Source organism: Anopheles marshallii, chromosome 2 (assembly GCF_943734725.1).
Source record: "Anopheles marshallii chromosome 2, idAnoMarsDA_429_01, whole genome shotgun sequence".
NCBI lineage: Eukaryota > Metazoa > Arthropoda > Insecta > Diptera > Culicidae > Anopheles > Anopheles marshallii.
Window position 1 is genome coordinate 16439450 of NC_071326.1, and position 72089 is coordinate 16511538.

Here is a 72089-nt window from a genome sequence, read left to right on the forward strand (position 1 = left end):
TAGCAACTGCTAAAATTCATTGAAAATCTGTAGAAAGATTCCACAGTAAATCACTCTCTACTATTTGCGCCATAGGTATTAGCGATGTACTGATAAGCGTCAAACAGTAAACATGTGAGCAGTAAAAATTACTTAATCGTGCAACTCATCGGTCAATAAACTATGCGATGTAGATGAACAGATTCGGTGATAGCAGGATCGCATAATCAGCCAAATCGACCTATAAAAGATGATACTCGGCCCACCAGAAGGCACATTCGAGCTTTGGAGTGCAATCAAAGCATCCGGGCATCTGAGAACAACCGAACCATGATTGCGAAGTTACTTCTCCTCACGTTTGGTAAGTGCTCTTAGACGTCGTCATTTGCTCCAGCATTCGAAGGCATCCTTCCAGGTTGCTCGAAAAATATCCCTGCGGCTCAACTAATCTCTGATTGTTTTACAGTGGGGCTGTGTACGGCGTACCAATACTCGTACGAGTATGAGTTCCCCTACTCCCGCCCGTTCAACAAGACGGGCTTCGAGTTCGGTGCTTGGGAACCGAACCGGGAGTACGTTTACAACGTGACGACGAAAACCATGACCGCTCTGCCGGACCTTGAGGACTACTGGACTGGCATTGTGACGCACGGCTACCTGGTGATCCGTCCCAAGGATCACAACTACGTCGTTGCCTACATTGACCGTCCGCAGTACGCGGCATTCAACGAGTATCTGCCCCGCGGATACCGCACTGAACTGTCGCGCTTCAACCTGAAATGGCAGCCGATGCCGTTCAGCTCGAAGCCCTTCGGAATCTACTACAACAAGGGAGCGGTCAAGGGCTTCTACGTTGAGAAGACCGTCCCGAACCACGAAGTGAACATGCTCAAGGGCTGGGTCAGCCAGTTCCAGCTGGACACTCAGGGTGCGTACGTGGTCAAGTCGGAGTTCAACCAGTTCCCGGAGAACAACACCCTCACCGGTGTGTACAAGACCATGGAGCCATCGGTGACCGGCGAATGTGAAACCCTGTACGATGTCAACCCCGTCCCGGAATTCCACTTCCAGTCCCACAAGGAATGGGTTCCTCAGCCCCAGTGGCTCGAGGAGGACCAGCATGTGTTCCATGTCGTCAAGTCCCGCAACTTCGATCACTGCGAGCAGCGCATGGGCTTCCACTTTGGCTTCAGCGGATTCAGCGACTTCAAGCCGAACACCAACCAGATGGGTAACATTATGACCAAGTCGGAAGTGACCCAGATGTATCTGACCGGTGACTGGTACAACTACACCATTCAGTCGGTGTCCACCGTCAACAAGGTTGTCGTCAGCCCGTCTCTGGTCAACAGCCAGAAGGCCATGGTCTACGCTCAGGTCAACATGACGCTCAACGAAATCACGCCCTACGACAAGTACCCCGAAGGCCCGGCTGACGATCGTCAGGTGTTTGTCGATCTGGTGTACAGCTACAACATGGCTCACGATAAGAAAAACTTCGTTCGTCCCGCCAACGAGACCGATGACTCCTCGTCGTCGTCGGATTCCTCCAGCGATTCGTCCAGCTCCTCGGACTCTAGCTCAAGCTCGGAGGAGGAGCCGCAAAACTACAAGATCAGCCCTTCAGAGCAGTACAAGAAGCAAGTGAAGGAAACCGAACGTCGCGGAAACCGCAACCGTCGTGATCTGAATGCCTTCAAGGAACAGCAATACTACGAAGCGTACAAGCGCGATCAGTTCCGTCTGCGCAAGCAAAACGACACTTCGTCCGACTCGTCCAGCTCCGATGACTCGAACAGCTCTTCGTCCAGCTCTTCGTCCGATGAGTCCGATGAGCACGATTTCTACAGCTCTTCCGAGTCCGACTCTGACTCGCTGAGCAGCGAGGAAGACTTCTACCAACCGATCCCGGAAAGCATGAAGGAAGCCCCTCAGACTCCTTTCCTGCCCTACTTCACCGGATACAAGGGATACAGCGTCCAGTACGCCCACAACGTCGATGCCTCCCGTTATGCCTACAAGCTGACGTACGAGATCGCTGAGGAGCTGCAGGAAATGTCCGAGGTCCCCAAGTCGAACACCCTGAACAAGTTCACCATTTTGGCCCGTGTTCTGCGCACCATGCACTACCAGGACATCTACGATGTTTGCCAGAAGCTGTTCGTCTCGCAAAAGGAACGCGAGGAAGGCAGCAACCACAGCGAGTCGTTCGCTAAGAAGGTTGACGCCTGGAACACTTTCCGTGATGCTTTGGCCCAGGCCGGTACACCGCCCGCATTCAAGGTGATCAAGGAGCTGATCGAAGAGAAGAAACTGCGTGGTGATGAAGCTGCCAGCGTTATCGCTACTCTGCCCAAGACCATCCGCTACCCGACCGAGACTGTTATGCACGAGTACTTCCTGCTGGTGACGTCGAACGCTGTCCAGCACCAGGAGTATCTGAACACGACGGCTCTGATTTCCTACTGTGATTTCCTGAACCGCGCTCAGGTCAACAACCGCTCTGCCTACAACTACTACCCCGTGCACAGCTTCGGCCGTTTGGCTGACGCCGACTACAAGATCGTTGCCCACAAGGTTGTGCCGTGGTTCGCGCACCAGCTGCGTGAAGCCGTCAAGGCTGGTGACAGCGTGAAGGTGCAAGTGTACATCCGCTGTCTGGGACATTTGGGCCATCCTGAAATCCTGAACGTGTTCGAGCCGTACCTGGAGGGTAAGATCCCAGTGACCCACTTCCAGCGTTTGGCTTTCATTGTTGCCCTGGACCGTCTGGTCGAGAACTACCCGCGTCTGGCTCGCTCTGTGCTGTTCAAGGTGTACCAGAACACCGGAGACGCCCATGAGGTGCGTTGTGCCGCAGTGTACCTGCTGATCCGTACGAAGCCCCCGGTGTACATGCTCCAGCGCATGGCTGAGCAGACCCACTACGACCCGAGCACTTACGTGCGCGCCGCCGTCAAGACCGCGCTCGAGAGCGCTTCCGAGGCCGATGAGTTCGATGACGATTACGAGTTCGCTCAGAACGCCCAGGCCGCCATCAAGCATCTGAACCCGCGTGACTTCAGCCTGCAGTACTCGGGCACTTACCTGCGTGACTTCGCTTTCAAGGAACTTGAGCTTTCGTACCGCATGTACTTCTCCCAGATCGCTGCCGATGACCACTACGTCCCGAGTGGATTCTTCTTCCACCTGCGCAAGAACATGGGTGGCCTGAAGCGTTTCTCGACCTTCTACTACCTGGTCTCGAGCATGGAGACGTTCTTCGACTTGCTCGACAAGCAATACGATAGCTACAACAAGCACCAGGAGTACAAGTCTAGCGACTACTACTACAAGTACTACAAACAGTACCCGTCCCTGTTCAAGGACTATTTCAGCCAGTACAGCAAGAACCACAAATACCAGAACGATTACTACGAGCAGTTCGGAAACAAGAACCAGGAGGAGTTCCAGAAGTGGTCCACCACCCGCATTGCCAAGCTGCTGAACATCGACCCCGAGGAGGCTGAAGAGCTTGAGGGTCAGTTCATGTTCCAGATCTTCAACGGAGAGCGCTTCTTCGCCTTCAACAACCAGACCATCGAGCAGTTCCCCAGCCTTGTGAAGAAGTACTTCGAAGACTTCGAAGACGGATTTGCATACAACGTCACCAAGTTCTACCAGCAGAATGTTGTCACCATGGCCTTCCCGTTGGCAACCGGTCTGCCGTTCACCTACAGCCTGAAGACCCCTACCCTGATGAAATTCGAGTTCGAGGCCTCCGCCACCACTCACCCGAGCATCTACAAGACTCCGACCGGATACCCCGAGAAGGAGTACGACGATTTCATCCATGTGCCGCGTTGGTTCAACGGATCTGCTGACGTGAACGTGGCCTATTCTCGCCTGGTTGATGCCAAGGTTGGCTTCATCACGCCCTTCGATCATCAGCGTTACGTCGCCGGTTACCAGAAGAAGTTCCAGGGATACTTCCCCTTCAGCTTCGACTTTGGCTTTGACTTCGAGAACAACGACTTTGAAGTGAACGTTCAGCCGCTGGAACCCAAGAAGGACACGCTCCTCTTCCACATGAGCTCGTGGCCGTACACTGGATACAAGGACATCACCGATCTGCGTCCGATGGCCGAGCAGCCGAGCGTGCATATCTTGCACGACCGTGCTCAGACCACCAAGTCGTTTGACACCTCGTTCGGCCATGAGCTGTTCGGAGTTTCGCTGCGATTCCAGGCCAAATACGACAAGGATTTCATCGACTATGCTTATCTGATGAAGCATCTCGAGCAGCACGACTACTGGTCCGCACTGGTCTATCCGTTCGCCTCGGAGACTTACCACTACCATCAGCTGAACCTGTACTACGATGCTCAGCGTACCAGCGTGAAGAATGTGAAGTTTGTGCTGCAGCACAAGCAGGCCGACTACGACCAGGACTTCCAGACCGCCGATGTGAAACACCCGAAGGGTCGCCACGGATACTCTGGATACTACAACGAGTTCAACTACGCCCAGCCCTTCGTGTACTACGCCGGAAGCCAACGCCGTCAGGAGCAGTTCATGCGTAACGCCGGTGCCGGTATTCGTAACAGCGATGTGAATGTCTTCGATTTCGGAATCGTTTTCGAGGGCAAGCAGCAGAAGGCTGAGTTTGTGTTCACCACCGCCTATGCCGACAGCCCGGTCGATGAGAAGGAGCGTCTGTTGATGTTCCTGTCTTTCAGTCCGTACGTCTCGTCGAGCGCCTTCTACCAGTTCATTCCGTTCTCTGGCAAGCAGTTCCAGATGTGCTTCTCGGCCACCAACCAGTACCCGAACATGCCCAAGCTCAACTTCTTGAACGTCCTGAACTTCGACAAGATCGGAAGCATGAACTGGGACTTCGCATACGGCGAAAAGTGCCAGGGAGGATCGCATGTCTCGATGCAGGGTAAGCTGATTCAGTCCGAGCAATACCGCCACTTCCTCCGCATCTCTGAGGCTGGTCAGCGCTGCAAGCAGCAGATGGACAAGGGATACTTCCAACTGCCCGCATGCCAAAACGCGACTCGTCAGGCCGGCTACTTCGATCAGTACTCGTTCAACTTTGAGTTCAAGGATATGTCCAACTATGCCAAGAACCTGACCTACCAGTTCTTCGACTACGCTCGCTACTTCACCTTCCCGTACTGGAGCGAGGACTACTTCTTCCAGGGCAAACACAACCAGTTCCAGATTGACTTCCAGCTTGCTCCGTACTTCGATTACTACAACGCTTCCTTCTACGCACCTGATCGCAGCTTCGCTATCCAGAACTACCCGATCGAAAGCGAGTACGCCCGCTACTTCTTCTCTATCCACCCCGATTTTGATTACTACGAGCGCATGTTGAACTACGCCTACCGCGGAAACTACCACCGTAAGTATACACGAACGTCCTGCATGTGCGTTGTTTAGCGATACATGTTGGTTAATACCGTTTCATTTCAGCGTCTTGCGTTGTGTCGAACAAATTCGTCAACACCTTCGATGGAAAGACCTACGATTACGAGCTTGGCAACTGCTGGCACGTTGTGCTGCACACCGTCAAGCCTGACTACTACTTCTATGCTCAGGACTCGCACTTCTTCAACTCGGACTACGAATACAACTGGAAGAACGGCTTCGGCGAGGACGAACAGATCACCATCCTGGCGCGTCACGGCGAGGACAACCAGCTCTTCTTGAAGGCTATCCTCGGACAGTACAAGCAGAACGATTACAACATCGATATCATCCCGCACGGACAGGACCTCCCCATGGTCTACATCAATGGCAAGCCCCAGCAGATCCACGAGAAGTACGCCGTCGAAATGTACACCAACGATGATGGTGGCGATCAGCCGCTGATCCGCGTGTATGCCCTCCCTGGCAACGAACTGGAGATCAGCTTCCGCGATGACGACATCAAGATCGTGTTCGACGGATACCGTGCCCGCTTCTTCGCCGATCAGTCGTACTTCAACAACTTCGTCGGTCTTTGCGGTACCAACAATGGAGAGGGAGAGGACGATTTCATCACCCCCGATCAGTGCGTCATGCGCAAGCCCGAATACTTTGCCGCCTCGTACGCGCTCAGTGGAATGAACTGCAGTGGACCAGCCCAGGCATACTTCGCCGAGTACCACCAGAAGGCGCAGGAGCACTGTGTGAAGCCCCAGTACTACTTCGGTAACGTCATCAGTGAGCAGGAAGCCGGACGTCAGCGTTACAACTACTACTACAAGGACTTTGACCTATCGGACTCGTCCTCGTCGTCGTCTTCGTCATCGGAGTCGGACGAATCGGATGATTCCAGCTCGTCGTCCTCGGAGGAAGAGAAACCGAACCGTGAGCACTTCTTCGAGAAGCAGCAGTACACCGAGAAGGAATGTGCCGTGAAACACCAGGCCCAGTACGTCGAACAGGGTGACAAGATCTGTTTCACCAGCCGTCCGCTCCCGACCTGCGCCTCTCAGTGCAAGGCTGCCGAGAAGGTTCCCAAGTACGTCGACGTCCACTGCCGTGATGCCACCGATTCCGTTGCGCAGCTGTACAAGCAGCAGATCCGCAAGGGAGTCAATCCGGACATGAGCAACAAGTCGGTCACCAAGACCGTCAAGTTCTTCTTGCCCAAGAAGTGTGTGCACGTCTACTAGAAAACCCAACCCGAATCGAAAAACGATACAAAATGAACACTTTGTGAAATAATGCATTCAGAAAATGTACAAAAAAACGAGGAGTATTTATAATAAAACGAAGAATTTCAGCTTAAATCATGCAAAGTGCGTTACATTACTATCGAACTTTCTCATCGAGATCGCGAATCATGTCAATCTTCTGAAAAATAACTACTGCTGATCTTATGTGTGATTAGAATTCCTAATGGGAGGCAATGCATAGGTATTTAAAATCAGTAACATTATGTTTTTACATACATTCCCATCTTTTCCAAGGAATCCTTTTAGTATGATTATAATACCAATGCTTAGTGGCACTTAAGATCATGGCTAGCGTGTAGAGTTGTGCGCTTCGTGGAAAATCCTCTAAATAGAAGGCGTTTGTAATGTTAGTACCGAACTGTAGTGTTTGTTGCGTAGTGCTTTCGTTAGGTTTGATAATCAAAGAAACGATTCGATTTTCACCAACACTTTATGTAAACGTGCACTATTTTGAAAATTCAACGAAATTAATATTTGTGTAAACAAGCCATTGCACCAATAAATGTATTCATACACACTACACATTTTTCCTTTTAGTTTTGGGTCCGTTAATGAAACAGGGTTGAGCTGATGTAGAAAACATTTCTGCAACATTGTTAGCTGTGCAACAGACTAAATGCTTTTAGATTTCGACATCATTTTGAGGGTTTATAAATAGATTTCCATTACATTTTTCGTCAAAATCTGCGTGTTTTGCTTACATGGTGAATATAGTAACTGTCTGGATTGATATTGATCTCTTTTTAAATGTTTGCCTAAAATTACTAACTTAATCCTAAATATACTAAGTTTTGATATAGAATAAAATTATTGAACGATCAAAGATCAATGAAAATAAAGGCAAAGATAAAATAATGTTTCCATAAAAACTTAAATCTTTTACAGTTCGCACGGGTTTGCATATACGTATATAAAAAGAAACGAATTTATTTTCAATTTAAACAATCTATAGATTGTTAACTAACAAATTCGGTTATATCAGCGAAGAATGTAACATTTGTTGCTTCTTATATTCAGATATCACGAACTAAGTTTCATCGTAATAATGTTCATCGTAATTCAAACGGAATATCGGATGCCGGCAAAATTTAAGAAGAAAAAAAATAGGGAAATCGTAAACAAATATACTCCGCATCTGTTTGAGCATTAAAAACAGGTGTAGGAGCGTGAGAAGCTTAAACATTGTACATCTAGAGTATGCCGTAACAGTTTTTTTTGCTAACAGGAAACACTGCATCTGTTCCCTCACCTGGAATACTGGTCTATAAATACAACACTAATGGAAGAAAACATGCCATGCTATCCAGAGTGCAAAAATAGAGAGCATTGGTGGACGATAGAAAATTACAGAGCTGGATTTAGAATTGAAATATTAACTACGGTTTGTTTGGATGGGCTGCACTGGACAAGTTGATTGAGCTGATGTTAGTTGAACTCGATTTGAATTTTAATTTGACTTACCATTCCTTCACATAACGATACGCGTACGGTGGATTGTGCATCTCCCACGACACTGCCCTTGTAATAACAGCCCTGAAGCCACCTACTTTCGTCGTGATCCTCAGGTTTACGCACAGTTACATTTGGCCAAAAATGAGTCACCTGTGAAAAGAAAATGGATGTCCACAGTGTGAGTAATGCAGTTTTGCTAGCAACGGATGCTTAAATCCATTAGTATACTCGAAACAATCAACTAATTGATTTGACCAACAGTGCAAAAAGTTATGAATGCTAGGAAAAATGTTGATCACAATACATGTCACACAATGTTTTGCATGATTTGTCATAAAATTAAGCACCCAATTACCTTCATATCTTTCGGAATAAATTCTGCGTCATGCGAAAGCTTTAAATGCATTCTAACACCGAATGCATTGAGCTCGTACTCTGGATGAGGATCCCAGATTTTTGATGATCTACTTCGAAACGCACCAGTAGCATGAATTTGTGAGCTACGTCGTCCATCAGAAACATCTGGAAAACAAGAGACACAGTGAGTTATTAGTAATGAAGTGAAAGAAAATGGTATTATTTTGCCTGCCTGCAAATCCATTGCAAAATAATGAGAAAACATTCTGTTATAAAATGGTTTTTTCAAGTACAATAAAGCACGATAAGCATTTTTGTATTTGATGGGATTAATATTGATACATGGTTTTGAATCTTACCTGTTTTGGACTCATACAGCAAGTCGTCTTGATGTAAGGGTCGCACCAACTTGGTTATGTACGCATATTCGAACGTACCGTTCTTCAATTTGTGCGTTCGCGACACATCGTCATTATCTATATTATTGCTAATAATACTATTGGTACTAATGTGGCCATCAGATACTGATGATACTACTATATTGCTCCCACTACCATCGTTGACTTCAGGTAGCCGCAAAGTTGATTCTCGCCTTGCAGTTTCTGTAAAATAAACGAATAGATGCAAATTGAAATTAATTAATGGGGAATATGAAACAATTTTAATAGTAAGGAATTTCAATTCTAATAAACTAAGGAAATGCAATAACGCATCGTGTTGTTACGTTTCACAAAATAACGCTCATTGGCCCATCCCAGAAAAGAAAATAATATAAAGAGGAGATTGAGTTTCTAAAACTGGAGATTTGATGAAGGTTTTCAGATTCTGGAATACGGAGAAGTTTGATTTTTTGAACTGGCCAACACCAGGCATTTACAATCGACCACCTGAACGTCTAGGTGGTCCGATAAGCAGAATACGGTATTGGTGTAAACGAAGAATGCGCTATGCCGATTTTTTCCCTCCCTATATCTGTCATAAATTGGACGCTAAGAACGTTCGAACCGAAACCGTACAAGGAAAAGAAAATATGTACGAGAAGATTAACATCTTTTCACAGCTCATCTGATGTCAGTGCTGGTTAGAGGAAGGAATGGCACGATAAAACCGCACGGGTCGATGAGTTGGCGCACTTTGCAATTCGCCAAACCGCGAATCACTGCCCAAATGCCGAAAAGAAGAACTGTTAAAACACACACACAATCGCGTTCACATCACCCAGAGACGGTCAGATTAGGTATTCTAATCTTCCAAGAATCATTGCAAAGGTATCTTTCGTTGGATGCTTAAAAATCTTAACCCTGACATAGACACCGGTCAGGCCCGCTACATATTCCCAGCAGCACGAGACGAGCAGTAAATGCGTGCCCCATTTGTGGTGTGGTGATGGATGCGAAGTTTTCATTAGCCCGGTTTCCAAAACCGCACGCGGAGGAAGCGAAACAACCCGTAATAACATTACTCAATTAAAACACCATCACGGTCTATCATTCACCGCGAGTGAAGTTTGAAATTAAGCAAAACCCTACGAACCCACCCTTATATCCTTGCGCGTCTGCGCGTTCTGCTTAGCCACTGAAACCGTTGGTGTTTGAAAGGTATTAAAAAAAAAGCATACACTGTTGAAATGAAAAATCGTCCTTCTGATCAAAGTGCACACAAAACGACCGATTTGGCTGTACGCTGGACGGTTAAATTAATCGTTTCTTTCATCTTTATGCGACGACGCAGCAGTTGCCCAGACTGCCACAAGAGAGATTAAAAGTGCATTCCTCAAAGGATTCGAATGCCGCAAACACCCTGAGCGCATACTTTGTGTACTTAAGTTTATAGACAACTTCTTCGTGGAACATATAGCAATGAACGTGTGCGATGGTTTTTATCTAAATGAGCGCTAATGGATCGCCGTTAGTGTCAATTAAGCGATGCAGTGAAGTGAAGTGGTTTAAATTTGGGATATAATAAATTGCAACATTTACGTTTTTATCTTTCACATTGTCCTGGATTCTGAACATTTTTGAAGTACAAAAATAAATGCAGTATCTAAAACAGGAATTCATTCCTACATATTGTATTTGCAAATTTCCGGCATTGCATATAAAACCAGCAAACAGCAATCACAAAGCATGCCTACAGTTTGTCACAATATTACCATGTGCGATGATATTGCCATCTTCGTATTGAACCATGTTCGGACTCTCAAATCATCGCTGCAAGCGTTTGGATGTGAAGAAACAATACACAATTAGGGAAACATGATCATTAGCATAATTTGTACATTATTGTCATGTTGTCGATCTGACGCCAGAGCCCGTTCTTCGATTAGATCCCGTTTGTTGCTCGATCGATCGTTCGATCGCGAGTCATGCCAAGCGAAGCAACTCGAAAGAAGAATGTTCGCGATGAATGGGTTCCGTACCAATGGAATTTCCAATCGCTTCACAAAATTACCTCAGTGTGGCGTTGTGTATTTTTGTCTACCAGCTAATACTTACGAATGTAGAAGCGTAGACAAAACATTAAAATAATAATAGCAAGACAACATTGTCGGTTCGATGGCGTCTGGGCAAAAAGCAACGAGGAGAATAGAAAATATGCTTAATGATGCATTCAAATTAAATTGTTTAATATGACAGGACGGGGAATGTCTAGTAGGTGGGTGGTCTCGCAATGACAACAGCAACAAGCATCCAGAATCGATTCAGAAACATTATTGGCGATGTTAGTGCAATGCAAATAGTGCAAGTGCACATTTAAAATATCGCCATGTCAGTTAGCTATCGCAGACCAGACTCTGGGGTTCGTAAATGATGCGCACGAACTTAAAAGCAGGTTTTTTTTAAGTGCAACAAACACATAAATTCCGAATCATAAACATCCCCCTCGCACACGACACACCCTACCCAAGTAGCTTCTTATTGACGACAGCTTGACCGGGACCCAGACACGACACGACTCATTCGAACGCCCCGGGTGGGCTCGTATGATTAAGGGCAAGCAATTGAACCGAAAGATAAACGAAACAAATCGCATCGTTTCTTTTGCCGGCCGACGTGTTTTGCTGTTTGCTTTTCAACGTTGAACGACACTTTGTCATTTGCAATGGCAATGGCGCTAATGTGTGATGCAAATTGTTTTATAGTCAATTTCGTAAATAAACACCCAGTGCGTAGGGAAGGACGAACGATAACGTCTAATTGAGATCAGTTAAGATATCTTAGGGATAAGATCACACTGCATGATTCTATTGAGCGTAAAACTAATGAGTTTGTATATTATTAGCTTAAGCTTGTGGGGCTATGATGATCATTGGCTTATTGCCATCTTTTACAAAGTTTTAAATACATTTCCAACATTTTTCTCGTTCGTACTGTATCGCAACAGATGAATAATTTCGTTACCAATAGTTGTGGGAAGATGATGAAAGAAAGGTTAATTTGGTGAAAATAATTGGAAATCTGAGCTAACGCTGTGTTGAGGTTAAGAAGCATGGACCGTGTATAGAATAACGATCGATCGTTTCAAATTTAAACGCAAATTGATACATTGTTCTTCTCCTACACAATTTTACTGGTTTGCCCTGTGTATGGTTTCGTGTCTAATACCCAATCTTACCATCAGAGGCCTAGAAACACACTCGACCAATTGTCCGCGCCGTGTGACTAATGGTCCCCGTGTAAAGCCAACCATAGCTCAACGATCGTTCAGATGCACTTGCCCACACAACTTCGGGGGAAAAGAAATGTAGAACAAGCGTGCGCAACCGAAACTGAAGGCCTGTTGCGATGGGTAAATATGCAGCAGCATGCAGTTTAAGTTATTACCATAACAACAGCTAAAAGCGCGTCGTAAACAATACGCTCCGCATCCAGCGTATGCACAATCGAAAGAATGCACTCGACTTTCCTCGACTAGATTTTCTTCGTGTTTGTTTCGAAGTTTACGCGTTTAACCACGGAGCCACATTGCACCAAGCTTCCCCATCATTTCCTGCTGCAGACCAACGTGCTGCGGCCACTGAGGGCAGCCAGGTGAAAGGCAAACGTCTTCAGTTTCATAACAATGCTGACCGACTCACCGAGGCGAACTGTGCGCATTTCTAATGGGATTTTGTAATCGTTTGTAAGCGATGCATGGTGATGCCTTCCTTCGCAACTATACTACCCACCCACTCGTTCCTAACATCGCAAGACAGCGAAATAACGATCCTTGTGGGTTGGATTTTCTTTCACCCTTTATTGCGAACGAACGGATAAGGACTCATATTTTCTGGACGGTGAATCATTGCGCTTAACGCTAAACAGGGCTGCGTTTAATATTTTCAATTTATCACGGTTGCGTTTGGCTAGGCGGTGCGCGTCTTCGTCGATTGCTGGGTCGTGACTACGGGATCGCTCAGCTACGTGCAGCCCGCCATGGCACAAGATTGCATTCCGGTTGGAAACGTGGAACGAAAGGAGAAATAATTTGCCACGAAGTTCTAACCGGCAAGTAGTAACAATATGCCGCGAGAAGAAAAAAGAAACACACACACACACACAAAACCCAACTAAGGTCAAAGTCACGGTTGGCGAAGGTAGAAGATTAATTACAAACTTACCGATATCTGGCGGAATTACTATTACGATTCTCATTTATTAAAGTAGCAAACAGAACAAAAAATGGCGTATTTAACTCCTTAGCGGAAGGCTACACGACAGCTTCATAAAACACCGGTGAGATTATTCATACTGCTAGGCTTAATCGACTCTAATCAAACGAACTGACAGGGCGTTGAATATTAATGTGAAATGCTGAAAATTAATTAACCTCAAGGATCGTGTGCTAGCTCCGATCGCCTGCGAGCTAGCTAACCGTACACCTGTGACAGTGAGAATCTTGAAACCGGCCACATTGGAAAGGGTACAGAGATAAAATAAAATAGTATATTGAGGTGAACTGTACTAACGGTAGCCTGGTGCGTATATTAATTAAGAAATTCGAATGAGATATTTCAATGTTCAACAATGCCATCGGAGTCAGTCTGCATACAGTCGGACAAGTAATATTTAAATAATTAAATGAACTAGACAGAACCGATACCATATCTTCTACGGACCGTTTCTTTGTACTTCTTCTTCTTCTTATTTGTCGGCACAAATATCTCAAGAGAAACTCTTTTGAAGCCAGCCATTTCTCGCTCTGTTTGACGATTTTTACGCGTACGGAAGATTGGTTCGGATGGGATTTTGGAGCGGTCCTGTCATGTGAAGACCGGTGCCGCTACCAATACACCATCAAGCCGCCCTTATTTATCGTTTTTTCGTACACATGAGTTAATTATTCAGCTTATGAGTAAATAAAGTCAAAGACATCCAGAGTGTAGTACCCGAAGTAGAATGCATAATTCTTTAAATAAGGATTTATCCTATTACCAATATGCAAGATGCATCAGGATCGTTAGGTTGCTACAGATCCGTTAAGTGCAGTTAAAACAATGACACCGTTTAACTCAGAGTATCCATTGATCCAACGTTCCAGTTAGTGATTTTTTTCTACGAAGAAGCATACGACGAGACACCATTCATGCTGTGCCGTGACATGATCATAAGGTTGTTCAATTGAAAATCAATATTGTTTATGCTAATTGCGCTAATGGCTTATCGGCCTGCGGCAGTATTTAATTGATACTGATTTGTTTTCTCTTCCGCCCAGACCGATGGGTTTTCTGCTTTATCGTACCATTCGACTCGTCCCGTTCGCAACCACGTTTCCCTTCGCGTTTTTTTCGAGATATTGTGCTTGTTTGTGTTTGTTTCTTTTTTGTTTCATCGGATACGATCAGCTTGTGCTTGTTTAACTTGTCCTACCGTTTGCTGGAGTGCTCTCACCCGATTCCAGCACTGTTTGCACGGAAGCAAAGTGCAGCGGGTGCAGCATAAGGTCCAAGATGCACCTTCACATGGTTGAATGCGTTCCGTGTGTACTTCCCGGATCAACAGCCCAAGAGGGCTTAACCACCTATTACTGAAACGCGAAATCACGCGGAGGGGGTTGCAGAGATATATGAAGTGTCTCTCTTCCTGTTGGTTTGCTTACCCTTTAACACCTTTACACACCGTGAAAGCATCATCCGTTGCCTGCTTTTTGTAGTGGCATTTTATTTCCCCCTTTTTTTACTGTCTCTCGTTCCTGCACAGTGAGCAACGAATGGCGCCACGACAGATTCTTGACAATTTAAATGTCTCCCGTTTTTATATCGGCGTTTTCTTTGCCACTGCTCTTTTATTAATACCATTATTGATTTAGCGCGATAGCCATTGACTCTCGGCACACAGCATCCGTAACGGTGCGACCGTAGGTTTGAAGCCTGCCGAGGGCACACGCCAGAAAAGAGAAACTCGCCCATTAACCTTTTTCGCAAGCAATTGGTAGTTGGTAGCGGTTTGTTTTCAATGGTTAAGCGTGGATGGGGTTGAAGAATGTGCTCTCTCCATTTCGCTCTGTATTTTCTGCAGAACATTGACAGTATCCTTACTGTTATGTGCGACCGAACAGATCAATAAACAAAGAAAATGGTCGGTTTATATGCATATCGTTCTTAGTATCGCGGAAGTAAAAGTTCAAGGCCGACACTCGTTAGCTTGGGGTTACTTGATGTCCGCGTAACGCTCAATTCCGTTTTGTTTTTTAAATATTCATTCAGCTTCTTTCAGGACCACCGTTCCTTGACATGGTTGCCGGAGTTTATTGCAAAAGATAAATGCAAATGATTGACAGACAGTAGTTACTGGTTCCCTTTTTTATGGGCACAATTAGGACATTTCTCCTGAACGATTCAAGAGATTATGAATTCATTCATTTATGATGCGGTATAAAACAATTCAAATTTATTGTATAAGTATTCAGAGATATTGAAGTCTGGGTAGAAATTATAGTAGTTCGTACTCTTTACATGTATAACTACCGTTTGGAGAATGTCAGATAAAATTTTCATGCAAAACCCCAAAAAAAAAAATACAACCGTAGGCAGTTCCCTATCAACCATCTGGTAAACAAACACTCAACCCCCAACTTCGATCGTGGTTTTTGAAAACCACCCCGAAATCGAATCGATCAGATAACGGCGGTTGGAATTCGCCAAATGAACCAACTTCACCGTCATCATCGACACTAATCGATTCCGATTATCGGTCGTTAGGTGGCGTTTTCGTTTAGCTCCGCAGGCTGCATTCGCATTTAAATATTCCAATCTGATAACGTCGCTCAAGTGCGTTCTCATCTCCGAGTGGTACGCTACCTAAGTGGACCCTTCAGAGCGATCTGTGATCAAAGATCGACCAATTGGAATGGCCTCACCAAGTATCAATTACGGGACGCTCGACGTGGGTCAAGCAGAGTAGTCGTGCAGATAAGTGGATCCCGTCTCGAATGCCTGCAGAAGTAGCATCCTCTACGGTACCACTGTAGGTGGTGTTAGTGCAAACATTATTACACGAATTTCAGGAACTCTCCTAATGAAGCAGAACTGACGCTCAAGAAAATAATGATAATTATACCATGCTGCGCAGATCTTGGTGTTAATACGGGTAATGGTGGAATGATCTTGGCACTTTGTTTTGTTTCACAATCTGGTAGTTGGCCACCGCTACCAGGTGTGCCAGGTGCTGCTGCTTTCGATCAACTCCGATCCCGAAGTGGGGCTGTGTGTCACCGGGTGCTGCACGATAAACGGATGCAATTATCCAGCAAATCATTGTCATTTACGCCTAGCCAGAATACGATTCGTTCGACTGATCGCTTGCCTCTAAGGTACTGCACGCTGAATGAACGGCAGAACCGCACCAGGAATTGCAGCGCTCGACCCGCGAATCGTTCGAGGAAATGAAAAATGAGCATACGGCATCAAATTTTCGAGGTCAGTCGGTGCAATTCTGACGACAGCTCATTGATTGCCTGTCGCCAAACGATGGCATAGCGTGATCTACACTGCACCCGGAAAGTCGGTCACTAAAACACGCAACACTGCGGTGCAGTGCAGAAATGGTAGAGTGAGTTTCAGGAAATAAGGCACGCTCCGACTGACCTCGGAATGTGCGCAATAGAAAAAGTTACAAAAACTCTACAAATCTTTCGTCTAACTTCTAACCGGAGTCAATGCGAGTCTTACCTAAAGCGAATGTGACACACGAGGCGCCGCAGTTCGTGACTCTCTGACTGCAAGATCGTCTGCAAACAAATGGTGCACATAACTGTGCGGCAACGGAACCGTTTGCCGGTTGATTTATGATTGGTTTGTGAATGTCGGATTAGCTTCACGTTCGCGTTCTAAATGCAACGGATCACGTGCAGTGAGGGGGGGGAGGAGGAGCAACAGAAATAAACATTAGATTTGCATACACATCAATGAGCAGATGACGCGACCGTTCGTGCCCTACCGACGCTGTTGATTTCACTTTCTGTGCAGCTGTCAATGCATGAAGGATTGGTCGGTTTAATTCGTGGAATATCTAAGTAAATAAATCGTTTGAACGGAGAGCGCCCAACGCGGAAAGAGTGTATGTAATGCACGTAAGGATTTAATATCGACATAGGGCTTTATTAATGGTCAATTACAAGTAGTAGCAATAAAAGCAAACAGTAAAAAATGCATTATGTAGTTTATCATTATGCATGCGGCTTAATATATAACTGCTTGTAATAACTAACCAATTACTGCTGCAGGGAGAGCAGCATAGCAATAATTTGACGGTAGTTTAATACCAAACTGCTACCCAAAAATTTCGCATGATCGCGCAATACCACAGACATAATAACAGACGCTACACGTATAACCATTTATCGTCTAACGGCTGGTGGTTTATTAGAAGTTAAAAATCGTGATGTATTCTGCATTTTTACGTAGTGGTTTCTTTTAATATTTCCACTCCACCCATCCACTCCTCAAGTGTGCGGCTCGTGTCGGGTATGGTTTGATCGGTTAATGCGCATGCGGAACGTCGTTACGGTCGACGCTTGCGCATCACCGATTATGCCACACACTATCAAGAACGGTAAGATCAAGTTCATTGAAATCGAGATTGCAATTGTTGTACCGCTGGTTCGATGGTTCTCACGTGGGTCGACCAATATGTGTGGTTTAAGCTACCCGATTTACGTTTCGATTTATGTACTTGTTTTGCTGGCAACCTATCGTACCGGTTAGTTGTAAGGATTGAGCGATGTGATTTATGAATCGAGTATTTGTTTCATCGAAACAAATTGAAATACAGTACACCACTAATTATTTGAATGAAAAATCAGATTTCGCTGAAGCGTAAGCTACGTTTATTAGTCCTATAGTTCAACGTTACATTCCTCACTGCTGTTCAGTGCTAGGCGCTTTGACGAACAGATTTTTAAAGCTTATAGAAGCTTTACGCAGCCGCGTTTCAAGCGGTTCCTGCGATGTCGTAGGCTTGGAATCGTTGGAAATGACCGACTCCTTGCGTGCCGGTTGCATATATTCCCTTGGCAGTTCCATCTGTTGCCGAAGATAGTTAAGCTTCTGTGTCGCGTTAGGTGGTTTGATGGTGAGCCGAATTGAAAGTGAATCCTTCTGTATGTAACCGTTGTTAATTAACTCTTCACGGCCTAAAAACGTTTTCCACCCGAACGGTAGCGATGGCTGAATGCTATACTCAAGTGTTTTTTTAATAACCTTCTTCACGTTCTGATGCAGCAGTGCGACTGTAAACTCGTACCTAGAATCGTGGAAGAAATTCTCGATTTACTGAAATTTGATCATATTCACACATGCATCGGGAACATACTTATTGGGAATGCCAGCGCAAAACTCAAGAAAAATGCTGATAAATTGACCTTTGCATTCAGCGTTGCCTCCGGGAAAGATTTGTAACCTCCATCGGCCCCCGATATCATCACACAGAATGTCAGAGTATAGACAGGCGGCGGATCTGGTAGCGTCAACCACGTTTCGGATGGTAATCACTTCATCCAAACAGTCCGGATAGGCTATTCTGAAAACGTGAAAGCCACATCATGGTTGTCATTTCTTCAAAACGCTCTCGTCAGCAACTCACTTCTTCAGCTGGTCGACTTCGGTTGTCAGCAGATCTGCTCGCCTTTTCATTTTCCCATACTTGTCGACAAGGTTAAGCGCACGAATGGAAAATTTGATCTCAAATCCATCGTCCACAAGAAATGATTCCTGCAAGGACTTTAAATCGATGAAATGGTTTTGACCCCAGCCTTTACGTAGCTCGAAATAGTCCTCAGCTTCATAGAAGTGATTCCTTCCTTGTCCCAGCAGCTCGAAAGAGTAGTGGTAATTCCCTTCGATTCCATTGTAGAGCTGCAGAAAAATACTAAGAGACGTGTTTTTGGCATCGTCAAACCCACACGGATGCACTTCCAGTCGCCACACTGAACCAATGTCATCGGTGGCAAAATCCGAATACTGAATTTCGTTCGTTCTTCTAATGGCTGAGTATTTGTGCACTGTGAATTTCCAGCTGAACGGTTCAGGAATTAGATTACTACGTTGCAAACAAATGGTACAAAAAATAGGAAATTGTTGGCAATTAATTTGTGACTATCCAGTATTGATAACGGTTGTGCGGTTTGTTCAAAGTACCTTTTAAAACTATGAGGCTTCACGTTGAGCGAAACCGATTTCAGACCCTCGGTAAGTTTTGCGCAAGCCTTTTCGATTTCCGATTGCTTCAATATAAGCTCAGTGGGTGCACTCTGATCTAGAGTTGCCTTGGTAGAGGAGATATCAAACTGATGTTTGTCCAATTTGTTTGTCAATATTTCACTCCACGCATTGATCTCGGCAATTTTGGCATGGAACTGCTGGTGTATATCTTTCAGCTCTTGTTGTACCATTAAATTAACTGTTTTAATGAGATTATCCTTCGTTTGCTTCAGGAGCGTATGCTGCTTATCCAACTCTTGTGTAACACGTTTATCAGTTTCATTGAGAAAACCCTGCGTTTCGAGCAGCAGCTTTTCTAAGCGGGACCGAATTTGCTCAGGATTGTTCCTAGTAGCTGCGTCCGCAGTCAAATGATCAGTTGCGCTGATTCCTCCAGCGATAGGTTTGCATGGATAGAGTGGACTACCTTCCAGAATTTTCACGAAATTGTCTATGCTGCACATACACCTACAGTTTGGACATGCCGGATTGCCATGTTCGTCATCCGCTTTTTGCAACCACTGGCGAATGCAACTGTAGCAAAAGAGCTTGGAACATTGGACACATAGCCGAGGATCTTCAATATGCTTCATGCAGATTGGACATTGAAGTGACTCGTTTTGGCATTGCACGAGCTGTTCCTTTGAACCGGACTCCATTGGTGTTGAAGGTGGGCAACGATCGTACAACGATAAGCGACGGTTGATCTCGATCGTTCCAATCAGCTAAGCCATCGACCTAAATGTATGCTTATCGCGAGCGCTTCTCACTGAACAGCTGTTGCGACGGTATACTTATCAGTTGATCAGGTTTTTGCACTTTGTCGCTTGCACGTAACTAATGTATGAAGAAAAAAGTGAGCTGTTCCTAAAAGTTGTTTGAACAAACTTCTAGCTTTTCAGCAATTACTAAACCGACACACGAAAACTGAACCAATATAACATGAAGATCACATCGGACTGAATTTTTGCAGCAGGAAAAATGCGAGAGCAATTAATTTACATGGGAGAGACATTCATCGGCACGTACTCATTTGCTTAACCAAAGAAAATACCACTCTCAGGAAAACCTGACGAGAATGGCAGCCCCACACGAATGTGATCTATTTTAAGCAGAGCATACGAATAATCACATTATACGATCATGGTAGAAAACATACCTCCTGCTATGTATTGCGAGAAAACCAACCAACACTGAGTGTGTGCAGGAAAAAGTACGGAAAATAGCAGAGAGACAAGAAAGATGTTTGAGAATGTATATATCATGCTCAGACTTTAGGAGAGATGATCTCAAAAAACGGCAATGACTTTCAAAACCCGTTACACGGTTTACATTTGCTGAATATCATGAAATTTGTTCTATAAATAAATGTAGCGTCTATTCCGCAGTCTCGAAACTAGACAGATCCTTTGAAAGTATTAAAAATTCCAAAATGAGTAATCGAATACCATTATATATAATTTGTCTAAACAACTAAAAAACTAAAAAGAAATCTGATACTGTACCAACCTAGCGCACTGATTACACGGTTCCTGCAATTAAGATGTAAACAGATTTCATGAATGAGGTTACTGATAAGAGAATATTGAAATCTATCAGCAAAATTGAGGTATAAAAGATGATCCGCGGCCCACCAGAAGGCACATTCGAGCTTTGGAGTGCAATCAAAGCATCCGGGCATCTGAGAACAACCGAACCATGATTGCGAAGTTACTTCTCCTCACGTTTGGTAAGTGCTCTTAGACCTCGTCATTTGCTCCAGCATTCGAAGGCATCCTTCCAGGTTGCTCGAAAAATATCCCTGCGGCTCAACTAATCTCTGATTGTTTTACAGTGGGGCTGTGTACGGCGTACCAATACTCGTACGAGTATGAGTTCCCCTACTCCCGCCCGTTCAACAAGACGGGCTTCGAGTTCGGTGCTTGGGAACCGAACCGGGAGTACGTGTACAACGTGACGACGAAAACCATGACCGCTCTGCCGGACCTTGAGGACTACTGGACTGGCATTGTGACGCACGGCTACCTGGTGATCCGTCCCAAGGATCACAACTACGTCGTTGCCTACATTGACCGTCCGCAGTACGCGGCATTCAACGAGTATCTGCCACGCGGATACCGCACTGAACTGTCGCGCTTCAACCTGAAATGGCAGCCGATGCCGTTCAGCTCGAAGCCCTTCGGAATCTACTACAACAAGGGAGCCGTCAAGGGCTTCTACGTTGAGAAGACCGTCCCGAACCACGAAGTGAACATGCTCAAGGGCTGGGTCAGCCAGTTCCAGCTGGACACTCAGGGTGCGTACGTGGTCAAGTCGGAGTTCAACCAGTTCCCGGAGAACAACACCCTCACCGGTGTGTACAAGACCATGGAGCCATCGGTGACCGGCGAATGTGAAACCCTGTATGATGTCAACCCCGTCCCGGAATTCCACTTCCAGTCCCACAAGGAATGGGTTCCTCAGCCCCAGTGGCTCGAGGAGGACCAGCATGTGTTCCATGTCGTCAAGTCCCGCAACTTCGATCACTGCGAGCAGCGCATGGGCTTCCACTTTGGCTTCAGCGGATTCAGCGACTTCAAGCCGAACACCAACCAGATGGGTAACATTATGACCAAGTCGGAAGTGACCCAGATGTATCTGACCGGTGACTGGTACAACTACACCATTCAGTCGGTGTCCACCGTCAACAAGGTTGTCGTCAGCCCGTCTCTGGTCAACAGCCAGAAGGCCATGGTCTACGCTCAGGTCAACATGACGCTCAACGAAATCACGCCCTACGACAAGTACCCCGAAGGCCCGGCTGACGATCGTCAGGTGTTTGTCGATCTGGTGTACAGCTACAACATGGCTCACGATAAGAAAAACTTCGTTCGTCCCGCCAACGAGACCGATGACTCCTCGTCGTCGTCGGATTCCTCCAGCGATTCGTCCAGCTCCTCGGACTCTAGCTCAAGCTCGGAGGAGGAGCCGCAAAACTACAAGATCAGCCCTTCAGAGCAGTACAAGAAGCAAGTGAAGGAAACCGAACGTCGCGGAAACCGCAACCGTCGTGATCTGAATGCCTTCAAGGAACAGCAATACTACGAAGCGTACAAGCGCGATCAGTTCCGTCTGCGCAAGCAAAACGACACTTCGTCCGACTCGTCCAGCTCCGATGACTCGAACAGCTCTTCGTCCAGCTCTTCGTCCGATGAGTCCGATGAGCACGATTTCTACAGCTCTTCCGAGTCCGACTCTGACTCGCTGAGCAGCGAGGAAGACTTCTACCAACCGATCCCGGAAAGCATGAAGGAAGCCCCTCAGACTCCTTTCCTGCCCTACTTCACCGGATACAAGGGATACAGCGTCCAGTACGCCCACAACGTCGATGCCTCCCGTTATGCCTACAAGCTGACGTACGAGATCGCTGAGGAGCTGCAGGAAATGTCCGAGGTCCCCAAGTCGAACACCCTGAACAAGTTCACCATTTTGGCCCGTGTTCTGCGCACCATGCACTACCAGGACATCTACGATGTTTGCCAGAAGCTGTTCGTCTCGCAAAAGGAACGCGAGGAAGGCAGCAACCACAGCGAGTCGTTCGCTAAGAAGGTTGACGCCTGGAACACTTTCCGTGATGCTTTGGCCCAGGCCGGTACACCGCCCGCATTCAAGGTGATCAAGGAGCTGATCGAAGAGAAGAAACTGCGTGGTGATGAAGCTGCCAGCGTTATCGCTACTCTGCCCAAGACCATCCGCTACCCGACCGAGACTGTTATGCACGAGTACTTCCTGCTGGTGACGTCGAACGCTGTCCAGCACCAGGAGTATCTGAACACGACGGCTCTGATTTCCTACTGTGATTTCCTGAACCGCGCTCAGGTCAACAACCGCTCTGCCTACAACTACTACCCCGTGCACAGCTTCGGCCGTTTGGCTGACGCCGACTACAAGATCGTTGCCCACAAGGTTGTGCCGTGGTTCGCGCACCAGCTGCGTGAAGCCGTCAAGGCTGGTGACAGCGTGAAGGTGCAAGTGTACATCCGCTGTCTGGGACATTTGGGCCATCCTGAAATCCTGAACGTGTTCGAGCCGTACCTGGAGGGTAAGATCCCAGTGACCCACTTCCAGCGTTTGGCTTTCATTGTTGCCCTGGACCGTCTGGTCGAGAACTACCCGCGTCTGGCTCGCTCTGTGCTGTTCAAGGTGTACCAGAACACCGGAGACGCCCATGAGGTGCGTTGTGCCGCAGTGTACCTGCTGATCCGTACGAAGCCCCCGGTGTACATGCTCCAGCGCATGGCTGAGCAGACCCACTACGACCCGAGCACTTACGTGCGCGCCGCCGTCAAGACCGCGCTCGAGAGCGCTTCCGAGGCCGATGAGTTCGATGACGATTACGAGTTCGCTCAGAACGCCCAGGCCGCCATCAAGCATCTGAACCCGCGTGACTTCAGCCTGCAGTACTCGGGCACTTACCTGCGTGACTTCGCTTTCAAGGAACTTGAGCTTTCGTACCGTATGTACTTCTCCCAGATCGCTGCCGATGACCACTACGTCCCGAGTGGATTCTTCTTCCACCTGCGCAAGAACATGGGTGGCCTGAAGCGTTTCTCGACCTTCTACTACCTGGTCTCGAGCATGGAGACGTTCTTCGACTTGCTCGACAAGCAATACGATAGCTACAACAAGCACCAGGAGTACAAGTCTAGCGACTACTACTACAAGTACTACAAACAGTACCCGTCCCTGTTCAAGGACTACTTCAGCCAGTACAGCAAGAACCACAAGTACCAGAACGATTACTACGAGCAGTTCGGAAACAAGAACCAGGAGGAGTTCCAGAAGTGGTCCACCACCCGCATTGCCAAGCTGCTGAACATCGACCCCGAGGAGGCTGAAGAGCTTGAGGGTCAGTTCATGTTCCAGATCTTCAACGGAGAGCGCTTCTTCGCCTTCAACAACCAGACCATCGAGCAGTTCCCCAGCCTTGTGAAGAAGTACTTCGAAGACTTCGAAGACGGATTTGCATACAACGTCACCAAGTTCTACCAGCAGAATGTTGTCACCATGGCCTTCCCGTTGGCAACCGGTCTGCCGTTCACCTACAGCCTGAAGACCCCTACCCTGATGAAATTCGAGTTCGAGGCCTCCGCCACCACTCACCCGAGCATCTACAAGACTCCGACCGGATACCCCGAGAAGGAGTACGACGATTTCATCCATGTGCCGCGTTGGTTCAACGGATCTGCTGACGTGAACGTGGCCTATTCTCGCCTGGTTGATGCCAAGGTTGGCTTCATCACGCCCTTCGATCATCAGCGTTACGTCGCCGGTTACCAGAAGAAGTTCCAGGGATACTTCCCCTTCAGCTTCGACTTTGGCTTTGACTTCGAGAACAACGACTTTGAAGTGAACGTTCAGCCGCTGGAACCCAAGAAGGACACGCTCCTCTTCCACATGAGCTCGTGGCCGTACACTGGATACAAGGACATCACCGATCTGCGTCCGATGGCCGAGCAGCCGAGCGTGCATATCTTGCACGACCGTGCTCAGACCACCAAGTCGTTTGACACCTCGTTCGGCCATGAGCTGTTCGGAGTTTCGCTGCGATTCCAGGCCAAATACGACAAGGATTTCATCGACTATGCTTATCTGATGAAGCATCTCGAGCAGCACGACTACTGGTCCGCACTGGTCTATCCGTTCGCCTCGGAGACTTACCACTACCATCAGCTGAACTTGTACTACGATGCTCAGCGTACCAGCGTGAAGAATGTGAAGTTTGTGCTGCAGCACAAGCAGGCCGACTACGACCAGGACTTCCAGACCGCCGATGTGAAACACCCGAAGGGTCGCCACGGATACTCTGGATACTACAACGAGTTCAACTACGCCCAGCCCTTCGTGTACTACGCCGGAAGCCAACGCCGTCAGGAGCAGTTCATGCGTAACGCCGGTGCCGGTATTCGTAACAGCGATGTGAATGTCTTCGATTTCGGAATCGTTTTCGAGGGCAAGCAGCAGAAGGCTGAGTTTGTGTTCACCACCGCCTATGCCGACAGCCCGGTCGATGAGAAGGAGCGTCTGTTGATGTTCCTGTCTTTCAGTCCGTACGTCTCGTCGAGCGCCTTCTACCAGTTCATTCCGTTCTCTGGCAAGCAATTCCAGATGTGCTTCTCAGCCACCAACCAGTACCCGAACATGCCCAAGCTCAACTTCCTGAACGTTCTGAACTTCGACAAGATCGGAAGCATGAACTGGGACTTCGCATACGGCGAAAAGTGCCAGGGAGGATCGCATGTCTCGATGCAGGGTAAGCTGATTCAGTCCGAGCAATATCGCCACTTCCTCCGCATCTCTGAGGCTGGTCAGCGCTGCAAGCAGCAGATGGACAAGGGATACTTCCAACTGCCCGCATGTCAAAACGCGACTCGTCAGGCCGGCTACTTCGATCAGTACTCGTTCAACTTTGAGTTCAAGGATATGTCCAACTATGCCAAGAACCTGACCTACCAGTTCTTCGACTACGCTCGCTACTTCACCTTCCCGTACTGGAGCGAGGACTACTTCTTCCAGGGCAAACACAACCAGTTCCAGATTGACTTCCAGCTTGCTCCGTACTTCGATTACTACAACGCTTCCTTCTACGCACCTGATCGCAGCTTCGCCATCCAGAACTACCCGATCGAAAGCGAGTACGCCCGCTACTTCTTCTCCATCCACCCCGATTTTGATTACTACGAGCGCATGTTCAACTACGCTTACCGCGGAAACTACCACCGTAAGTATACACGAACGTCCTGCATGTGCGTTGTTTAGCGATACATATTGGTTAATAATGATTGTCTACGTTTCATTTCAGCGTCTTGCGTTGTGTCGAACAAATTCGTCAACACCTTCGATGGAAAGACCTACGACTACGAGCTTGGCAACTGTTGGCACGTTGTGCTGCACACCGTCAAGCCTGACTACTACTTCTATGCTCAGGACTCGCACTTCTTCAACTCGGACTACGAATACAACTGGAAGAACGGCTTCGGCGAGGACGAACAGATCACCATCCTGGCGCGTCACGGCGAGGACAACCAGCTCTTCTTGAAGGCTATCCTCGGACAGTACAAGCAGAACGATTACAACATCGATATCATCCCGCACGGACAGGACCTCCCCATGGTCTTCATCAATGGCAAGCCCCAGCAGATCCACGAGAAGTACGCCGTCGAAATGTACACCAACGATGATGGTGGCGATCAGCCGCTGATCCGCGTGTATGCCCTCCCTGGCAACGAACTGGAGATCAGCTTCCGCGATGACGACATCAAGATCGTGTTCGACGGATACCGTGCCCGCTTCTTCGCCGATCAGTCGTACTTCAACAACTTCGTCGGTCTTTGCGGTACCAACAATGGAGAGGGAGAAGACGATTTCATCACCCCCGATCAGTGCGTCATGCGCAAGCCCGAATACTTTGCCGCCTCGTACGCGCTCAGTGGAATGAACTGCAGTGGACCAGCCCAGGCCTACTTCGCCGAGTACCACCAGAAGGCGCAGGAGCACTGTGTGAAGCCCCAGTACTACTTCGGTAACGTCATCAGTGAGCAGGAAGCCGGACGTCAGCGTTACAACTACTACTACAAGGACTTTGACCTATCGGACTCGTCCTCGTCGTCGTCTTCGTCATCGGAGTCGGACGAATCGGATGATTCCAGCTCGTCGTCCTCGGAGGAAGAGAAACCGAACCGTGAGCACTTCTTCGAGAAGCAGCAGTACACCGAGAAGGAATGCGCAATGCAGCACCGTGTCCAGTATATTGAACAGGATGACAAGATCTGTTTCACCAACCGTGCCCTCCCTACTTGCTCGTCGGGATGCAAGGCTTTTGAAAAGATCCAAAAGTACGTCGACGTCCACTGCCGTGATGCCAGCGATTCTGCTGCCCAGCTTTTCAAGCAGCAGATCCGCAAGGGAGTCAACCCGGACATGAGCAACAAGTCGGTCACCAAGACTGTCAAGTACTTCTTCCCCAAGAAGTGCGTCTTCGCGAACTGAAACCACTTAAAACTGGCTTAACTTATTTGGGAAAATTTCAAATTATGCATACAGAAAATGTACAAAAATACAGAGGAGGTTCAATAAATGAATGAATGAATGATAAATACGGTGTTTAAGTATGTATACCTTCACAGGAATTCTTGTGATCTACGCTGGTAAATTTTTAGAACAAAATAATAGCATTTCATTCATATGGTTATGTAAATTTTTTGTCTTAGTGACTGAAGTGACCAATAATACAATTGTTTTATACCAGATGCCTTGAAGGCAAGTCTGGTCACCAGCGAAAGGAGAAATGAAACAAAGTCAAAGGCATTTTTAAAATTCAATCTCATTCAATATGTTAGATTGAATTGCTAAATTTGGTTGGTGGTCGTCGCGGCGAAAGTCAAGGTTAAGGCATGAAGTCGTTCGATACCCAAACCGCATACGTTCAGCACTAACAGAAATTCCCAATCGCTTTTAATTTCACTAGCAGCGTATACGATTCAGTGCTACGCACCTAAACCTCGACGGGTGCAGTGAACTTTTCGCTCCTAGACAACAATCAGTCTTCGAAATTACAGTAATTAGAGTGTACCATCATGCTTGAGCGCCGCATTCCCGGGGCACTGTGGACGAGTAGAGTGATGGTAAAGTGCTAGTATATGCTGTCGCGTCTCATCCGCTATTGGCAAAAGGGTGGAGCTATTTTTATGCAAACGATGATTCAATGTCGAAGAATTGCACGAGGTTTTGTGATGTCCTAGTGCTTTGCTCTGGTTTGGAGTGTCATTCACGCTAGGTGTTTATAAATAAATAGCATTAGCGAGCATGATTTCAGGCTACATTAGTTTCGATAAAGATTTTGAGCCACGTTACAACAGTTATCAGTGAATAATTAGTATACAATTTGAGTGATTGGAATGTTTATCTTTATTTGATGAATTTGCATAGGACAAAAAATATATTGTTATATAAATTGGCATAGGAAGTTTTAAATTTGCAAAACAAATAGCAAAAGATTAAAGTAAAAATCAATTGAAAATATATTAAATTGTTTCATTGATTTTCATTGAAGCCATTCCATTTATCATTTAATTTTTTGATTGAGGATATCATTGTCATATGGAACACACAACGACGTTCCTTTAATTCTCATTATTTCATAAGATTTATTGACGGTATTTTTGCCGACCTAGCCATTCACTGGCGGTAGTCATGCATGCAAATATTGTGGCTTAATTGAATCGTAAAATGGTCAGACAAGTCGATCGATCAGTCGAGAAACGACTCAACCATGCAGCTTAAGCGGATACCGCTGCAACTATCGAACGACAGTAAATAGACGTTGAATGCACTTGGGTTGGCACGTTCTTTAGATGCACCCACCTTTTTCCGACCACCAAAGGACAAATCTGTAAAGTAACAGAATTATTGACCGTCGATACTAGTTAGAATGGCGAGAAGTTTAGTAGCGCAGTGTCCTTGAAAGTGTTCTCTGTGAGCAGCGATAGTTACTGGTGCGCGTTACGCGTGTACGTGGTAACGAAATGAGTTGAAGACTAATGAGCTATTTCTTGCACTGTGTGTATAGTTGGTATAATGAGAATAAAACTCTACACACAACCGATGGGAAATGAATCGAAAGTGGGATTGAAAACCTTTTGACAAAATATGTCCAAACAACCAGTTAATGAGCCTATTAAAATAGAAACCGTGATGTATAGCTTATCCGTTTTCTAAATGCAAATGAAACCGTTTCGTTATCTCTATACAGTGTTTTACTGACTCTTTCCTTTCAAGATCGCGCATACCAAAGCCATTTGTCTTTTGGCACGATACAGCCATTGGTTTGCATTCCGAAACCTAACGGTGATGCAAGTCCTGATTTCACTCGACTCAAAAGTGACGATGAGCAACATAAATCTTGCTTCTCCAAGTAGCTTTGGTGTAAAGCATACGTACGTCTAGAGGTTTGAGAGCCTGACCGACAGTAGACAATGTTGCAACTCACCCGCTAATATACGCGGGATGGTTCTGGCCTGTTCAACTATTGCTCTCGATCGTCTTGTCTTGGTCTAGCCATTCCGAGATCGCTCTGTTCGGTATTGATGTGGTATGAAAGTAAAGGCCTATAATTTCACGGCTGCCGTGATAAAATAATGATTTACGTGCACTTTGCATGTGCAGCCTGCGAAAGCGGTACCAATTTTCCGGAAAGATTTACTACCAAGTAGAACTGCCGTTTATGGTACGACGTTTGAAGCAAAAGTACACCAAAGAGCAATTGATTTTATAACAATTTCACTACTGCTGTTAAACATGAACATTAAACAGACGGGTATTGGGGTTTGCGGGTACTGGAATTGCCTTTTTTGTCTTAAGCCAAACACGCCTTGAGTTGAGTACGGTCATATGCAACTCGTAACTTGCACTTCACATTGTCAAAACGTACATCAACAGCAGTCACCTGTAAGTGTTAAAATCCAACGCTTCCGCCGCACTGGAGTACCGCACTCAATACCGAGGCTTTAATCCGCTTTAATGTAACCGTTACCGCAAAACTCCTTGACATGGGCGCATAAATAAACGCTTCAAGTAGCTCTGATTCCGATAATTGAATAATAAATTCTGACTGACATTAATGGTGTCGTGATTGATGCAAGTGCTCCCGATAGAAATGTGCAACTGCTGCATTTAATCGACCGTAAATCTCATCGTGCACGCACACGGCACGAAATCCTCGAAACCTGCCAACATCGTAGTATTATCACGTTTTCGGTCAGCTTACATCGCGCATAGCGTAAACCAATTCAAACCCTTCGAGATTGCGTGTAAGTAGGACCGTTGCATGTTTGACTGTTTCTATAACGTTTGTTCGTAGCGGATAGATTACGTTATTTTTATGTTAGGTGTCAAAATGAACAGAGAATCTAAGTATCGAATTTGTGATAAATGCGAGTTCGCATATTTAAAACACCGTAAAAAAATGTTTATTTAAGAACGAAATAATGCCAAAACTTTTATAGGTTCCCAAATCGAGCTTGACATCCGTACAATGCATAAAACCAAGCAATCAGTATCCAACACTAATTAAATTTATATTTTATGTCACTCATCACGGGCAAAGATTTATTGTTAAGATGCATCGGCTTACCAGCGGTTTCATCGACGGGGTGGCATCAGAAAATGCAAAGTTTTGGACAAATTAATGCAGCACAGTTAGCGATCTAATTGGGTAGATTTCCATCGCAAACAAACTTCTCGAGCCCGCTACATATTTTGGGCGATCGTTTATAAATTCAAAACCCTAACTCAGATATCCCGCTGACTTATTGGTATGCAAATCATTATAAAACATATTTAAAAAATGAACTCCGATAATGTGTTCCATTGAAACTGCTAAGATAACATTCCATTTTAGGTTATTTGCATTGCTATAGGCCATCGGTAAAGGTCACTATGTGCAGTAGGAAGTTGATCAATGCAACGATCTGCATAAAATAGTGTTCCTTCCACCATAAATAAATAATCGTGGTATTAAAACAAAACTTCAAATATCGAACATTCCTATTGGGTTTCTTGTTTATTTGCAGCTGCATTTTATTATTATTTTTTTTAAACATTCCACAACCCCCGATTACTGGGTAGCTAATTATGCAGATTTTTTTCTGCAACTTGCGTACAAAATGAATCCTTTGTACAAACACCGTCTGTCAGTGGTTGATAAATGCAACGCGCAGTGTTACCTTTTCCGAACAAAAATAATGTATGCTCCACCGCTCACTTCGACGTATTTACCTAAATATCCCTAAAATGAAAAAAAAATCCCGATTGCACACACGAAACCGAACGTATAATGACTTATGTGCAGAAGATAAATGTTTAGGCATATCACAGAGACGCGAAGCTTTTGACTGGTGCGCTAAATTTTCGTCAATTTTCCTTCTCCCCCCGTTTTGCGGCCGGCCGAAGCTTTTATAGTTGCCGTTGTTTTGCTGTGGCTGGTTGCTCACAGGCAGGCTTCAAAAACCTATGCAATCGTGAACGTGTTGTGGTTGATAAATCGTTCAGCATGCCATTCCTTCCCATTTAACCATGTTACAAAAGAGCGACGCAGAATCCTACTTATGGATGCGTCGCACTAATTCGTTGAAGGGGAAAGAACTGAACTGGAAAAAAAACTGTACAGAAACGTGATACAAGCCAGAACACACGCTGCAACTGTGGGAAAGTTTGGGGCACTTAGCAAGTCCTCGGTACAGCAACACAGCAATGACTTGTTGATCGATTAGCAGGGGCAAAATACACTGTTGCTCCGTACGTTCTGCACGGCTTGCGAGACGATCATTAATTATATGCACAGACGACAATGTCAGGCTGGTACTTGAAGATGCCAACCGTACGCAAATGTAATATAGATCATGTATTGAAGAATTAGCATAGAGTCTGACATTGAACGTATGTTCGCATTGTACTAAACCGTCGCCAAGAAACAAAATTCTTGCATATTTGATGACCATTTAATTTCAATGTTTAGTTACTTTTCGATGCCATCTTTTTCGATGCAATTGTTTCATTTGAGGAATTAATTTTTTGGTAAAAAAAAGATAACCAAATTCCCAACTCATACACAATGTCTTCATGACAGCAGACAAAGCCGATCCGCTGTTGGTGTGCGCAATAAATACGCACTAAGCTGTTGCACTTGTCCTGCCGGTTGACTCCATTCGAGATGAGCAAAACAAACCATAAATCCATTTACTAAGATCGCCCCCGTTCTGACCCCGAATGATCAGAACAACGAAGATGCTCGAGCGGCAATCCGATTGTCCACAGGTTACACTTTTGGTGCGAAGGATTTGTGGCCATTGGCAGCGGTTTCATTGAAGCTCGGAATTGTGCTTTGCACGCGCATCGTTGCTGCGTCTTCTCCGCTGTGGATTTCATTTCTAGCGATTTCTTGTCGTCAAACAAGCTCTAGACAGCAAACAGACGCATACACGGAAACTCACTTTCTGAACCGAACGCACATTAGGCAGAGGCGAAGTAACGTTTTTGGGAGAAATCATTTTGCACGATCCCAGACACACGACGCGATCCAATAACGTTTTTTGGAGGGAGTTTTAAGTCTAATGGTGCCTTCAGTGTGCCTCTTTTGGATCGGTAAACTCCAACAAGCCTGGCCTACAATCCGGGTCTTTACAGTGCTATTTAGCGCCCACGCACATTTCGCCACAGGTATTGGGGGTTGGTATCAATTAAGAACCGTGGGCCGATCGCCGGAAGACACATCACTAATCGGATCAGAAAGCTAGATTGATCGTTGCCAAGGCGCTTAGATGGGCACCACAAAACGCAACATTACATAAGACTGTCGATAAGCTTTTGGCTACTGGGGAAAAATATGCTCTGCGCGAAACAGATTTTGCAGACACAAAGTGGGAGACGAACAGCAAAGGAATGTGCCCTATTAAAGCTACGGTACCACAATTCAAACAAGGTGAAAATTGATCATTTTTTGCCTACAGTAGTTCGATCCAATTTGGTATATGAGTCCATTTCGCCCGGTCATAAAGTTGGCATAGCTGTTGGTAGGATTAAAGAATGCGACGGGTTCGATTCCACCCGATGTACCGCTTTAAATTGATCCTTGTCAGGGTGGAGGCCATCCTAGTTAAATCTGAGCTCGAGCGCTCGTCAGCGGAGGATTGTTTATAAATTGGCTCGTAAAATAAAATACAACCCGATTACGGTGCAATAAAGCATCAAATTCAATCGAGCAGCGCAGCGGCACGCCAGCACGCTAACTGGTGCACCGTAAATTAGCTTAGGTCTGGCGAGACGAGAACAATAACCAATTAAGGCCAAGGAGCAATCGCTTTGGTGAACTAATGTAAACTACGGGATGATGAAAATTAACAGAATAGCTAAAGTAAACGTTTCGGTTCGGAACGGAGGCAGAGGCCAGGAGGTGTTTGATGTCTACCAGCAATTGCAACGTTGTGCTCCGCTGTCGAGAAGGTGCAATAGTTTGGCAGACATCATAAGTGATGAAGTCATCCTGCAACTGACACACTGGCCGATAATTCGGGTTGTGTTTAGAACATAATTCTTGGCTCGTACAGCCAGACTCACCTGTGTCAATAAGCTACATCGCGTACACTGCATCAAAATGTACCAACGCACGGGTAGACACGGGTCGCAACAACACTCCCGTGGTGTAACTTGTCAGACGAATGGGACGCTACCGACCAGTCCTTAAAGGAGATTAGCTGCAGCTGTGGAGACGACGACATTGCAACGAAAGTAGCGTTTCCTGCTAGCACTACCACGGTGCGGCGTGTTACACATTTGTGATACAACACCAGACCCATGCACATCTCGTTGGGCAAGTAGCGACTTAATTGCTCCATAATTCAGTGAGCTATTTTGATAACTTAGTTAAGCACGTTCCGTTGCAGGAAAACTGCAACTCTACACTGTTATGGTGGCAAAAAAGGAAAACAACCCTGTGCCGGGTGTATGTTTCGGGGCGGGGTGGTGCAAAGTTTATCTACCCAGCTAATGGGTTGCAACTGCACATAGCAGTTTCGAGACTAGTCAGCATTTTTACCGACTTTCCAGCGAGGAATGTAGGAAACACCCGAGTGCCGTTTGGTGAGTAGCGCTGAGACTTCCTGCTGGATACACCCTCTCGGGGAACCATGTCACGGATTAACGAAACTTCGAGGGCACCCTGAAATCTGGCCGTAACAACGTCGTGTGTCGTGAACCATGTTTTGTCTAGTAATCTGGTTCTGATATATGGTTCCAGCCGAGCCCGTGGAGGACAATCTCGAAAGGGCTAATATTGGTCAGTGCAAGGGCAACACGTAACGACAAGTACCGTTGTTGACATTCGAAACCGCGGTGAAGCATCGTAATGACCCCAAAACCAGGGCTAACCAATGCTAGAATAGATAGCAGGACGAACGTAACATAAATAATCCCAAGCATTAACGAACGTCACCAGACCGAAGCAGGTTTATGCGGTAGCTTATCGCGATCTGACTTAGATGCGAGAGGGACCTTAGAAACACGATCCAACTGTGCTGGTTGTAACTGCACTAGTTAGCTTCACTTCTGCATGGTTGCTTCATTGACGGTTTCCTGGGTGATCCGGTAGAGCCGTAGCTCGTGAGCACACACAGAGGTCAGAAAAACTATACACGCCACCGTTGATCAACATCTTGCCCAGAAGTTCAAGGGCCTAAAAAGACGATTTCCCGAAAGCTGAGAGTGAGGGCGGGAAAGGTTCGAACAGATCCACTGGGAGACAGTTGATTGTTAATCGCAATTAACGGTCTAGCATGGTTGTGGTTGGGTGAACTTGGATACATTTTTCATTCAGACCAAACATTTAATCATCACCGGTAGGATTAAACCCTCAATATGCAGACTTGCATTTAAGAAAGACTTGCATTTAACACCTCACAATTCTATATGACCTTGAATATCTAATTGAAGGAGGACTAAAAGACGTTGTATTCCTCACGAAAATTAAAGAATATTATAGTTAAGAATTGAAAGTTATCATTGTTGAATTCTTTGTGAAGCTCCAACATCATGAAAAATAGCCTTAAGAGTTTATGCCTACTGCTCAACTCTTCGATTTTACGGCTAGTTCCAGAGCAATGGAACAGCTACACGTACACAGTCTATAGCGTGCATATCTAAAATATCGATACAACCGGACATGATTCGAGTCGTCCGGTGCAACTACCGATAGTCGTAATAAATTATCGTTCCACCACGAATCGACGAGCTTCCATTTGCGGCTGGATTAGGGTGGTCCGTGCCTTCCGAGATGCCGAGATTACTCACACTGGGTGCGCAGACAGCACGGCGGCTGAACGACTTCTGTGTGCCGATCAACGGCCTGCAAGCGGGCCATTTTTCAAATCGTCTAACTCCCGTGTACATACTTGTGCGTGAACCGGACAAATCTGCACCGCAGCATCCCTTAAGGTGAACCACCGTGTGGAAGCAGCGTGCCTCAGCAGGTCGAACGAACCCGACTCGAACGTGGTAGCGTGGGGACCGTTCGCTCCATAAATTACTATCTGTCAATCGATAAATTCTGCCAAGTGATAATTGTACACCGTTGGTAACACACGCGGCAAGCTAATCGGTTGGCTTGGGCCGATCGCTGCCGGTCGGGAACGGTCAGCATATTGGGTACTTCCGCACCGGTTTTGTCGGGCATCGCGCATGGAATGATTTGTGCAGGCCGTGTAACGCCCAGAATACCACACTGAGCGGGATGTTTCGGCTCCTGCTACGGATTTTACACATCGTGGAACCGATCGCCTGCTAAGCGAACGCGGATCGACCTCACGTGCAATAGATGGCCGAACGGAATGGCTGAAGATTCGGCCCACTCTTCCCAACACGACTCATACAACATCGTTACGACGCTCGTAATCGGCTGTTTGATCGTGTTTATTTACATTTTTCGTCCACTGGTTGCATGTCTCCAGCTCAGGATTCTACCATGTGCCATTTGAAAAACCGTTTTGCGATGTGTGAATTCTTCCAACCTGTCATACGTCGTCGGTAAGTGAGGTATGTGCGGGTGTGCGCGCGCGCGCCTTTGTATCGTTCGTAATTTAAACACCTCCGCATCAAACGTAGGACGATCAGCGACTCATCTGTCTTACACACTGTTGTTTATTTTTATTCGCCAGTTAAAGCCCTACTTGAATGATTCGAGTAAGTGTGTTGGTTGCGGCACATCGTTCTACTAGAAGCGGATTTCGTCAGATTGTATCGATTCTATATGGAGTTGGGATCGTTTTGCTAAAACAAGTATCGAACACGTGACCTCATAACAATGTTCTTTCTTACTTATTTATTTTTACAATAAATATTCAACGTCTAACAACAAAAGAGTTGATGACGCCCCATGTTCCCGTGTTAAAATTCAAAATTTAATGATGTTGTAAGCTGGTTTTCGAAAAATAAAACAACTTTGTCTATGTTTGTTCTAAGAAATTCGTAGAACATGGCTCTATTCATATAACAATTCTAACAACCTTGACCCCAGCAAAGTGCGCAGAACTACATATCACAACAGAGAACATAAACCTTAGTTTTCCATCTCACTATCCGCTTACCAAAAACGATATAATACATGTCTATCCCCACGCACCAATGCGAGAAGTGCGCCATAAGATACGCGCTAAATGGTCCAGACCAAGACGAACGAACGATGACATTGTCGAAAAGACTCAAATTACAAGCATACTAAGTAAAACGATATAGACCTTGCAATTTATTCGAGCATGGAATAGTTCTACGTCTATAACAATCAACCAACTCGACCAACAATTCTCGACGTTTACGTACGGGCGGAAGACTCTGTTATCGATCGTGTTTCAGTAGATACATGGGTGTCTGTATTATTACTGTGCGTTATCCGACGTAACACGATAGCCTCATGCATTCTGCTTATCGGCTAAAAAAAACGCTACACTTACGCTAGCAGAAATGTGTGAATTACGTTCATGAATATTCTCCCTTTCTTACTATTTGTGATAAAAGGTTAGGCCGTATTGCTTCATGAATATTTCAATACAAACAAAAACTTCTGCGTTGGTGTCGTGCTATAGTAATTTGGAATTCATGAATGGAAAGCGAACGACGGACACGCGCACAAAACTCATGACATTGCAACAGCATTATCTACGATCTCTTGCACAGTGAACAATATTAGTATACCAGAACTCTATCGTAAATGGGAATTAACAAATAATTAAGAGATGTTAGCATCTTCTACAATTATAAGTCGAATCGTATTTCAGTCAAACCAAACATCGAATCATCCCTTTTTTCAATGTATATTTTTAACGCTTGCATCGTATATAAAAGTTTTCCATATCTGCAAGCGCGATTATGAAATTTAAGTCAATTGATGTGGTGAAAAACTTTTCCAATGATTCACGCCATCGTACAAAAACAAAGCAGGCCTTCAAGTGTACCGCCTTAAATCAAACCTCAGAAACCAAAAGGTATGATCTATGGCGCAGGAGAGATGAAACATGCATCGCCGTACGGGAAGTTGCTGGGAAATGCACAAAGAGAAAGCACCACGGTTACCTCAAAACGAAAGATAAACAAATCAAAACCAATTTCCGTTAGCCAGCAATAGCCGGGCAATAGTGCTGCACCCGTAGACAGGGTGACCGCAGGGTAATGAGCGTGAAGCTCATGCTGGTAATGTTGCGCAGCTCCAGTCACCGGTGCTGCCGAAGGGGTGATAAATAGTGGTTTATACTTTTAATCATTCGATGCAACCGGATACCGGTGGGTTTGGATTTATGGAATGTATTTCCCCATTGATCTCCAGAGAGGAAGAACACGAAAGATACGACTAATGGGGCAAAGGAATGCCGTGCCAGGGTATAACATGCAGTTTGCGTTTAACAAACGAATAACTCAAAGATTTTACCGCTTTAAATTTGAATTGCTTAAACAAAATTGTAACAAGTGTATAATTAACAAAACACAGTTTTTTAGAAAATCTTCAAATCATAAAAAATCCCTGTGTCTTAAAAAATTAGATGTTATCGTCGGTGCGTCGTGTATTTCATCGTCTCCTAAATTGAGAGTGAAATTTTATTGAATTATGAAATTATAATACATAAAACATAGCAATTTAATTTTCTATAAAGCATGCTTGAATAGTAATTCTAAACAGCCAGATATAATGTGGAACTTCATGAAATTATAATAATGAGTTATTTTGCAAGTTCATCAACTACTATATATAAATCTCTCAAACCAAATGCTGTAACTATAATCAAACCTCCATCTTCTCACTTATTTCACACTGTTTCGTACATTCAGGAAAGGAAGCGTTGTCTACCAAGCTGGAAAAGAACTAGCTTGGAAGATGCAAAAAAGCGACATGCGCGAAGGAATGCAGTTCAGACCTGTACACCGTTTATGGTGATTACTACCGGCGATGCGTCGGTCGTTGCCAAAAAGCACAAAAATGATGTTTTAATGATGCACGAAACATTGAGCCAGTTGCGGCAGCAGCAAATCAGAGCAGCTTCCCGGCCACAGTGGAATGTTTGGCTTATTGTTTGGCTGTGCTTTTCGCATTGTTTTCGCTTAATAGGGTCTCCCTAACGAGGTATTCGCATCGCTTGGGATGTTTGCAATTGCACTAGAATTTAGTTGGATTTTTTTTTGTGCATGTGCTGACACCACTGACCTCTACATTGTTAAGGTTTAAGTTTTTCGTCGTTCTCGTTAACGAGGCTTCACATGAAGTTGTCGGCAGGTTGCACTCAAGCTCATCGATCTTCCTCGTGCAATTTATCCAATTTTAAGAAAAATTGCTTCATTGAATTTTCATGTATCACAATAAAAACAAAATCAAATGGATAAACATCCTGCCATGATGCACCAGGAAGTTCATGAGAACCTTTCAAATATATCGTACAATTAGGGGCATAAGGAGTGATGAACCACACTAATGCAATCAACCGAACGAAGCGAACATTTTTGCCGCAATCGATGCACCACTAGAACGATTATTACACGATTAGTGGTGCAGTGCAAAGGCGATGGGATTTAGCACTTACTTCTGCAAACCATTATCGAACTCAACTATGATAATTGTTGCGGGTTTTCGTTGTTTACATTCCGGTTTACGTTACGCTTGGTTGTTGATTTTCGGTTTGCCTCACGGTTTAAGAAAAAAAAAACCCCGATCGACTACAAATCACGACTGACCGCTGCTAAAATAACCGAAGATTGACGGTTTGATTGAGATTAATGAATCAATAAAATGATGCTCCATCACGCAATCGTGCACCGAAACGACTCGAAGAAGCATGTGCCGACTACTCATGGACCACGGCAGAACCTCCGCTTTGGTGACGGTGGTAACGTATACACTGTGAACCACCCGTAAACGGAGCATCACTGACAATGAAGGTGCAAACACGGTCTCTCAATTGCTGCATCGATCTGATCGATGCTCCGGGCAGGTAAAAAAAAACAACAACACAACATCAGAATCAGAAGTAATGCGAAACACATTATTACAATCCAACCGCACCGTACCGAACGGAATGCAATGCGCATCTGCACCAATGAATTGGCCGTTTCACTGTTTATGCTACTAATGGCTTACAGCGCACACGGAAGACCATCCAATGGACCTGCTCAAGGAAGGAAACTGTCAAGCGTTAGCCTGCGTAAGCAAACCGAGCACTGCGCTGCAGATCGGAAAGATAAATGGTTCGCACGGTGAGTGATTTTGGGGTTCGAAGCGGCATTCGAAGATTGAAGACAAAATAGTTCGAACCATTCGGCAGGATGATCGATGTTGCGTGGCCGGGGTTGGAACAGGTTGCAACCATCGTTAAGTGCCCGCTGTCAAAAGTGGAAATGCAATTAAACGTGGTACGGTAAGATCGGTCCATTGCGCTGATTGCTTTGCCGTTTTGTAGCTCACGTCTTGCCAATAGCGGTGTGGACGAGAATTGTGACAAACGGAAAGCATTTAAAAGCACCTGGTTAGTAAGCGCAACAATACAACATCGAAATTCCTGGCAGGATTTATATGCACTTTGCCTCAAAACTCGTTTTGGTGTAACGCAAGTATTTGACCAGTTGTAACTCATTCTCATTCATTCGAAGGAAAGTTGTATTTGCTTGGATACATTTTGTGATAGTAATAAAAGAGTTAAACATAAGTTAGATAAAATCTTACCATTTCCGTTGGACGTGCCACTACTGTCGGGCGATGTATCGTTGGGCGGTGTCTCGAATGGTCGTGCATGTTCCGAACCCACCTTTACGATATGCGGTGGACTCTGCGCATAGGATATTCGGTTGAACGGTTCTCTCGTAGTCGACACAAACTCTGGCTCAGTTGAGCTATGCATTTGCCACTGATTAGGTGTGGAAGGTTGTGAGCTATATCTTGCGATATACGGCGCCAGCAGGATCAATATCAATATAATAATGCACACAACGCCCACCACCAGGAAGCAGATCCTCCTGCGGGATGAATACCATCGGGTGGTCATAACTACTACCAAAAAATAATATTACTTTCAGATATCGTAGCGAAACACAATTGACCTTTCACACACGGTGCACTTTCACGTAAACCGCACGCAAAAACACTAGCACAGCACTAACTAACGCGAAACGGCGCTCACCGTAATTCAGCCACCCTTTGCGCTGGTGGCGTTTCGGAACGCGAATGGCGATACCGCCTATCGATCACACCATGCACCGATCTTTTACGCGCGGAAAATAATTCTATACTAGCACCGGGGACACGACGTTGCAGGGCCAATCTGCGCCGGAACGCGTCACTATTCCCGCATTACCCGATTATATACAAAAAGAATTTTAAAACTGTCCACTTTGTCAGCAGTTGAGATGGATGGTTTACTACCGTCCATGCACTGCACGTCGTACGTAGGCAACACGTTTGCTGGCTATTCTTCATTTGCAACACTTTGTGTATTCGAATGCCGTGTATGCGTTGGTGCTCGGAACTCGAAAACTGAAATTGAAGGCAAAAGAGAGAAAGAAATATCAATAAAGAGAAATGAATTAAAAGCTAAGTCATTTAATTTACTTGGTTGTGTACATTGTTTATTCGCGAACGTCTTAAAAGTTTATACAAATTCCTGACCGTTAGGCCATAAATTACTAGCGTTGGTACAGTTACGACGAACATTCTCAAATCCGGAATTGTTGTTCATCAAAATCCCCGTGAACAAAGGAACATCAGTCCAATGTCCATTGTCCAATGTCAGGAAAAATTAACTTACTGATGTATCCACCTTTCAGGGTACATCCTTTGACATCCACTTACTTTGGCGGCGCTAGCTATTTCGCACAAATGTAGGGTAATGTGTAAAAAAAAACCGCGACAAGCACATGACGATCTTTGTACCGTACGCCGTCAGTATACGCGTCATCTCCGTCAAATGTTGGCACGCGAACTGGTGAGACTTACTCTACGATGGTCAAAAATACATTGCATGAATGTCTCGACAAAGAATCGCACATCCTAACGTTGAAGGTCTAGGCCATGGGCCAGAAACATCAATATAAAGCGCTACCCGTATGACGTATGAATTGGGTTTTCCGAGATCTCAGATTCGAGATGAGTATTTTCGTAATTAATTAAAGCACCACACTGCAGGTCATTTGAGCAAAACCCTTGAGGACATCTTGGGGTAAATTTGTATTTTTAATTTTCCAATCATCTTTCTCTCAGAAGATCTCTGAGATCTTCAATTCTATCATTTCATGGAAATTTTGAACGTACGTCATCTTGTTCTTAATTTTTTTTAATGTTACTCTGCCTCCGGTAATTTGGCAGGGATCCCGCTCTTCATACAAATTTCCAACTAGCAACACTAATTGAATTCAATTACATTTTTTTAAATTTCATAACGAATTTCGCTTCAGTTGAACAAGTTCTACCAAATCTAGCTCACCATTCCGGTAGCAGGAGAAGGCAAACAAATGATCCAGCACCGACAAACGGTCGTGGGCACTCTCTCGTTAACGTGAACCGATTACATTTAATTTGGCGCCATTGATTCATTTTAGTTCGTCGGATAGCTTGACTAAGGCACGTTTGCTTACGATACGCGTTCACGTTACGCACGCCACCAAATAGGGCGTCAACGCTTCCGGGCGGGTATGCTGGAACCATTTCGTTAGTGAATCGGACAGCGATACGGTATTGGCGCCAAGGATGAATACAATTCGCTTTCGACAATTCGTTCCGTTCGAGTGCAGCTGGTAGCAAAGCAGGGCATGGCTTGTTTAGATCGAGACCTCTGGTTCTCAGCTGGTCGGAGCAAAGTGATGTTCTCGTAAAAGAACAAAATCAAAAGAAACCGGCGCTCGTTTGAATGGGTGAGGGAGACGACTCTGCTAAGGAGCGCCCGATATGTTCTAATTGTTTCCATCGCCATCTCCGGTTAAAGCACCCTAAAATATGTTCGTGGTCGAAAGCATAAACAAACAGAAACTGTACTCTAGCTGCTACGCTACAGAAACTGGCCAAGATGCTTTAAACTAACACGCAATCGCATGTTCACGGAACATTTGAGATCGACGCAATGGCAACAAAGCAATGCTCACACAAAATATTCACTTCAACCAGCGGCCGACGTTATAGTGCCATCGTTACGCTTATTCTTCGATAAGATGAAAAATTCCCAGATGGAGAAACCGACTCCTCGCCAATTAATAATCAATTATCTAAAAAAAACAAAACCATTCTGCCGCTGGGCAGACCCAGGCAGGGGACAACATTAGATCATGACGTTCGCACAAGCAAACCCGTTCCACCGATTCTTCAACCACAACTGACGAGTTGCCGATTTTTCGATCCTTGCCATAAGCTTTATACTGCTGGAATCCTGGAGCGTAACTGCTGTTCGTGTGATGTTACGATCAAGTGAAATTTTCATGGCCAGCCCGCAACGGTGTGTAGCGTTTTATGCGCTACGGACTGCCTGGTGCGTACGTTGACGCTATGTTACCCCCCATTCGCGCGCCTTCACAGTCAAGTTCAAGTTCACGTTTCAAGTTCTCGTCCGATCATGAGCCAACGCCGGGCGAGCGGATGAGCACCAGAAGTGGTGAACGCATGCGAAAGCGAAAACATAGCTAAGAGCAATCCCCTTTACAAAGGCTACGGCGGGGGAAAGAGAACTGGCTGGACGAAAGACGTCAGAATACGGCAATCGTAACATTGCCATCTTTAAAACTTGGCATGCGGTTTTGCCGTGCCGCAGCATGCGGGTTGGTGTTGCGTTTGTGGCCGGAAAGAAATGAAGGAAAACAAAAGTGTAGCATCGCAACAGCATCATGGCTTTGTATGCCAGCGTCTGTTACATTAATCAAAGCAATCGGTTTCCATATTTGCCACTGGGAGGGTCGATGCGAAGGGACAATTTTTCATATCTGGAATTAAACATCGCGCCGTTGGTATGTGCAACATCGGACTATATATTACCAGCTATCAGTGCGAGTGCATCATATCGTACTGGATAGGTCAGGAATTTGCCGTCCTTCTGCCACGTTACGGAATGAACCCTACTGGAAGTTAAACAAACATGTTGGAGTGCTACAAAGAATGAAGTATGTTGATTAGTTTATCAACAATGTCAAAAAAATGGATTATTGTTTAATGTTTTGTGTAATTCCTACTATACAATAGATATTAAATTAGGTATTACGCATTAAGTAAGATAAAGTCATTTATCAAAATATAATTTTTATTTGTTGGAAGCCCCAAACAACGCTAATGACTGGTACAGTCCGTACGGTTCTTGTGCTCAACTCCGTAGAATATTTCATATATTTGACTGTATAATTTTCTTAATATTATAAACAATTTACGTAAAAATAGAAAGGATGATTTGGTTTGATTTTAATTTTAATATTGAATCATTTGCCATGCGTCATGTGACAAATTCCTGTGCTACACAAAGAAAACATCACGAAAAAAAACAAATTTTGCACGATCGATCATTCGAACCATACTGTGAAAGGAAATGATGTCCAATCAATACAGTAACGTTAGCTACATCAATTTAAAACTCAGCTAATCCGTCCTGTTTGCCAATTAGGTAACATTGTGAAACATTCGTATCGCACTGTACTTTGTGTCTCCTCGATTGAATCTACAGACCGGCGTTCAGCACGTTTTCTTACTTCTTTTGCTTGTTCTGCCAAAAGACATCCTACGCTGCTGGAGCTTCCTTTATGTCACCATTCATGAAACTTGCCTCCTCTCATCGCTACCATCCCACATGTTCCCACACACCTCCACCCGTCCGGTGTGAATGAGTTGTTTAGTTTGCGTTAATGTTTGAATGAATTCACAACTACCAAAAATGTATGAATGAAACGGAAGGAATGAAGAGATGAACAAAAGTTAGAAGAAATAAATTTTAACTTTGCGCGCGCTACCCGCTGTGCGGTCATTTATCCAAAATAGTACTGAAACGATCGCCCGGAAAAGAGTCGGGCGACGAAATGACCGGTACGATTTGAAGAGATCACGTTCCACGGCTTAAGGTAAACCACTCGCAAAAAGAAAGACACAAACAAAATAATCCTCCCATCGCGTACCTATGATTCATGTGATCGATCCACGCCAAAGACTCTGGTTTTTGCTTCCTTTATAATGTTGCTTCCATGGTACGGAAATGTTAATTGATTAGTGTGATCATTAGCGGAAATTCCATAGCCCATCGATCGTGAGGCGAAAGATACTAAAATGATTCTGACAAGAAAAGAACAAATGTGCTTTGGAAGATTTGACTTATTGCTAATAGGGTAGTTGATCACCAACCAGAATAGGCTGATTGAGCGATATCGTCCCGACACTGGTTTGGACAGTGCTTTGTCTAAAGATTGTATCGGGACTAGCAAGTTTCCCTTGTGGCTTGATCCATTTATCATTTGTTGTGTTAATTAAAAGCAGACTGGAATGTGGCATCATATGTTGAAATACGTGCCACAATATTTCCTAAAGTTTTCGTTAGATTCCATTCCGATAGTAAGAGCATCTATCTGGAAACATTTATACGACCGGGCCAGCCCTTCCTAATGTTCCACACCAGCTGTCATTCGAGACCATTAGGGCCGAAAATTAAATTCATATGTATAGTATGTAAGAGCGCGATATGCTGAAGTTGACACTGGTCGGATCATTTTGGCAAGGACACGTACCGACGAAGCTGTGAGCACTGCGGCCAAGAGTGGTGTGCAAACTAACCTTGACTCTGCTTTTAACCGAAACTGAGGTCATTACAGCAATGGTAAACACTGAGCGCGACACGCATGGATATACGTGTCCACATTATGAAGTGCGTGTCCACCGACGCAGTTCATTGGATGGTATGCCATAATGCAAAGGGTAAATGTGGAAACCATATGGGCTTTAATTGACTGGCTTCAGACTTTACTTCAGTACTTTAGGAGCTTGTGAATTATGGATAAAGTTTAAGCATATGGCCCCTCTTTATCCGAAAAAGCATCGGTTGTACATGACGATAGTTGATATTTTCCACGGCTAAGTCGACGAAAATGTAGTTGACTTTTAGCTAGATGTCTAAAATATTTAGATGCACTATGATCTCTGGGCTGAGCACAAATTCTGTAGCATGTTCGCTGTTGTGATATTTAAATTCCTTCAAGACCAACGCACCCCATCGCTTGGTAGTTTATGTACTATTGACAGCATAACCAAAACTTGCACTGCCAAAGAGTCACTCAGCGGGGCAAAGTTTTTTAATCTCTCCAATATATCGACCACCGAAACAGTCCGCACATTCCTCGGCTCATCGCATACCCGCAGGTTGGTGGCTTAGCGAGGAGTCTGTTTAATTTCTCGTGTCGATCAACACGCGCCAAGCGTAAACTGTCAAAACTGTGAACACGCTTATATTTCCTCCTGGCGGTTGGCTTCCCATTTTCTTCGGTTTTTATACTCCAACGACTTCTCGCCCCTGTTCATATCTCAACATGAAACCTTGAGTTTGTTGCATTCTGGCGGTCTGGCCCGAAGCGACCACAATGTAACGATCCAACATGCGGGAAATAACGCCCATGGGGCTGCCAAAACACTGGTAACGCTTGTCTTCGGCACGTGTCGCTAACGGGAAACAGGAAATCGATGCCAAACATCTTGTCGATCTGAACGCTGAGCTGATGGTGCTATGGGGGGGTAGCAAGACGTAAATAGTAATCCGAGACCCTTGCACATTTTTATGACACGAGATTTTAGTGCAAAAATTTTCGCAACTAGCGAACGTGTAGAACAGAACCAGTGATGCGTTCCAAATGCTTCGGAACGCACTAGCGATTATCTAAGCTGAAATTGGTCTAAATTTAAACACTACACAATTTCACAGCTTGTATGCAGTAGACTCCAAACGATTGCATCGTGGTGGGATGCTAATCAGATAGCAGCCATCTGTTTTAAATAAAATTATAAGCAAAACAAATGAAGTGCGCACCAGTTAGAATACACCTTTGCAATGTATCCATAATACCAAAATTTACACAATGTATTGACAATTATACTAACATAAGTTTGCACCTGCATGACTTTTCATTACTGAGTTACACGATTGCACATTAATGCCGATGTGAAAGAAATTATCACTTTGCAATTACCTTGTCTACTTTGTAGGTGCAAAACTCATAAATCTTATGAAAATATTGGTGAAAAATAATAATAAAAAAAAACAATCTGCTACTAAAGGCAAACGAATAAAGAGTAAAATAAAAATGAATAAAAGGAAAAAAAGCACAATTACAGCTTACTTTAAGACGTGCACTGGACTTAGTGTGAATGCCAAAAATTGTAAACGGTGTCGATCAATTATGCAAGACGAACGATTTCCACCCTCTCATGACGAACGGTCGAAATTGTATCAAACGTAATGGACGTAAGAGCTAAGTCGGGTGCTCACTTACTATTGTGACTGTAAAATCTCTTAGCTTAATACTATTTCGCATTAGTTTTGGAATTCTGCTTGCGACGCTGTTTATGTAAAACAAATTTCACGTGTTTTTAAGATATTGAAGAATAGCATTTGCAGGGGGGAATGGTTTTGCTTAGGATAGGTATATATATATTCGATCTTCAATTAATGTTTACAACGATACCTGTAATGCGTAGGCTAACCATACGAGGATATACGTAATACCCAGAAGTTTGATTGGTAACATTAAACTGAAATATATTTTTAACAAAACAAACTTCCAATGCCCTGCACCTTCACGCAGATATGGTCGCTGTTAGCAATCGTAACCTTCACCGCGGTGCAAAGATGATGGCCGCATCATTAGAAACTCTCTGCGGAAGATAATAAAATGTGATAAAAGCTCCATCGCGACAACCGCCATAAAGCAGCATTTTATTATCCCGACTGACACTAGCGCTTATTATGTCCATCCACTTCCGTCACAGTTAGTTTATTCGTTTTTTTTTTTTGTGTGTATCCCCGTTAGCTCATTAGTACCGTACACCGGTGCAGTATAGTGGGGCAGCGTGTGGCCGAGGCGAATCGATGCACGACTGCACGACGAATGCAGAAATTAAAGATCATTCTTGCTGCAGAACAATCTCAGCCCGTGCGAGTTACATAGCCGAATGGATATGGGGCCATTAGGGTACCCTATAACGGGACATACCCATAAATCCCGTAACGCTTCCTCATCGATTCAAATTGCATCGATCGGAGACCTCCGTCGACGTACACGCATCTGCGCCCTGGGAATAGTGTATTTGAAAGGAAATTAACACCATATTTTGATGGACAAACCAAGCGAAACAGGAGAAAAAAAACACCCCTGATGGTACGCATAAAACTCACACTCGCACTTAATGAAGTCAAAATTTGTTGAAAGATGTGTGTGTCATAAAGATTGAACACATCTCGTCTGTCGGAATTCACAGCGTCACGACGAACATTACGACCAGGCCGGGCACGTTTAAGGAACCGTAACGGACTGGAGTTCATCAAAATGCCTTTGAACGGGTCTATCCTTCACGATTGCATTTATTTCGTTCCCATCTCAGCTCATCAAATGCGGCCCACCTCCGGCCTGTGGGGCCCTGTCAGTTGGTTGTGAAATGTAGACATCTCGGCGTGCTTTTGCACATCGGCACAAACGATGGGCTATAATCCCGTGGACGGGATCAGCAATTTGCAAAACCGCAGAGGTATTGCTCAGCTCACGCGTAAGTACTTTCTTTCCATAAAACCTGCGAGCGGCTGCACACTGTGTCGATTCGCGAGCAGTCAGCAAAGCAACAGGGCAGAATAATGAACATCTATTTTAATTTAGTACGCTTGGTGTCTAGTTCAAGACGTCAATTGCGCATCGAAGGCGCGTCAGTTGCACGCCCCCGCAATTGTACCTAGCGTGGCTAAGCTGTCGAAGATGCTGCTGGAGTGAACCGCGCACAACGCTACTACCAACCGGCCATGGAATGTTCGTCTGGTGGCACCATTTCCCATTCGTGTACGTACATTTTTGGGATGCATTCGGGATAGTTTAGGGCGCGGGTGAAACATGAAAGGTCATGACGATGGCCAGCGTCCACAGTGGACCGGTTAATAGAGAAATATATCGACATTTAACATAATTTATTCCCGCTTCCCTCCGGCTATGCCGGAGCAAGAAGCTCGCGTGCTGGAAGCATCTCGAGAATGTGAACGATAAAAATGCAATTTGCATAATTGAAATAGTGAAATAGATTAGATCTCCCAAAGACAGTGCCTAGGCGGTAGTAATGCGAAGGAACGAGTGCGATGAATCAAGACGACAAGACACCCATGCGATGGTAACAGATCAGACGCTAACAAGCTCTGTTTTTTGCTAGCGTTGAAACACACGAGTGTTGGCTGGAATCCATTTCTGCCACAATTATCTTGCGTCGAGAAGCATCGTGTTGACGGCTTTGGCCGGTGAAGATTGTTAACCGTTGCCGGGAATTACGACCATTTCTAGCTGTCAGTAGACCTGATGTTTAGCGGGGAGATGTTCGATGATGCTGTGCTGAAGGTTTAAGCATGTGGGGCACCTAGAAGGATGCTACCACGAACAGTCTCTTGTGTTTATTATATGTTTAAAGGACTGCATGTAAACAATAATCGTATATTCTTATTATTGTTTTAGACCTAAGAATTAGGATATCCAGCTGGAGGTATTAGCCCCGTTCTGCTTCTTCGTATGAGGTTTGATAAATAAAAACGATTGAGCCAACTAGATCTTTACTTTAATATTTATCTAGAGTGAAAACCATACATTGGTCTTAATTCATTACAGGAATTATCAATCCAAACTGCTTAATATCAAGTTCCATCTACTGTCCATTAATGGGGTAGATCATCCCAAAAGTTAGAAAGCTTAAGCTTTAAGCCTGTATCTGTCAAACAATCCAGGTACTGGGCTGTATCATTCTGTACAGATTCGTAAAGGACATAGCATTTTGACATAAAGAATGACACAAGGGATCATTTTTGTGAAACTAAAATTTGAGAAAAATCGATTTAAGTTTAGTAATTTGATTTTAATTTCAATGTATTTGAAAAAATATACAAGTCGGATTATCAAAATAATCCTTTTTCAGTTCTTTTCGTTAAAAAATATTTGTTTACCTCTTTCGCACACGGGAAACTTGGCCTAACCTGGCTCAGGCCAGCTAGCAAAATTCTTTGTTTTGACATTTGTCGAGTTTGGGTTTTGGGTACTTGGGTACTTTCATTGAGAAACCAATCTAATCCTTCTTTCCTAGGCTTAACTTGGCTTGCCATTTGTATGGCGAGCTGTAAGCGGATTAGCCTGGAAACGTCAAAACGCATACAAAAAAACTGGCTTAGACCGTGATCTACCCCAATGTAGGTATACCAAGCCTTCTCAGCCTATGCACTATGTCTATGACAGCTTCAAATAGACTTAACGGGGTGGGTTGTACGGTATCATTCTAATGAAATGACCAACCTGCCGGAAGTCCTGTGCGTTTAGTTGAGAGCACGATAGTGAGTTCACAGTACAATTAATAACGTTTGTCACAGGCGTCCGCTAGATCTAGCTTGCGCCAAATCAATTTCCTACCAAAACTGCTGTTCGACCGACCTTCCTAAATGCGTGTGAACTTTGATTAGTCGTCGTAAAGCATCTTTGATACTCCTTAAGTGATTGCCTTCCGCTGACAACTGGATGGAGATGGATTGATCAGCGATCAAGATCGTTAAACTGTACAGTCTTCCACTAAGGGAATTGAAATCTACGCATTGGACACACGCCGTTCAACGCAAGCTACGCACGCACAACTCCGGAATCAATTTAAACGATACGCTGGCGGTACATGCAACTCCCTTCAATCTCACGACATCAATTGACACATTGAAAGCCGCTGTTGAGCCCGATAGCGCCGATGGCGTCGACTAGTTTATGCTACCGTTCAGCTCCGATGCCGTTTGGGGAACATCGCGACCGTTTACCATAAGCGGCCGATCCGATACTTGTCGTGCCGAAACCGGTAGCATAGACATTTTCCAAACACGTCCAAGAAAGTCGACATCTTCGCCCCGGTGGCAACTGAGTGCCACAAACGGATCTACAAAGAGAAAAGACCGCCCGAACGCCACCCCTTAAAACTGACGACCACCGGCCCGTTTCGTTTAATCAGTTTTTGATGATCCCATCCAATTATGACCGTGGTGTGGATGCGTACGGGGTTTTCTTCGTTGCACACTCTGGTTTCCCTTCGGGCGACGCATGACCGTCCTCCGCACGATGAGTGGCCGAGCCTGGCAGCATAAATCGAAGACAATCGGAGCATAAGGTGTAGGGCAAATGATTGCGTTGAATAGACGGAGCGCGCGGATCGATAAATCTAAATTATTAGGTCGTGACTTTCGCTGTCAGTTTTCCGCCGGGCCGGGCGTGAATAGATTTAGTCCTTCGGGGTCCGTCAATGCGGGCTAGACGCGTGGCCCCACCCGGCAAGAGCGGTACACACACTTTATGACGCCGGCCTACGTACGCACCAACCTACGAAGATAAATGGTACGTCGCTGTTTCACCCGCCCCATTTAATGGGTGTCTTTATTAGAGTAATCTTCAAGATCTTTGGCCAAAATGTGGGATGCGGGAGACATTAAAACACACACACGCACACACATAGTTGCACGCGTTTAAGGTACCGTTTCTCACGCAACATCCGAAAGACCTACGCACGATGCACACAAACGTCAATAATCCATCAATTGCCGTATTAATCAGGCGGTGGAACCGTACGTGGGATGATGCACCGCGGGATGCATCCCACCAAATGAAAGTGCACGTTGGGACGGATGAACAGCGCGCATCCCGAAAATGGGCGTCGAATAAATTTTTGGGACATTAAATACAAACCTCTGATTGCGATTACATCGCTGATGCATTGTCATTTTGGCGCACTGTGAACATTGAATCCGATTGCGTTTGCATTGCGCAACTTGTACCAGTTATGGAGGTAACCTAGCCCAAGCCTAGTACCAAGTACACAGAGGAATTGTCCTTCAGCAATTCAGCAATATCATCATTATACACAAGCGTTCATTGAGAAATTGCATGAGAGGGAGAGAAAAAAAACTCTCACCGCAAACAAGCCCTGAAGGCAGCTCGGGAAAAAATAATAATTTCAAAATCGACGCCCTCGAACCAGTGCTGACCCGTGATCGAGTAATTTATCGCCGGGTCAGGACCTGCAGTCGTTTACTCTGCTGCGGCTGCGGTAGGTCGCCGTAGTACGATCTCTAAATGATTCTAAAGTTCACTAACTCCGGCTGCGGTGAGTACCGGGTGATAATGAGTTATTGGCGTCGAAGGATGCAGAAGCAAGGGAAAAAAACTGTTGCATTAACAATCTTTACACATGCGATCGGTATTAAGCGTGATCTGAATGGACACTGCGATCAATATTGTAGAATGAGCTCGTTACGTCTACAGCGATACGCAAACCACCGGTGACACAACCTACGAAGCGTTTGTAATTGGATCGAATCAGAAGTGGAGTCATTGGTTTTTATAAAGCTTACCGTAGGTGCAATAAATGGTGCACCAAATGGCATGGAATGGAACGTCCGTAGAAATATCCGGAATCGGCAGTCAAACTACCAGCACCATAATGCCATCGATTGCCAACGGGTAAGTATTACGTGAGCCTTCCGGAGTGTGAGAAATAAGTCGTAAGTCACTATATAGTCAGCGGTGTCCTCTTCCGTAGGTGCCAAACTACAACCCACGCCATACGCTGTCTAACGCTGAAACGCAACTATGCAACTGTGGAGCTCGATTGATGAGGCCACGAAACTGCATCCAGCGCGAACGGAACGAACCAAACGATCGCAATCAACTAAAGCCCTTGGCTTTAGCATTTCATTCAAGCTTTTTGCCGTCGCACCCAAAAACGGGCGGTATCCAAAGGGGAGAACTTGCTTGGGTGTAGAGGCACCCCAAAACGGGCAACCGTAAAATGACATTTTACGCGATAGTCGGTACGGCTTCTGACCGGTATGCGGATTATTTTTACAATCTCCCGGTACACGGGGCCGGATTATTGGTTGGCTGATGGTTGATTTCCATGGTACACAGCTCCATTCATGGTGGAGCTTTGCTTGGTTGCACTCTTGGCACAGTGGCAACCATGTCGACTGTCGATCGAATCGAAAGGTTGACCTAATGAGATAGATGACTAACGGACAGACACTTCCATAACGGCGTAATCAGCTAACCGAGTTAGCATTTGGGCGTATTTGGAGTGACCCAAGGGTAGCGATGCAAATTTTGATTTATGCAAATATTAAATCACTGGGAGTATTAATGTTTCGGTTGAGATGAAAGGTAACCAAGTAATGAACGTACCTTAGAAAAGGGTTGCTGTAGTTAGACCACCGCCATATTGTCGTTCATTCTGTTCGAAGTTTGTACACGTTGGGTAGGTGTCAAATATTTTAGATCACCTTCGAACTGTACCACTGCCAGTTGGAATGCAAAGGAATCCTCGTTCGTTCCAAATCCAAATAAGGCTCATCGTTTGTCGTGGAAACAAAATCGTCAACCACACGTTTCAGCTGTTAGGTTCCGTATTCTGGAGCCCATACGAGTTTGATGAGGAAAATAAGATCTGAAAAACAGAGTTAATTTAAAGCAATTGTTAATTATTATCAAATTATAACTTCCATTTGCACTGTAAATATGATTAGCTTATTTTACACATTCGATTATTGAGTTTCACACAAACTATGGTACACGTTAAACCAGTATGCACTGGTGCAAATCGTTTCCTGCCCTGTTTGTGGTTGGCAAAACCCCCGTAAAAAAGCGTGTTGCTTTCCCTAATGCTAAATGCTTCACTGTATCCACCCGGAATGTGTATTAGATGGTGAAATTTTACTCGGCACCCTTCAAAGCTGCAACGTAACGGGCTGTAGTGTAAACACATCGTTCGAGTCAGCCCGTCCCATTTCGATCGTCATTCCATCGCCCGATCGTTAGACAACTCCGAAACCAGACGCGTGAGAGTAAATTTCGCAAAGTTTATTAAATTCGATCCGCCTGTGTTCCCGGGCGCCAGCATCGTCATCTAACCCGGGGTTGGAGGTTGTGGCTACCGAGCCGGGCGCTGGTAACCCCGTAGCGCATACGCGGTGCGGGATCTTCCTTTCCGGGGTCGGTAGTGGCCTAAAAAACCGTCCCGAGCCCCCGTGTTGGTAAATCTAAATATGCACGCTTAGCTCAACGCTTAACCATGGCACGCTTCCCCAAATTAAGAGGCCAAGATAAATGTTTAGATAAAGTCAGATTAGGTTTCTTAGCTGCGAAACGATCGGAAAAGCTGGAGGTGTTGCAAATGTTGCTGGTGATGAAGAGCGACGTTCGAAATAGCCTGCACACTGACACACGGCACCAGTTTTGGCAGTGCGTGGACGAACCGAGCGCAGTGTTTGGAGATTCGCTAGAACACTCATCCGAATCAAACACATACATCGGCCTCCATTAGCAGCTTTCATTTCCGCCAAAAAAAAAATTAACGAAGCAATAAAAAATAAACTTTTGCCGAAAAATTGGACAGTAGTTAGCTTTTCCAGTGGCTACAGTGTTGCTAAGTTATTCCCGGAGCCTGACAGAGTGCAAACGAATATGTAGCGCACTATGCAGCTTTTAGCCGAACGGATGGTTCCCACCTATTCCGGCCGGTTTGGTGCTTCAACACGCATCAAAACCACACGCGCAATCGAACGCTACTTCATTCCAACGCAAACCATTAGCTAATTGGCAACCACCACGATTGCATTCTTGCGATACACGATTGCCTTACGCACAACTCCATATGTCCCGACGTCTGCAGCGGTGCACAGAACGGGAAAAACACATCCATACCTGATCGCTATCAGAATATTTATTTTACTATCACTCTCCCAGCGGCAGCGGCGCGATCGGGTGGAAAATGAAAAACCCACCGAGGCTGAGGGGCTGGGGTTTGGCGAGTGAAAAGAAACTAGATTCGCATCTGGCAGATAGGATCCACCGGATAGTTGTGACGAGACGGGACGACCGCCAGACTACTTGTGCACCGAGGGGCTAGACTATACCGCGCTGGTCTACTTTTAGACCGATCCGGTTGCCAACGAGCGGCTAGACACATTACAGCACCCTCTGTATTCCGAGGGGTGAGAGGGGCACGGGGGGCGGGATTGGAGGAGGGCCTCTGCAACTTCATCCCCTTCCCCTTGGGTACGGAATGTGCATGTGTAGTAGTTTGTTTTAGTTACTTTACTTCAACAGTCGTTCTGTTTTTTGTGTACTTCTTTCTGTGCCCATGTTTAGCTCGCGCGGTGTGGTTTTTCTTTTAATGTTTTCCGCATTTCCCACACCACGGCTGCAGGCGCACGTTCGCCACCGACAGATGATGCTGACGCCATCAAGATTTAGACTTTCGCTTTCTTGCGAGGGTTAAGTGTCGTTCGGGGTGGATTTTTTTTTCTCGTTTGCTCCCTGCTGTCTATGGTGAAGGAAAGTCGTCACCGGAACGGTAACGATGCCTATCGGACACAGAGAACCTGCTAGACATCGCGATTACGGTAGCATTAGTGCGGTACACATTGGGAAAGAATCCAAACGATTGTTTGTTATTGCTTTGGTCCACTTTATTGCTGCGAGATGGTATCATAACTACCAGGAGCAGGAACACTTTTCAAACGTTTAATATATTAACCGTTGTAGCTGCAACAAAATTTGCAGCTTAATTTGTAAAAAAAAACATCGAATAGGAAACGTCCGCCGCCTCTTGATCCTCCTTCCTTACCCACGGTAGAGGTTATTGACAGCCGCTTCCTTCGACGTAACGTTAAACACTCCAATCCAAGTGGATGCCGCGGCAAAACAGAAGTCAGAGGAAGCGGCAACTCAAGAGGGTTAAGCGAATTTTCAAGGTTAGTTGTGTGAGGTGCGCTAAATATAAACACGCGCTCCAACCGCGTTCGCTTTCGATCGAAGCGGTGAGAAGTCGATCAGGTTGCGTACCTCACGAGCCGGTCGATGCGCATTCGTGTGGGTTCGATCGTACGATCGTGGTACGGCCGCCGCATAAGTGCGTACGATTTGTACGCAGGCGGAGATTGGAGGGTTCAAAACCAGACTACGCACGATCGGTTTTGGAGGAACTGCCATGACGCAGGGTTGTCCCAAAAATGGAAATGTCATTTATGGTAGGCAAAGACTTTGAAGCCGGTCGTTGCTCGTTCCGTCCGCTATCGCATACAATGGCGTCGATTATGCCGCGAATTAACAAACTTTGAAGGGTCAGTTTTTCTCAGCGGGTATGTTCAATTTGGTTCATAGTTTACTTGTCCCAAAAAAGCGCATCATTCACTGTGCTCTTGTTTTATATGCGCTAGAGCCAAACCAGAGCACTCCGGCAACTTGCATGTCGCAATCGAAAGACATTTAATTTGGTATGTGACTGTACTCCAAAAATAAAAATTCCCACGAGTAACAAGCCTTCGAAAGATCAGAATCTATTGGTTTACCATTTTCATAACGATCTTGCATTAAAGATTCCGTTTTACTTCAAATGTCTTGAATAGCACAATTGTCATACATATATTTTTATTCCTATCCTATCCATAACGGTCTAATTCAAAAGAACTACAAATAAGGTTCATGTGAATGCATAATTTTGTAACTCGTCGCTGTTATTATTTCACGAACATACTGTGCTCCCAACAACGATGATCGGATGATCAAACCGGCGATGGTATAATGTTTCTGAGAAGAGCATGCTAAAGCAAAATATCATATGTCTAATATTTCCTTCGCTTGGAGCAGTGGGCTGTAATTGGAAAACCATTGGGGAGCGTACTATTTTCGTTGGAATTTAACAAACCCACCGAGTTATGCATACTGAGGCACATTCCCGAGAGTAATCTAGCACGAGTGTGTCGACGGTAAGTTTCTTCTAGGGAACAAGTCATGCGAGATGTCCACAGCGCAGTCTCATACCATTTTGTAGTTGCGAGCCATTGAACCGACACCATCACAATGGGGCAGCACTACAACCGTAACAGAAACCCTAACGCATGTTTAATGTGCGGAGCTCCGGGGGGAAATGAAAGAAGAATCCTATCTTCACATCACCTGACGTTCACTAAACCCATGTGCAACTGCAGACTATCGTTTGGCACATGGTCGACTCACGCAAGAATTATGCAAGTAATTGCTTCTGATGAGTTCCACCCAAATCCCGAAGGGTCGTTTTGGAAAGGACCGTGCGGCACTGACACGTCACACCCACGGCGGGAAGGAGGGAAGAAAAATACGAAGTGCATAAATATTCCACCAGGGCCCGCATGAAGGCCGCCGCGGTTGTGGATACAATCGAAACCCATCCCACCACAAATACTCTGGAAGCACGGCGCTTTCGGCAATGTCGGCGAACAGCTGTCCAAGAAGAACCAAAAAAAAGGCTATATCTATCTTGAAGGAAAGCCGCTCATAGCGGGACGTTTGCCGATTATACGGCGAGTCAGAATCGGCGGTCGCGAGAGGTGCACGATAAATTAGTTCTATCAGTTAGTTTATGGTGTTTATGAAAAGTTAATTCCGCCCGCTGTCCAGAATCAACGGGGAATGCTCAACGATCAGCACAAACCGGTGCGCTGCGGTATTCCCTCGCGGGGGCGAAAATGCACCGGCATATATTCACTCTTTACAGCAAATCCAAAGAAGAAAATCGGTGCGTGCGAACTCCAACGGACATAACTTGGTGAGCACCGGCATCCACCAGCCACCCGTCAAACGATTTGACCGCCATTGGGGAACGATTCGCGAACGTTATTTACGGTGTCTTTGAATCATCCAATGCCGGAGAAACGGCCCCACCGAAGCCAACCACTGGTGCGTACCCCAACCCAGGAAGAACTCCTACGATGTCGAGTGTCGGTGTCTAATCTTTGCTCCACTTTTAAACCGTGACTAAACTCGTGCACGTTTCTCACATTGACATTTGTTGCACACCGCAGGGGGAATTGAGTCACATGCTCGCGAAAGGTGCTCTAAAACTTAATTCCGAGATCCTGCTAACTTCTATCACCGGGGGTTGAACTGGTGGCGAGTGGAAAAAAAACATCCAAATTCAACGGCTGTTTGAATTATTTCCGCTGCTATCGAGAATATCAAAGCGGTAAGAGGAAATGCTCGATTAGGAGCCGTTACGTTCCACCTGATTGGAGGCGCTTTCAGTGTGTTCTCCTAAATTCACGGGAGCTAATATAGAAAGCGCAACAAAATAAAAAAACAAACTTGCCCCGATACAGATTGGGCTCAAAAACTCATATCAACCCCGAAGAGCCCCCGGGGAGCCTTCAGAAGTATTTGCCAAATCGACGATAATCGGCAATAAATTTGAAGATTGGTTTATTTTGCTTTGTTTTCTAATTCGATCGATAGCGTGGCGGTGATCGCGAATGTATTTAGAACAAGCGAAGAAATGATCGCTTCCCTCTATGACGAACAATGTGAATGAAGGCAACAAAACCACAAAAAAAAAACAAACCGCAAGAAGGAAAAAAAGAAACCTTTATACAAATACGCTAGTTTGACCATCCGTTGCCGGATCACAGATAGAACCCGCTTAACTTTTTCGCTCCGGCGATCAACACTTCGCGATCGAGGGTCGTGCAAAATGGCTATCCGCAAATTTATCGATCCACCCGCAAGGATTGACGCCCACCGTCACTTTCTGCGCCCGTCCGAGAAATCGCTATGAATGGTGAGAAAAATGGAGGAAACAAGTGGCAGAATTAGCATAGGAAAATGGTGAAACTAAAGAACGTCTAATTAGCAGTCCGATCGGACAGGGCCCGATCGGAGGGTTGTGTGTTAATGTTTCATCGTTTTTGGCCTTTCATTTCGTGCCACAGGCAGGAAGTCTTCTTCCAATATTTGACCAAGTAAGTTGGAAGAACTATTGGCGAGAGGAGTGAGCGTAATTGCATAATAATTGTTTCAACGCCAAAGAAATTAGTCATAAATTGCTGCTAAACGTGTTATCCACTCAGAAGAATTGAAAATAATGTACATTAGGACCCAAGTGCTGAGTAATGGAATAAATTCTCGATTGTACTGTTTTTCTTCAGCCATTGCAATATCTTTACACTGTTCAGAACTATTCTCAAAGATCTCTATTCTCCAGTTGTGATGTCATCACCAGAAAACAAAAAATGATTAAGGTATGAGTAATAAACCTTGACTGTGTCGAATCAGCACGAATATTCACTTACAGACGCAAACCATTACTTTAGACTAGGATCGATAAACTGTTTCACTTTGATGGCAACTGCTATTACCTTCTGCTCGATCACATTTGAGACGACGGTTCGCAGACAGGTCAGTAAAGGTAAAGCGACGATGAACGACGACTGTCATGTGTCTAGCACGTACAAAACCATAGACGGCATTGGATACTGCTTCAATAGTGCGAAAGAATATCCACGGCCCGATAGGCTTAACTGCCCGATTGGTTCACGTGAGCAGTGGTCTTCAACATCTTCAGTTGCAATCTGTCATCGGACGCCTGTCACTGGAGGGGTTATAGCTTATAATTGACATTTTTGTGAAACTTGCTGGCAGTTTAAATGTACCTATCGAAGGTAAAAAAACAGAAAACATTGCCGGTCGTAGCGTAACGAGCGCTTGAAGATGAAAAGAATCGAAACGGTCCCACAATGCCAAAGCCGCTACCATTTTGGCCACCATCGAGACCCTAACTCGACACGAGACCCTAACCGAAATGAATGTATGCTGCTGCTGCTAGTGGGAACCATACGGTATCGGGAAGAGTTTGCCGCTGGGCAACGCAGCAAACCCCGGTAACGACGTATACTGTTTAATCTGTTAAAATAAATGAAAATCTACACCGTTCACGTTCAAGTTCTTCATTGACAGACCAGAATTCCTACCTTCGGTGCGACGAAGCGAACACTGCGCGATGAGATTAATTCCTGAAATATTTTCCCCTTAACCAGTGTAATCGAGCTCCGGCTATGGCACCCTAGACACAGTAACAGCTATTGACAGTATGGTTTAATGCTCAGCTTAATGACACCCTTAACGGCGCGAAAACAATGCGAATTGTTGGAATATTTTCGGTATCGAAGAGTGTGTGTGTGTTTTTTTTTAAATGAAGATTCCGCATGTTTCTGTTTATCGCGATCGCAATACTAACCATCTGGATGTAGGGAAACGAGTTCGGTGGAATGTCAACAACCGTTCGCCGTCATTGAGAATGTTCTTCAAAATGTCTATAATTCCAATGTTTTTTTCTGAATTCTTTCTCATATTTTATGCAACACTGACTACATCAGAAATTTATGTATCTCATCAATTAAGAATGAGTTATTCGCATGTTAATGTATTTAAATGAAATGCAGATTTTAGGTTTTCAGCCCGTTTAAGTTTAGATTCATTATTATTTTCTGGTATTAGTGAGTAATACCAGAAGATTGGTGCAATAAAATCAAAGTAAGTATATACATTTGGAAACCCAACTTATGGTAGCCTCATCTTAACGCCTAACCACTTCAAACGGCCATTGGAGCTAAACCTGTCGGAACGGTCTCTACGCTCGCCAAAAGAGCCAAAAATAACAGTGAATAATTAATAGTTAATCATTTGATAGCATAATCCGTCTTTATAATCATTTGCCGCGCGAAAACGGTGAATTTCAAACGATTTGTCAAGTTTACAACTTCTAACTGACTGCTGACAGATTATAAGACTTTTCTCAGCATCTTCCAAAATCGTTAGCAAGGGACCAAAGCAACAGCACAGATGAGCTTAATGAACGCAAATCTTCTTCATCTGCACATTAATCAGACCGCTTTGAAGGAAAACATAACCGTCAGCGTCCGTTTCGTCCACCGACGAAATGAATTGTGACACCACTCGGGCAAAGTTTTCCAAACTGGTTTAAAGACCCTGCACCTAACTAACAATTTCACAAGACCCCGAGGTGTATACAGACGCGTGACGCATATTGCGCAACATTGCATTACCGATGATAAAAAATGCGCATTTGTCGTGTTGTAAATATTAAGTCAACAGATAGCCGGCAATGGTAATGATGATCATGTTCGAGCATCGACAGATTCGATAATTTTTGCCGACCGATTCATCGCCACGATAAATTAAGTCGTGTCCTTTTGGGGGCCTACTTGTCACCACGCCACCTTCGCAATCGAGAAGGAGTGAGAAAAGGAAGCAACCTCAAATCCGCAGACAGACACAGCGTCCAGACACGCACCAACCTCGAACACAAAACTCGATGCGCTGTCGACGCGAAATTACGGTTATTACTCAGCCGGAGTCTACGGGACGTAGCCTCCCGGGGACATCCAACGCACTGGCCGAATCTTGCGGAACGGTAGTGCGTCCAACATCTATATTAATATTTTCTCATCAAGTCAAAGCTTCTTCGGTTTGCGATACGTCGGATGTCTACAGAGACGAGCTAAGAAAACACACACACCCAATCTGAAACGATTTGAGGGATACAACGGACAGGAAAGACATTGAGTAGAAACAACTGTTTTCAAGGATTTTCGCTTCCGAGCGGTTTTCAACACTTTGTTGCACATGTGCATGTTTAATGTGTTAGGATCGGACATTCCTGAACTTAAAATAAAAAACACACAGATCACTTCACTTCTTGCACATCTGCATTTCCGCCTCGACGTCACGCTGGTATGTAGATGTCAGAACGTCTGAAGCAGGATGCTACTTTACATGAGATAGATCGTACTATGACGCTTGTGAACCGTCTTCGTAACAGATACCAAACAAGTAGTGTGGTTATGTTTGGAAAAAATGTCTTAAACTGTATGAGTTAAGAATAGTCTTGAAGCTCACCACGTGTGAATATGCAAAATTCTCTATAAATCCTTTTAAAATCTGCTTTACACATGGTTTCTTTAAAAAAATCCTTGATACTTCAAGTGCATCCTGCGGTGCCAAGCTTTCACAGTGAAAGGTTTACCCCGAACAATGGAATATTTATGGGTATTACGTTCTCATCACATGACAACCGTATTGGAGTGGCCGCAGAGTTATGTAGATTATGCGAGATTTTGCATTTTCACCGTACACTCGTCGGCGGGTCACTTATTTATGGATACGTACCAGGATCGAGCGCTTTGCGCAGCTTTGTGAGAGCGCACCGAAATGCGGATATGCCTTGCATGATCATACGATGCGTTTTTATTTAATGGATTGAGACATTCCTTAAGCCATGGGGCATCTTCATCCCATCCCTAAACATTGATGTTTATTTCACCCTTCTTTCCAGGACCGGGACAAACAACTCCCACGAAGACAGGATTAAAAAAAAACAATACATTAAGAATGCTCGATCGCTCTTGGGTGCATTGAGAGGTGATGATTTGTTTGATGATATTTTACACCGAAAGGCCAACGTCCCACAGTTCAATGAAACAACAACAACAACAAAGTGGACTCCACGATGCGGCGTAATCGAGGCAATTCCGGTCGCAGTACAACAATGGGATGACAATCAATAATCGTGAGTTATTGTTCTCAACACAGCTTGAGTTTCGTATTGCTCAACACGAAAAAAAACGCTGTACGCAAACTTTAGCAAAATTATGAAAGTTTTATAATTTATTTGAATTCGAAATAAAAAAAAACATTATTTTCTAAAGGGCAAGGGTTGATTTTTAATTTCGTTGCGTAGTTACGAATTGGTAAATGGTACTTTTATCGGTAGTTATTTGCATCAATTTATCATTTTTATTTCGCACAAAACCATGGTCCTGATCCGGGCGTAACTATTTGCATTTAGCTATCTGTCTTTACCATCATCCATTAACGTCGTTTTATGGCTTTATTGAAAGTGGTAAAAAGTCGACGACATTTTTAAAGGACGTTCCCGTAGCCATCATCAATTTTGCTAGAGACGATTAAGTGCACTTCTCAATAAATACCCGCAACATCCTTACAAGTGCCGTCTTGCGCCTTCTGGTGATTGCAAGGACTTCTTGAGGGATTCTCGAAGGAGAACAAAAGACGTCCCTCCATCGTCTAGTGTCGCTGGCATTGGAGAATTGGTTTCATCTTTCACGCTTAGTCGATAGTGCAAGGCCAGGATAGAAGGTAGTTTCTTTTCATACCTCACACTATTTCCTGCGCACTGCACCTTCAGGTAAGATTATTCACTTCTTGTCCCATCCCGTGTGAACGGGCAGGATGAATTATTACGTCCAGCCGGCCACACTGGATCTCGGTGTGCATTTTGTCACAGCTTCACAGCCATTACGCAACATGATGCCACCACATGAGCTGGCGTGTGTGGTGTGGTGTGTGATTTCGGCCGGGGGAAAGAAAAAATATGACGTTGGGTGAACCCGTTCCCATACGGCCTTGGTACGATTTATAGTGTCCCGCGTTCATGGTTACACGAAAACAAAAGTAACACATGTAATGGCAAACCGTTTTTGATCGAAAGTGAACAGACAAGATGTTAACGGGAGGAAGAAAAAAGAAACCGCGCAAACCGAACCGGGCAAGAAAGTAAAGAGCCGGCCTGGGCGAAAGGATGGAAAAGTGCATTAATCAAGGCATCGGCATTCGTTGATCGGTTGTCTACACCTCAGCATTCGCACTCACGTTGAAGGTGAAATGGAAAACAAGTCGAACTCGGATCGCGAAACCGAAATCACAAATAAACACACGCCTTTTCCGGCGACTGGGGTATGGGAAGCACGGTGTGCCATTAATCATTTGCCTGGCACGATCGTTTCAATTATGCAATTGTTCTTATTCTCACATGGTGTGGATTACAGGACGTTGAGTGAATTTGACAAAAAGGATTGAAAAAGGAGCACGAAGAGAAATTATCGAACTAATAACAGCTATTTATGTAACAATTAAAACATTGGTTATAAAAACTGTACAAGACATAACATTGTGTGATTAATTGTACTCGGCAACAAATACGATTCAGAAAATGAAAATTGAATTGATCATATTTGTGCAACAAGTGCTTAAACCTGTATAACAAACTAAAAAGTAGTCCAACGCAACGCCGATCTACAGACGCCACCATGATGTCCACATGTTCTCCCAAAAGTGACCGAAGAAAACATAATTCATGTGCATATTTACACGTCCCGTATGTCAACCATCCCCAACCGGCCCCATTCGGCAAATGATGAAGGATGGCGTAATACTTGTAACACCATTTATGCGGCCCTTTTTTATCAACCCCTTGCACGCTTGTACGTCGGTTTCCCGCTGAAGGGGCTCCCAACGGCTGCACCAAAACATGCGTGTAAATTGCTTACAGCTGTACTGCAATGTCACCATCATCGACCACAGGGCGACCCGCGTACCCTTTTTACGCACGCATTACAATGCATTGCGGTAGTGATAGATGGCTATACACTAGGGAAGCAAGCAGAAAAAAACGAACTCCAAAACAACTGCCCTTCGGAAAGTGATTCTTGCTAATGTATCCAACTGCACCCCACGGAAGGGAAAGTCATTAACGGGCATTGCTGGATTTCGGAAAGTGTTATAAATTGTGTCTTGTCATCGGGCTGCTGCATACCAGATCACCGCATTGAATAAGCACAATTCGTGGTTGTAGCGGGTTTTGCACCAACTTGAAATCCATCAACAACAAATGTCAATTCGTCTGCGAAACGCAGCAAAATATAATTCATTGCTACCCAGATAGCTGCGGGCCGGGTGTGGAAAGTGTGAGTGATGAAGTGATCAACATTTGTTTTGCCCTATCACAACCGATCATCAATCTGTCGATGCGTTCCATCATAGGCTGTGCCATCGAGTCATCATAACCGGTGCGGATCGAAAAGTGCTTTTAAGTAAACATCACTTTACCTGTACAATGAAAACGTCCACATGGGGGCAAAACGATACCGCCAGGAACGGAAACCTATAGTTTACCTTCAAAACCCATCCGACACAGAAACCATGGCGGGAAGCGGGTGCCGTAAGGGTTGATGTAAGGTTTTGATGGACACATGTCGATACACGATCGGCACAAAGATGTCGAACTGTAGCTGAATAATGAAAGGAACGAGCATCCGTGCAGCAACGATCGCGAAGGGAACAATTGTTTTGTCAATATTTATGTCATGATCGATTCTGGTAATATGAGCCCCCTCTCCCCATGGGCTACCAAGGCGGGGTATTGACAAATCGGTTCAGAAATGGATGAAAACAAAAGTTGCAAATCAGGTCGTTACCTCCGTAAAGGTTGCAGTCTGGGTAGTTTGTGGGTCAATCGTGTAATGGAGAACAATGCACAAACCCGGTATGAAAGACAGGCTACAAGTTTTATGTCTCGCCGTTTCCAGACGAATGCCAGACGGCAGATTTTTGTTTCCAATAACCGCAATGTTTTGGTGGAAGTGCTGTTGGCCATAAAGTAAAATAAGAACATTTTTTAAGTACTATTTTTGGAGCTAAAAAAACAACAAACACACAGGATTGTTTTACAGGTTGCATGTAATTGCAGAGCTCACACCAAATGGAGACGCATGATGTTTTACGGCAACTCAAAACACGAAGGTCGGTGTGATACCAGGAAATTGTTTGAAGCAAGTACAAAGATACTGTGCAACATCCTTCACTCAGTACAATCTCCTGCATCCCGGATGGGTTTGCTCGAAAAATCAAGAACAGGAAAAAAAACAGGTCTTAGACATCGAACAAAAGACATCGATATCGCATCGCACGAAAGGAAAATATTTATTCAGCTGGCAATAAACGTACGCGATCGTACCGATCACTGCTAGATGTTGATCTGGGCGAACATAAAGGCCGGCGGTTGATGACGGAAAAGACGATGACTAATTGGACATCGGATGGATCCCACAAGTGCGCGGAGCTTATGTTAGCGCATCGTTAGCGTAAGCTGGGAATGTCAACCGAACATGGTGGTCCTATTAAATGGGATTTGTCGCTATGGCACGCATGTTTTCAATTACCCCGGGTCCGGGGGCATGCGAGGTTTTTGGATTGCCATTAGTCCAGCGTACGCGGATGTTTGACATTTATGAAGTTTTATTTTCGCTCGTACCCTAACTCCGAATGAGGTCAGTATGTTTGGGAGGATGAGTTTGGGGTTTGATTTTATGTGATAGCAACACAGCTGTCGAGATTATGGAGAACATCTGTGTGCTATGGAGGCAAACCCCATGGAGTGGGACAATGCGTATCAAACTCTTGAAAATAGGTCGAACGTGATCTCATAGTTTCCATAGTCCAGAAGTTATGCTGGAACGTTCTAAGCCGCGTAGTAAAAATGCGTTCAGTGCCTTAATTTTATTCGATTGGTAGTTTTATGAGCATCGGTGTTTAGATCTTTACTGGTTGAAATTTAAACAGATGAATACCAATGCTTGCGTTACAAACCTAACATTTTGCAACTTACGAACGAATGCTTAATTAGTATTATTAAATTATCCTCAATTTTTAAGCAAATTGCAATTCTGCAAATTGCAAAGCAATTCTGGATGTTTCATAACTAATAATTTCACACAATAAACTTTACGTCAATTGTAGAACTATCGCATACGTTGGTAACGTTAATAACACAAAGAAGTTACTGCGCAAGGATGCTTGCAAATGTGTGAAACTGGTAAAGCAAACATATTAATCAGACACATTTGCGCTTGTCATTCACTCTATTGGAGGGTTTTGCCACAGGCTGGCGTAAACATACAGAACCCTAACCGAACAGTACATTGACGGGACAGAGAAAACAAGCAGTAATAAGATTGCTACCACTGTTTGTCTTATTATTCACCGGTGATCGATCCTCCGTACCAACGGAGACAACGGAAAATGACCTGTGGTTATATGTCAAACACTCTCCTCCTCCTTTCATCGTACGCACATAAAGAAGAAGTTCGTTGGACATGGGAACATGGGACTATCGCCAATTTGTTTCACACATGGTCGACTAGTAAAGGCAGCGATATTTGCACCCGATCGGTAGTCTGATTGTGACGAGCCCCGATCGAGCAGAAGGACCTACAGGAAAGTAAATACTGGGTGAGTCTACGACCATCTCAAGGTTTTTAATCGCTGTCGCACATTCTTTCCCGAACTGTGCGACACCACTCACACACATATTGTAGATCATCCTCCGATCATTGAATATAGGCTTGAAATGCAACAGGAACCACCTACTGGTGACCGATCGAGAGATGCTTCAACAATTTGAAGATTTTCTGAAAGTGAAAACAAATAAATATAGACATTTCCGGTATATGTAGAATACTACGACCAGATGAGGTTTTTACGATGTGATGTTCCAATTGAAGAAACGCAGTCAAGGTCTTGCCATACGGGGTCAATGTTATTAACGCATCTGTTCGTTCCGTAGTGATGCATATTATTGACGAACATTCAATATCAGTAAACACAGAGGGCGATAGTCCATCGCTGCGAATAGTCTGCGATAAGACAATGCAAAAGGCGAGGATCTTTCTTACCGGCCTAAGAGCATTCCACCCATTGGTAATTCTTAAGCTATAAAATTGATTTCACTCCCGTTGCATCCACAAGATGTTCCCTGCCATCAACATCAAAACAACGTACGCTAATCGAAACAATGAAACACAGGAGTGTCCACCACCACAGGAGGAGAGTATGGCTAAAAAAAAAATTCTAGCAGTAAAAAATTAAACAAAATATGAGTAGGTAGAACAATTCGTTCCACAGGGCGCTCAACTTCGGTGCGGCCCGGTTAAGAAGTTTGCATTGTTCCATCAGTCAAAGCCATCTTGAATGTCCTTTGTATTGTACCCCACTACGACACTGTATGCATTCACTGCAGACTATATTTTCGTACAACAAACCCATTCACTGCACATTAATCATATTTCATAGCCCGATCTGGCGGGGGAGGAGGGGGAGGGAAGGTGGGTTCGTTCCGTTTCGCTCAACACAATCCCAAAACGGGTTGCATTGGTCGATTTTTTGCCGAATATGTCTGTGCAGACATTGGGAATCAGGAGTGACGCTATGCGTGAGTAGCTATGTTTTGCTAAAAGACCTTTATTTAGACGTGATTGTTTCAAATGAATAACTTGCCATTTGCGATTATCCAATAAGCAATACCAAGAATTGAAAAAAAAGCATTCTATACCACTTTAACCGTTAGATGCTAAAACCATAGCTCTCTTAATGCATTGCGGAAAATAAAATAAATCAACTAAAATTATAACATTCAAGCTGCAATTCAAAAGCATTTTCGGCAAAACTGTCACGTATTGTCTGTTTGGGCATGAAATAAAATCAAATCACAGTAAAACAAAAATCGACACAAACGAAACCATTATATGTAAATATTCATTTTCGGTTGTTTTCTTTTGTAATCGGCGGCATTCTTTGGTACCGGCAACCCAAACGCTTCGTGTCGATCATGATCGTCGATTGCCTTGCATTGTCGAGCATTATCAAACGACGCGTAAAGCATATGTTTTGCGGCACTATGTGCTGGCCTGTCTGACGGGTTTTGATGCGTGCAGGCAATAACGGATGATAAGCTTATTTTCTTTGAAGTGCAAAACTTTGTGTCAGCTCTGGCCACTGCTGAGCCGTCGGTGTCAATAATATCGCCCTCGTCCGGGCCGCTTACGCTCGACTTGAACCGATCGAAAAGGTCAAAGAAAACGAAACGAAATGCATAAAATAACGGATCACCGAAAAGCCGCATGGCAGCAAACGGCAAAACCGAAGCACCATCAACACCTACACAGCTACATTCAACGATCGCTAGCGTGTGCGCGCGCGCGCGGATCTCTTCCGCGATCGCGTCACTAGCCGCGATCCACGACGGCGAAACTGTCATGGTCAATGCCAAAAGTTTGCGTCCGCGGCTACCAACCCGGGTGGATTATGGAAGGTTTTTTTTTTTGTTTTGTTTTATCTTCTTCTAGTATGTGTTGTTTTGATCTGTGCTTTGCTTTGATTTTTCTCCTACTGTGCTTATCTTAGTTTTGGACATTCTTGCAGTCTGGCCACACCAGGTGTAGCAGTGTAGGTATTGCCAGCTGTGCGATCGAATCATCGAACCATAGGTTGGCCGAACGGTCGCACACACTCACACAAAAGCACGCCGGGCCAAAAAAAATTTGGACAGTGATCCACCGCGTTAAGTCACCGTTTAATAATGTGCGCACGAGCGCCCAACGGCATGCGCGATGGAGACGTAAGTATACCGAACGGGGCGGATCGCAGACGAGACATAGAATCACGTTTTCAAGCAAATTTGAATAGCAAACAACCGGTGTCAAGAATCGGTCCGAGCTACGGCGAAGGTTTCGCACAATTCGTTGCACTCGGTGACTAACAGAAAGGATCCGCGACGTGGAACAATGTTGCTGCAGAGTCGCGGCCCGTTCCAGATGGAATCCTCAAATGATAGCACGATGTTACGGGTGTTTTGGCGCGCAAGCACCATAATTTTGGCAAATCGACAAACTAGGTCATACGAAACGGCACGATTGCAAATAGTTATTTTAAACGCACGTTACCGATTTCTGTAGAAAATCGACCAAAAATCAATACTACTTTAATTTTCTTTGGCGTTTTTTTTTTAAATCGTTTTGGTTGTTGCTTCTGTGCCGAATAAACAAACAAAATAGCATGAGCATTTTCGGGCAACTCTATAACATTACCGTCCATTCGGTGTGGGGGTAATGTTCAAATGGTAATGCTAAAATTAAATTATATCACTCACTCGGTTCAGCTTCATTCCGAATGCTCCATCTCCCCTAACCCCCCCCCCCTTGTGTTTGTGCCCGCTTAACACCTTCCCACCCGGGTTGGTGATGGTCGCTGTCGCTTCGGGTCAAGCAACTGCTTCCAGCAGCATCATCACCCGATGCACGAATCTGTTTTTAGCTACGACGTGCTGCTGTTTTTTTTTCTAACCATTTATTTTTGGCATTATATATCTGCGTGAGCTGTGCAATTTTTGATGACCGACCCACCGACGCGCCTAGGAAATGTGTTTGGGGGCGAAGAAGGTTTAGCGAACGGAACCGGCACAGCGATTGGGGAGAAAATGAGAAGAAGGTGTAGGAAAATGTTTTGGCACAGATCACTTCCGCCTTACCATGGGTGCGCCCATGACGCATTGTTTGTGTAGCCTCGTTTTTCTTGGTGATGTATTCCGAACCGGTCGATTATTGATAGTGCGGAAAGGCGATGAATAAAGCAAAGAAAAAAAAAGACACGCATAATTGACAAGGAAAACGTTTGCCAAGCCATGTATTTAAAAGCTCACATTTCGGGGGTAATGCATTCCGAGGTGGACCAGCTTTGTGAGGAATTGGTGAAAGGAACCTGCACCATTGAGCAGATTTCAATTTTCTGCTTTGCTTTCTTTTCATCTATTTTCAGACCCATTAGGCTCCGCTTACTTCGCCAAACGGAAGATCCTATCAAGTTGTTATGGAATGGCTTGAATCTAGCAGCCTCATTCACTGGACCTTGTTGACTTGCGGTGGGCAAAAACACAGTTACGGCTCCCAGCGATGCTGGTGGCGGCTTATCAGGCACGACAAAGCACGGATGATCAGGCCGGTAACGATAGCATGCGTGACAGTAATCATTGCTGTGTAAAAATAGATCATACCCTTGCCATTATGACGCCACCCCATACCCACAACAAAACGCAAAAAGAAGGCTCCACATGATGATAATTAATTTCAAACACATCATCATTACGCGCAAAACACAAACAAATTCGCATCAGGATCCAAAATCACGGGCAAGGCAGGTCTAATCTTTATCGCTGAAAATGTATACAAAACAACACATGTACTTCACACATGGTTTTATTCAATTAACGCATTATCTGTAATTTCTGTACTATTCAATGCTTTTTCAATCATTAACCATCAGGCGGGTGTTTATTTCTCAGGTTGAAAATGGTTATTGTGAAAAAAGGACAAAAACGACCGTAAAACGGTAGCAAGAGATGTATCATGTCGAATTTACTATCAAATGGCTTCCACGTCAGTTGGTGTGTAAAACGATTGTATTGGTCACCGAGATAGAAACAGCAAAGAGATAAACTCTAAACCTCAAGAACCCGGTCCCCCGAAACTCGGTGATAAGGTTGCTCCCAAGCCAAAGGGTAACTAGCAGAAGTCCCAAAATACGTAAGCGGAAAACAAACTAGACAGCAGCGTTGCGAAAGAAAACGCTGTTGACTTGAAATCAGCAGCAGTTTCTATTAACCGAAGGTACTTCGCATATACCGGAAAGATTGAACTTGTAGATGATTACCGAACAACTGATAAGCACATTTACAGAAAGGAAGGGTTAGTTGCATGCAGCAAACCCGCACACCAGGAACCCGTGCACTCAGAGGGTCAGAGGCTTGTAGTAAATACCAGAGGTTTGGGTTTGGTTCCACCTGTTGGACCTGCTGCTCACGTGACTTCCTGACATTGTCGTGCAGCGGTGCGGCTTTTGTCGGGTGCCGCGAATATACCCATGCAACAGACAAAGTTCATTTCGTGAGGTTTGTCCCAACAGTTTCTGTCCGTTACGGGTCGAGCAGACTGGGGCACCGTCTGATTAGCATATACACATCCTCAATAATCGCCATCGGTGCCTGGTCGGATCATAGCACTAGCGAATTATGCAATCGCTTTCGATTGAACATGAGCTGCAACAACGCGCTTCCATACACCCTCGGTAATGCTCGCTTAACTACCCTTTCGAACACCCTCTGGCACACTAGACCATCCACCATCGACCGCAACAGCCGACTTATCATCGACGTGGATGGTGGATGTCGTTCCACCGGTTTTCTCTTTCGCTTCCTTTTTTTGGTCCCATTCGGTGACATCGAACCCGAAACATATGATCTTGGTCGGTGCGTCACGGCGAGCAGCGAAACGATGATAAAGGCTCCAGAATCAACCAGGCACCAGAGACAACCGTACCGCGTTTAAAGCATGTACCACCAAAAGCCAACGACTCCGGGTAAGTGTTTGCCGACAGGGAAACCAGAAATACACGGTAGGGCATAAACCTGAGAACATTGCCGAGATAAAAAAAACGGTACGAGGCGTTCTCTTTTATGATGCTTATTTTGCAGCGAAACGAAGTAGAATAAATCTTTACCGTGCGCGTTGCGCTACATGGCGCGCTACTTTGTCGACATCGTCACTATATCACGGCGCCAGCCAAGAGATGATTCGTCAGGTGGAGGAGTTGGTAGGCGAGATTAGGCTGAGTGTTTCTTTTTTTAAGAATTGTCACCAAAATTGCACCTTACCTAGTGAGTAATCGTAGTTTATCTTCACTGCAGCTTGTAGTAGCTTATGTTCCAGATGGGTATGATCTAAAACGAAAGAAAACGACGATGAAAATCAGTTAATTTTACTTCAGTAAGTAGTAAGTAAAGCTTCGTACATCATAACAATATGCAACAGGACAATCCTCACCCGAACGTACCACAAAACATTGAAATGAAGCCATCTTTAAAGAGGTGTATATTGGAGAAGAAACATTAAAAACATCTTAAACCACATTCTTTGGGCAGCCCTAATGGGTATCACCGTAGGTACAATGTCAGCAGAATAAAACCGCAATTAACCTGTCGTACTTATGCTTCACACCAGGGAATGAAACTAATGGGCTCCAAGAATAACCACACAAGACACACACGTGGGCGAAGAAGCGATTCGCTGTGTTCTTCCTCGTGC

At 44.9% G+C, this 72089-nt stretch overlaps 3 protein-coding genes across 3 annotated transcripts; 2 read left to right on the plus strand and 1 right to left on the minus strand.

Moving 5' to 3' along the window:
* Positions 1-309: 309 nt before the first annotated feature.
* LOC128709505 (vitellogenin-A1-like) lies at positions 310-6629 on the plus strand. Its single transcript, XM_053804509.1, has 3 exons — positions 310-340; positions 446-5371; positions 5443-6629. Exons 1-3 carry the CDS (start codon positions 310-312, stop codon positions 6627-6629), a joined length of 6144 nt encoding a protein of 2047 aa, XP_053660484.1.
* An 11209-nt stretch (positions 6630-17838) lies between these two features.
* LOC128709512 (E3 ubiquitin-protein ligase TRIM37-like) lies at positions 17839-19838 on the minus strand. Its single transcript, XM_053804516.1, has 4 exons — positions 19117-19838; positions 18563-19018; positions 18293-18499; positions 17839-18223 (listed from the first exon to the last, which is right to left on the minus strand). The coding sequence occupies exons 1-4, from the start codon at positions 19836-19838 to the stop codon at positions 17839-17841; spliced, it is 1770 nt and encodes a 589-aa protein (XP_053660491.1).
* Positions 19839-20877: 1039 nt separating this feature from the next.
* Positions 20878-27207, plus strand: LOC128709511 (vitellogenin-A1-like). The gene is made up of 3 exons (XM_053804515.1): positions 20878-20908; positions 21014-25939; positions 26021-27207. The coding sequence occupies exons 1-3, from the start codon at positions 20878-20880 to the stop codon at positions 27205-27207; spliced, it is 6144 nt and encodes a 2047-aa protein (XP_053660490.1).
* The last annotated feature ends 44882 nt before the right edge of the window (positions 27208-72089 follow it).

Bases quoted from the DNA above. Each gene is read 5' to 3' on its own strand.
- LOC128709511 (XM_053804515.1), top strand. From the start codon at position 20,878: ATGATTGCGAAGTTACTTCTCCTCACGTTTG. The intron at 20,909-21,013 runs GTAAGTGCTCTT...ATTGTTTTACAG, and splicing joins GTTACTTCTCCTCACGTTTG to TGGGGCTGTGTACGGCGTAC. The intron at 25,940-26,020 runs GTAAGTATACAC...GTTTCATTTCAG, and splicing joins TTACCGCGGAAACTACCACC to CGTCTTGCGTTGTGTCGAAC.
- LOC128709505 (XM_053804509.1), top strand. From the start codon at position 310: ATGATTGCGAAGTTACTTCTCCTCACGTTTG. The intron at 341-445 runs GTAAGTGCTCTT...ATTGTTTTACAG, and splicing joins GTTACTTCTCCTCACGTTTG to TGGGGCTGTGTACGGCGTAC. The intron at 5,372-5,442 runs GTAAGTATACAC...GTTTCATTTCAG, and splicing joins CTACCGCGGAAACTACCACC to CGTCTTGCGTTGTGTCGAAC.
- LOC128709512 (XM_053804516.1), bottom strand. From the start codon at position 19,838: ATGGAGTCCGGTTCAAAGGAACAGCTCGTGCAATGCCAAAACGAGTCA. The intron at 19,019-19,116 runs GTACTTTGAACA...TTTGCAACGTAG, and splicing joins AAGCCTCATAGTTTTAAAAG to TAATCTAATTCCTGAACCGT. The intron at 18,224-18,292 runs GTATGTTCCCGA...CCACGATTCTAG, and splicing joins TGCGCTGGCATTCCCAATAA to GTACGAGTTTACAGTCGCAC.